The sequence below is a fragment of the Equus caballus genome, chromosome 22 (genome assembly GCF_041296265.1).
Source record: "Equus caballus isolate H_3958 breed thoroughbred chromosome 22, TB-T2T, whole genome shotgun sequence".
NCBI lineage: Eukaryota > Metazoa > Chordata > Mammalia > Perissodactyla > Equidae > Equus > Equus caballus.
The window spans coordinates 25177411-25249499 of record NC_091705.1 but is presented as its reverse complement, the minus strand read 5'-3'; the positions used below and the strand labels follow the sequence as shown (position 1 = coordinate 25249499).

At 46.1% G+C, this 72089-nt stretch overlaps 1 protein-coding gene across 1 annotated transcript; it reads right to left on the bottom strand.

Moving 5' to 3' along the window:
* Positions 1-16978: 16978 nt before the first annotated feature.
* Positions 16979-33324, bottom strand: BPIFA3 (BPI fold containing family A member 3). The gene is made up of 8 exons (XM_070247291.1): positions 33288-33324; positions 32978-33116; positions 22942-23092; positions 21025-21132; positions 20225-20374; positions 18944-19028; positions 18452-18515; positions 16979-17906 (listed from the first exon to the last, which is right to left on the bottom strand). Exons 2-8 carry the CDS (start codon positions 33099-33101, stop codon positions 17872-17874), a joined length of 717 nt encoding a protein of 238 aa, XP_070103392.1. The 5' UTR covers positions 33102-33116; positions 33288-33324; the 3' UTR covers positions 16979-17871.
* Between the last annotated feature and the right edge of the window lie 38765 nt (positions 33325-72089).

Sequence of the window (72089 nt, the reverse complement as noted above, 5' to 3'; positions counted from 1 at the left end):
GCTGTGCCCATCTCCCTCCACTTTATATGTGGGATGCCTACCACAGCATGGTGTGCCAAGCAGTGCCATGTCCACACCCGGGATCGGAACTGGTGAACCCCAGGCCACTGAAAGAGGAACATGCTCACTTAATCGCTGCACCACCAGGCCGGCCCCTAGATAAACCTTTTAATCTTTACGTGCATGAGAGGCTGGGCATAAGCCTAGTGGTGCTAACCCAACAGCTAGGGACCCTTCCGAGACCTGTGGCCTATTTCTCCAAACAATTAGATCAAACGGTAAAAGGCTGGCCTCCCTGTCTCAGAGCCGTCGCTGCTACTTGTGACATCCTGCAAGAGGCTGAGAAGGTCACTCCAGGCCAACCCACCACTGTCTATGTACCCCACCTGTCCTCACCTTACTGGAACAGAAGGGAGGAAATTGGCTCACGTCAGGCAGAATGGGCAAACATCAGGCCATCATGCTAGATAACCCAAATGTCAGGTTGCAAGTCTCTTCAATCCAGAATCCGGCCACCTTACTCCCCAACGAAACTTCACAAGCAACAGGCCATAACTGTTTACAAGTCATAGAAATGGTTTTTTCCAGCCAACCTGACCTAAAAGATCGACCATTTGAGGACCCTGAACTGGAGCTGTTCACAGACAGCAGCAGCTTCCTGGATCGGGGTAAGAGATGCGCCAGATGTGCAGCTGTGACTTTACGAGAGACTTTAGAAGCTGCAGCCCCGCCTCCAGGAGCCTCAACTCAAAAGGCAGAAATCATAGCCCTAGCCCGAGCCTTACAACTATCTTGGGGAAAAAGGTGACTGCTTATACGGATGCCGGTTATGCATCTTCAGTGGTCCATGCCCACAGGGTGATCTGGAAAGAAAGGGGACTCTTAGCTGCTGACAAAAAGAAATTAAACATGCTACAGAAATATTACAGTTATTAGAGACCTTTAATGAGCCCTCACAAGTGGCCATAATACACTGCCCTGGTCACCAAAAGCATAAAGCCTCTATCGCTAAAGGAAACGGGCTGGCCGCTCAAGCAGCCAAGAAAACAGCCAGAACAAAAGGCTCTGCCATAACTGGCCCTTTGCTTCCTCAAATAAACTTGTCTGAGTATCAGCCAACTTACTCAGAAAGGGACTCAGAATGTGCAAGAGACTGAGGTTTCATCTCAGACCCGCAGACAGGCTGGAAGATGAACGACCAAGGAAGAATTCTTGTGCCTGAGGCTCTCCTCTACCCGCTCCTAAAACGGGTGCATGAGAGCACTCATTATGGGAGAGACGATACTTTACACTGGGCTCAAAAATGTATTGTGGGACCTAATTTTAAAAAGACTGTGCAACAAGTAACTAAGAGTTGCATGATTTGTGAAAAAGATTACCCCAAAACTGCTCCAGGGCCTCCACAATGAGGAGTCTGACACACAGGGGAATGGCCGACGGAAGACTGGCAGATGGGCTTCACCCGAACGCCCCGCGCTGCTGGAGATTACCGATACTTCCTGGTACTGGTGGATACGTTTTCTGGGTGGGTGGAGGCTTTCCCCACCTGGTCGGAGAAGGCTGCTGAAGTCATCCAGGTTCTGTTAAAGGAGATCATTCCCAGATTTGGCCTGCCTAATACCACACAGGGTGACAATGGACCTGCTTTCGTGTTTCAAGTCACTCAGCAGGTTTCCAAGACATTAAATATTAGATGGACGCTACATTCAGCCTGGAGACCCCAGTCTACAGGAAAAACAGAAAAGATGAACTCTAAAAGAGAACATTGCTAAACTCTGTCAAGAACCTCATCTCACCTGGGACAGAGCATGGCTGTTGCCCTGCTGCGGATTAGGGTGGCTCCCTGAAGTGGGCTTAAATTGAGTTCTTTTGAAATTTTATACACTCTCAGGATTTTCTTTTTCAGGTGAATCACCTGAAGCTCTAACAGATGTTGCAGTCACAGCTTCTGTCAAATCCTTAAGTGCTGTACTGACTTCTATTCATGAGTTTGCCTCTAACAGGGCAGCTTACCCATCTGATGTGCCCCTCCATCCTTTCCATCCTGGTGGCCAAGTACTGCTGAAGACCTGGAAGGAACAAGGACCTGAAAACCAGCTAGCTGGAAAGATAAAAGTCTCATAAGAGAAATGGAACCTTAAAAAAGAACTGAGTGGAAATCTTAGAATGTAAAGATAAAAATAAATTCAGTGGATAGGCTCAACAACACAATGGAGTTGGAAGAGGAAGTGGTCAATTAACTTGCAGATAAATCGACAGAAATGATCAAAAATGATAGAAAAGAAAAAAAGGCTGAAAGAAATGAGCACAGACTCAGAGTTTGTGGGACTATAACAAAAGGTCTACATTCATATGATCAAAGTCCCAAAAATAAGAGGAGAGAGAAGGTGCAGAAAGTAAATTTGAAGAAATGATGGTAACAATCTCCAAAGGAGTCTCACTTTCAGGATGGCAGCATGAGGGGCTCAGGGGGCCCATTCTCCAGTGAAACAAATGTAACTGGTGAAAACTACAAAAAGCCCAGACTTCCACTTTCAGCTTTGACATGTAAAGAGCTTGGAAGCTGTCACTCCTATCCTCACAGCAAGAAAAGAGCTCGACAAACTGAAAATCAACAACTCTCTCAGTTTTGTCAGAGAAGTGTGGTCCTAGGGCAAGCTGCCATCCTGAAATCTGGAGAGATAGATGAACACATAGAATTACAGGCAAGATCAGCTTACCTGAAGGTGAGGCTGCTGAAGCCAGTAACCAAGAGGGACCCTTCAAAGGTCGTTATGTCAAATTGCTGAAAACTGAATGTGGACTAGCTAGAGAATTAAAAACTCCTGGGGACCCTGTCTTAAGGTCTGTCTACTATTTTGTCAGAAATCCTTGGGGAAAGGCTATTCATACTGACTGGGTGAGCTCTGAGTCAGGTCAGGTAAAGACAGCCTTGAGAATGGGGTCTCCCAGGGAACTAACAGGCAGGTCAAATAATGACCATTCTCTGGGAACGAGGCTTTGAATTTGTGCTGTCCCCCTTCAGCCTCCCTCCAGTGGCTGCCAGGAGACTGATTTTCACCAAGATTGTGGGTGTTTGGTTTTCAAGTCTACTGTGGAGCTGCAGAGTGGGAGATGGGACTAAGCAAAGCTAAACACCACAAAGCTCACTGTTCTCACCAAGATTCAGCAACTTTATTGGATAAACACCCCCTAGATTGCTGCAAGCCTCTGGTTAATTTCAAGAGTTCTGAAAAATTTGGTTCTGACATTTTTTTTTTCCGCACCAGTTTTCTCATTGCTTTTATGTAGGAGAGGATTTCTGAGGTCTTTCGTCTACCATTGTCACTGATACCCTACGAGAGTTTTTAGAATGTGAAAGTATTGTCACTATTGAAGAGCCAAAAATGTGTTATGATCAACCTGGCCACCTGCCAGACTGTTTTACATCCAGGGGAGTCTTAGACTAGTTAGTTAGGAGTTGAAGTTGTTAGGGGAGGGGAAAGAAGTCCAGGGGAACAGTAGGAATATACTATCCAGAGATCTGCAGTAGCTGTGTGTCCAGACGGGAATGAAGTTTGATGTCACCATCAGAGGCCAGGGGTACCAGTGCTGATGGTCCCAGGTGTATGTGCCTGTTTTTATCCACTTTGCTTCTTGGGACCTCAGTCATGGGGGCCTCTCAGTAGTCCTGACCTAATGCCTGCCCAGAAAGGACATGAAGGTAAATAGTTCCTGAATCCTCCCTATGCCCAATCAGTCCTGATTGTTGGTTTCCAGTCTGGAAATTCCTTCTGTGCTTCAGGTCACTGCTGAGGTGACATTCACAATGATCATTCATCTGCTTATGGGATTTTACTGCTCATCCTCAGCTCAAAGATCTTCTGCTTCTGTGGGCCTGGATGATGCTTCCTCTCTTAGGTCCTCACCTGAAGACACAAGCTTGTTTCCTATGACAAGCCTTCTGGCAGTTCTGAACTATGGGACTGTCTTCCTTTGGTGCCATGTTGGTTGGTGGCAACAGTAGGTAGAGAGTGATGGCTCTGGGCCTGATGACAGATGTTTGGCAGTGGTTGAGAAACACCAACCTGAATCTGCTTTCTCGAAAGGTCATTGTAGTCTCCCAAAGGGCAAGGGACACAGTTTTCTGTGAGTTCTGGGATGTTTCGGTCCTTGATTGGCCTTTTTGTCACTCTGACCTTGTGCAAGTCATTCTCATACCCCAAGGCCTCAGTCTCCTCATCTGTCGAGTGAAAGGGTTGGGCTGGTCCTCTAAGGACCTCAAACAATGATAGTGTATTTATTTTTTCTTCGAGGGGACAACCTTCCCCAGCCCTGTTCTTCTTCTTTCTTGCATCCAATTTTTCATATATCTTATCTGCATTCACAATCTCAACTTCCTTACATCCATTCCTCTTCTCAGTTCCTTAAAATAAGACTTCTTCCAAAAATATGACTCTCATCCAGGGCATCGATAATCTTTTTATTTACAACTCCAATGACCCTTGTCTATGCCTATGTGTCTCAAGCCTTTAGCAATGAACACTTTGGACCACTTTGTCCTTCCTTCTACACTTCCGTGTTGTCATCTTTATCATCCTCTTGCTGAGAACAGAAAAGAGGTCAGTACAACTGGATGCTTGTAAGTGAAAGCAGAGCAGTAGATGACTTGTGTATCCATCAGCTTCCTGGACGTCTTCCTCGGGGTCTCCCAGGCAATTCCACGCAGAGTGGCCACAGCTAAAGGTGTAAACTTTCTGCTGCAATCAAGTCCTCCTTCTACATTTCCAGTTACCTTTGGGGTCACCAACCTGAGACATGGATAGGAGCCTCAGCTGCTCCTTCACTCTTCCAGGTTCATCTCCTGAACATCTCTCAAATCTGCCATTTTCACTTCTTGTGCGGTATGTCATCATCTCTGCCTTGAGTGTTACTTCTGCCCCCAACCCTCTGTCCACCATTCCTATGGACACCAGAACAGTCAGCCTGAAATCCACACTCATCTGGACATCTCCCTGTCCTGCTTAAGACCATTAAGGTCTCCAGTGTAAGGTCCAAACTCTGTTCTATGGCTTGAACCACCCAGGCCAGGGCTTTTTCCAACCTATTAGCCCTCAAGTGATGGTTAAGAATGACAGGGCTCCCTGTGCAGGGGAAGAGCAATTTTATTTGGTGAGGAACACAGAATATAACACATACCTAGTGGGAAAGGAGGGGGAGCAGTTTCCTGGGAGAGAACGCTGCTCTGGTCCTCAAACAGCAGCCATGTCATTGTGCTGAACATGGGACAACCTTTTGTGAGCCCTCAGAATTGGGCACGGAAGGGTTGAACAGCAAGAAATGGTTCCATTGGGAGAAGACCCCAATCAGAACGGAGACCAAAGGTCACTGACTCTTGTTGGTAGTGGCCCATCATCAAACCCACCCTCCAGATGGAGGGGAGGAGGCTAAGACTCTGGGGATAAGGGTCTTGTCTCAGCTACAAGGGTAGCCCAGACCTCGGATCAGAGGCCTCCTTGTACATGTATTTCAGTGAATGTGTGTCTGTGTATCCACATGTACTTGTGTGTGGTGATGAGTCTGAGAGTGCTGGTGTGAGAGTGTGCCTCTATATGTCTGTCTGAGTGACAACATGTTTGTCTGGGCATGTGTGTATATCCGTGACCATCTGTGTTTCTCTTTGTAGCTATGACGCAGTGCAACCTGTGTCTCTCCATCTCTGTCAGCATTTCTGTGGACGTCTCTGTGCATCTCTGTGTGTGTCTATGTGGCTCTTTGTTTCTCTCTTGAGATGTCACTCTCCCAAACCCCGTAATGCCCCCAACTGGGAGCAGCTCCAAAATCCTGGGGAGTGGGCAGCAGCACTCACCAGCTCAGCAGAGGCCGGTCCCTTCCTGGAAAGCCTAGACTTTGATGGGAAAATCCAGCCCACAGACCATCTTGTCTGGAAAATGGAAAAACAACCACAACCACAGACCAGAGTGATGGTGTCAGTGTGAAGGAGTCCAGGGATACCTCATGGTCCCCTGAGGCCTGGGGCCAGGGAATGGGAACGCTGGAGATCCGTCCAAGCCCATGCAGGGGGCCTTGCATCCTCCACCAACCAGCCCAGCTGTTCTCAGGGTCAGGGATGAGGGAGGAGACAGGGTCTATACCTCAACATTATCTGGATAATTCAAGTCATAAAAGAAACTCAAACTGAGGAGAGTTGAGGCTGGAGGGAGCTAGCATCCTATGGTGTGCAGGGGCAGAGCTCCTCAGGGGAAATCACTGCTCCTGTGGAGGGGAAGCCAGGGCTTACCCACAGTGGCCTCGACCAGCCTGGTGTCCAAGATTCTGGGAACCTCTGTGAGCAGAGGGCACCTGACCCAGGGGCGGAGAGGGGAGTTAGGCAAAGTGGCACTGTAGGGGGACCCTGGGAGCAGCAGCATCCCCAGGATGGATTATCTGGGGAGATTTTCTATCATTTCTCTGTGTCTGAGAGTGTTTGATTCTCAGAAACGCCGCATCCACACTGGGCAGAGGAGCAACTGAAGGCTTGTGTGTGAAGTGCCATCACACAAGGAGCCATTGTTCACTCTGTGACGTGACATCTGTTTCTATAGGGTGGGCTGCTCTGGGAGGGGTGAGTTTCTGGTTATAGGAGGCACTCAAGTATGGGCTGGAAGAGTGCTCGTCTGTGCCGTAGGTGGCTGGACTTGGAGCTTCTCAGGGCAGGGGTCAGTCCTTTTCAGCTGCAGTGTGGACAAGCAGTGGGCCTGGTCCAGAGCAGGAACAAAGCAATGCATTTTGAAAGATGGAAAGAAGAAACACGCACAGATGGGTGAATGGAGAGATAGACTGATGGAAGGAATTTACTTATCAAGCTGAGGAGCTCAGAAAAGCTCACCCCAGGGGCCTCTTTCAGCCTGATAAGCTCTAAGAGCCAAGGATCAGGAGCCCCCACTTCTACCCACTTACCTTGTCCTGCACCAGCCCAGGAAGGATCTTGCCGAGTCTTTCGGAGAGGCAACGAAAGGGGACGGGGACCCATCTGAAAGGGAAAAGCCATGGGGAGATGCAGAGGCCTGGGGCTGGTATGGAGAAGGCTTCAGAGGGGCCACTGTGCCCATGGCAGTCTCAGCACCAAGTAACTGAGAATGGGCCTTGTCCATCCACACCCGCATGCCAGCAAACACCAAGGGGCCTATCCAAAGGGAGTCACACCCTACCCAGCAGTGCACACAGTAGGTGTGTGTAGAATAAACACATAGTTCCAGTACACAGTAGGTGTTCAATGAGACTTGTAGAATCCATAAATGGATGCACAGTGCATAGTATGTAGTTGTCATGAAGATTCAATGAGATGATGCATGTGAAGCACAGTATATGTGTTCAGTAAGTGTGAGCCACGATGATGATGACTCCTGCATATTATACAGGAGTCAGTCTCCCTTGAGACAATAACTGGAATCAGTAACCAGTTAATTCCAGAGTAATTTTACCCCTTACTGGGACAAAGCACATTCACACTGATTATCTTAGTGCATTCTGTCAACAACCCCGATGTGGCTCCATATTACAGTTATCTGAGGAAGCTGAGACTCAAGTTGGGAAGCAGTGTCCAAGTTCACACAGGAAGCCCTCCACCTCTCTCCATGCCCCTCTGGTAGGTGGAACTTGAACTCAGATTTCTTGTTGCCTAATCCAGCAGAAAATTGGTCAGTCCAGCCTCAGAAGGGATAAGTGACTATTTACCCATCCACTTACCTTCTCATCTACCCCTCTATCCTCCCATCCATCCATCTTCCCTCCCTCCTATCCATCTTCCCACTCTTCCACCCTCCCACTCATCCATTCTCCCATTGTTCCATCTTCCCAACCATCCAAAGTCCCATCCTATTTTGTCTGGGCAGGAGAAGCCACCTCTCTGGCCTCAACTATCAGGCAGGGAGATTTGCAGGCTGCCAGCGGAGTGAGTGCAGCTGCCAAGGACCAGTTGGACGTTATGCTGTTTGTCTGTCAAAGGTAAGAGTTCTGCAGTGATGTTTAGCTTCACAAACAGTTTTAACAGACTTCCGACCAGGGGCCTGCAGAGGAGACAGTCTGCTACCACGTTCCAAGGCAGAGGAGGCTTTTCTCCTTGCCAGGAATGCCAGCCTCATCTCACTCCATATAGCCCACACCTGTGCTCACCTCATTTCCCAGTAGGGGAAACCAAGGCTCAAAGAGGTCAAGAGAGTTTCTCAAGTGACCCAAGGTCACTCAGCATAGGAGCAAAAGAGCTGAAGTTGGAGGCTCATGTCTGCTAAACTATATGCCCCCTTTTTGGCTCCCCTTGGTCATCAGTCTCCTTTGGTGAATCATCTTCTCAGCCTCCCTTGGAGCCACTCACACATTCACATTGAGGGTCATGCCCAGAGGGATGGTGACATAGAGATGACGGCCACGAGGGCTCCGCGCAAGGCCAAGATCCAGCATCTGGGGGTTAGTGATCTTCGCACTGCCCAGGGAGCAACACTGGAGGGAGAAACATTCGGTCCTCTAGCCCCAAGCCTAGAAATCACGTTTAACCCAACTTTACCTATCCCAGAGGTGGAGATACCCATGGGGGACTGTTTTGCAGCAAAAGCCTGATGGGTTTTGAGTTGCACAGCAGTCTTTCCCAACCTCCGCACTGCGTCAGATCCTGACACGCACATGACCCTCTCCAGATCTCAAGTCCACGAGCTATTCCAGGATAGAGGTTGTGTCTGGGGTATATTTGTATCCTGTATGCCAACTTAGAGACTTACAAAGAAAGGGTCTACTCCACATTGGTTGACTTTGTGGATTGACGAACAGGTGGGTAGATGGATATGTGGGTGGGTGCATGGAAAAGTAAGCAGTTAGATGGAAGGAATGATGGGTGAATGGATGGACAGATGGGTAAGTGGACGAGTGGATGATATATGGGCAACTGGAGTAGGTCTTTCATAAACATTCACAGTTAGGAGTCACTCATCCTGCCATGACCTTCAATGGCAGGTCAATCAGCCATGTTTCTCATGGAGATTGAGGAGCAGGAAGTCAGAGAGAACGGAGAGAGGATGGAAGTAAGCCTCTTCTCTGGGCCGGCCACTGCGCCATGAGATTTACATTCCCTCCAGTCCCCCCAACAGTTTCTCTCTGTGGGCACCATAATCTTCTTTTTACAGATGGAGAAACCAAGCACAGAGAGACTGAGTGCCTTGTCCCAGGTCACCCAGCAAGTACATGGTGAATTTAGAAATCAAACTCAAGGCTATCTGTCTCTCTTCAAGTCAGGAGCAAGCACCTGAGTGGGAAGGAATCTTGGAAATGGCTTTGATCCAGCCCTCTGAAGGACTCAGACTTCTCCAGCTCCCTGGCATCAAGCTTTCCATTATTGCTCCTCGCATGGAGACCTCTCAGGTGTCTCGTGGGAAACACTGTGTTAGATTATTGCATGGACATCACATTGACGATATAATTGAGGAGAGAAGCTTACACTTTCTTGCTTATATCGAAGGCCACGTATGTTCTAAGGGATTCCACAGGCGAGGAGCACAAGATTATCATGTGTGATGGAAAAAGCCTTGACCTGGACTTGAGTAAATTGGAGTCAGGTCCCTTACTCCACATCAGTCAAGTTGTGTGAGAACAGGCTCCTTTCTGTGCCTCAGTTTTTCCATCTGTAAACTGGGGTTTATCAAATCAACCTCAAAGGGCTGTTGGGAGGATTATAGATGATACTGGGGACTCAGGACATGCTTCAGGACTGGGGGCAATTACTGGTTCAAGAGGGCTGTTATTCTCTACCAGACTGTGGGAAGGGTCTCAGACTGAGTCCTGGGCTCATGTTCAGACCACCCCCGTCCTCCTTCAGGGCCACTGGGTGGGCTGTCAGATCTCCACCGGGGGTTTTCTGCTGGGGACAAGGCCCTATTTCAGGGCTGCTCACTCAATGATGTTCAGGAAAGGGATTGCTGAAACCATTTTCCCAAGCAGGCCCCTAAACAGGCCTCTGGAAGTGACTCCTTCAGCCTTCAGAGCATCCGAGAGTGGAAGATTTTCGAGACTGCCCAACAGACCCTCAGAGAGCAAGCCATGGCTGAGAGCTGGAAAGTGGTATAGGGGTCCTCGGGGGTCAGATCGGACAATTCCAAATCCTTAGCCCCACTCCCCCATTCATCCCTGCCTCCCTCCCTCCACTGGACAGCTGAACACACACACGGCTGAAACAGGAAGTCACAGACTCTCACTTACCACTGCTCAAGCTTCCGGGAACATCTGGGATACTCACTTCCACGTCCGGAATCATAGACGAGGGCAGAGTTGGGTCCAGGGGCGAGGGCACGGCTTCCAGCAGGGCTGTGGTCTGGGCCAGCAGCCCACAGAAGACAATGAGGGCCCCAATTTGAAACATCTTCTCTCTTCCTATCTGAAACCAGAGCAACCAGTCCAGCATGACACAGATACCAGAGAGGAATTGATCCACCTGCGCCCTCCCCCAGAACACCAGGGAGAGAAGATCCATAGCTAACACTGCTCCCAATTTCCTCCGAGCCAGGCCTCAGGGTGAGCACTGCACACTCAGTAACTGACAGCATCCCAACCACACCCTAAGACGTGGGCACTCATCACTCGCATTGCACAGGTGAAAAAATGGGGGCCTAGTGAGCTTAGGTAACCTCCCCCAAGGTCACAAGTACACAATGGAGATGGGATTTAGAGCCAGATCTGTTTGACCCAGAAGCCTCTGTTTAAACTAAGTGACCATCAGATTGACTCTCCAACTGGGCTTGCTCACAATGGCTTGAATCAGACAAAGCATTTGAAAAAGCTAAACATGCTAGTGGCTGAGGGACTGAACTGCTTTGCCACTATCCCCATTATGTCCTTTGGTCTGGGTCCAGCCCTCAATGGTTTGTGGAAGTCCTTGCAAGTCACGAAATATCAGAGCTCACACCTCATAGCCACCATTTCACCCAGACCAGTGCTCGGGAAATCCTGGGGCCATCCAAGTCCTCATTGCACAAGGAGAACCAGGGGACCAGAGAGGGGTAGTGACTTTCCCAAGGTCACACAGCAAATCGATGGCAGACTTGTGGTTGGAGGTATGTCTCTGAACCCTCCTATCACCCCCTTCACACACACACACACACGCTATCTTTTCTTCACCTTTCTCCTTTCTCTTCTCCCAAAAGTGAACGTGGACAAACTTCTGGGGCAACCCCTGACGTCTGGCTGCCTTTTGCACCATCCTCTCCTAGATGCCATCAACCCTCTCAAGGGCCTATTCTGCAGGCAGCACAGGTGTCCAAAGCTGGGACTTGTACCTACACTTTGGAGACACCTGGCTGCTTTGGGCAAAAGTCCATCAACAGGCTGATTCGGCCAAAATACCATCATTGTTGTGTCTGGCTGGGATCGAAAGGGCTTTTTGGTCCAAAGAGCCTGTTGTGGCTTCCCGGGGGAGGTGAACTCGGATCAGGGTCTCTGAATCCCTTTTGGGAAACAGATCTTTTATGGGTCTAATGAAAGCTAAGGAGCCTAGTCCCAGAAAAATGCATCAAAGTGTACAAAATTGGGTGATTTTAGGAGGTTTGTGGATCATGGTCTGAATCAAGTTAAAACTCCTACCGTAGAGATTCTGATTTAGGGCATGAAGAGCAGACACATGAGAGAACCCAAACGTGGAATTTCTGCAGTGTCCCCTGCAGCCATGAGCTCCCCATCACCATCAAATTCCCTGCTGCTGAACATTTCTACTTTGAGGTTACCTGTCTCTTAGGGAAACAGAGTGAATGACCATCCCACACCCCCAAAAATGCCCAGCTCTGTTTCTCTTGAAAGACCCCAGTGAGTGATCCTAACTGCAGTCAGCCAAGGCCCGGCCCACAGTGAGGAGCCTGGGACCCCTGCCGCCATGGGCAGCGGAGCAGAAGCAGATCAGGCAGGTCTCACCTGGGCTTCTCAGAGGTCCTGGCGGCTGTCCTGGTCTCCTCTCCCCTCCCCTGTTCGCTTCTGCTGAGGAGGCAGCCTCTTTTATACTGTGGGAATCAGGAAATGTGCGATCAGATGACGGGTTTCTAGATAATTCAGAATTTTGCAGTCTGGTGGAGTCCTTCAGGGCTCTCCAAAGTAAATAATTGCCAATCACATTAGTAGGTGGGACAGTTAAGCCATTTGATCAACAAGATAAACAGAGAACAACTTGAGATGGTGATGCTGCTCAAGACATCACGGTTTCATGAGTGGGGCTCAGGCTGGGGACCCACGTTCGCAGGTGGCCTGGAAGATCAAATTTGGAACACCAGGAGAGGCAGGAACTGGAGCCAGGAAGGGACCTCAGGCTCCTATCTAGGCCCTTTTCCATTTCTGGTTCAATTCTTTCTCTCCAAACTGTCGAAGTGTCAAAAAGAGAATCTGTCCCTGATTTCCCTACTTCTGGGACATCTGAGTCCCTCTTGCATGACAGTTCCATGCTGGGGACGATACATCCTCACCAGAACTCTGAGAGGGAGGGGCTGCTGGTCCTCCTCCACAAATGAGGAAACTGAGGCCCAGTGGGACAAGTGCCCAAAGACACAGGGAGGATGTGACAGAGTCAGAACTCAACTCACTGGATGATAATAACCATACAAACAGTGTCAACAGCTGACACTTGCTGAGCTCTTGCTGTATGCCAGGCCCGGCATTGCTTTTCACACGCGGCATCTCATGAATCCTTGTGAGTTTGTGTGACGTGGGAATGAACACCCACATTGACAAGGGGAAACTGAGGCTCAGGGTGTGAGTTGACACATCCAGAGTTGCACAGTGGGATGGGACCGAGGCATCTACACTCCGGTCCTTTCTCTGAGTCACTGAGCTGACGGACAAAGATGCCTTCCAAACACTCACTGACCATTTTGCTTTGCTGCATCCTTGAATTTCACACTTTCCTGAAATTTCACTTTTATATCCTGGAAAAGTCTTTCCAGCTTCCCAGGCCTGAGGGATGCTGTGCATCCTGGTCTCTACCTTTACCCTTTCTTCCTCCCTTCCCCAAAGGAAGTAGCAGCATTTGTCCACACCAGTTGGGCCTTTAGAGTCTGTTTTACAGATGAAAGTACTGAGGCATGGAGAGATCAAGGTCTTAGAGTGGCGAGAGCATGTCTTGCCCTGTGGAACCTAACACCTTATGAGCAAAAGCAGAGAGAGAAGGAGGAAACACACATTTACTGAGGATCCTTTATGTGCGGGGGGGTCTCCATATTTGAACCTCGTCTTTTTAGGAGTAGTTGGTATTGTTTTCTCTCAATTGTCAGATAAGATGACTGAGGTTCAGAGAGGGTGACTACCTCACAAGGACACACAGCAAGTGAGTGGTGGAGTCAGAATTCACTCTCGTGTCTGATTCTCCCGTAATCAGTGAGCCACACTGCCCTCCCTCCCTCCAGGCCTTCACTGGAACCACTCCCACTTCCTGAGAGAGTCTGGCCAACTACTCTGAGGGGCCAGGGCGCTGGCTTTGAACTCCATTATCCATTCAAGCACTTGCTAGAGTCTTCCCACAGCTTGTATGCTGTCAGTCATCCTCAAAGGGGTCCTAGTTTTTGTTATCTTGGTGCAATTCTGACACGTCCCAGTTTTTATCTTGGCGCAACTCTCATGGGTGGGGTCAAGTTACTACTGTCTTTTGGGGAAACAGAGGCAGATAAGTCAAGGGACTGATTAAGTCTGTGCGGCCAGTTACTGGGCTCTTACAGCCTCTGATTTGAAGCCAGGAGGCGGCTTCTGTTATTCTGGCAGAAAAGGGACAGATTTGGGCACAGATGGCCCTGCTTCAAATGCTGTGACCCAGTCAAGTCTCTCCAAGTCTTGAGCTCCAGTTTCCGCATCTGTGAAAGGGGAGGGCGATATCTACCTCACAGGGCTGTGGGGGATAACGTCGGGGGAGCTGGTGGGAATCCTGTCCATAAACTCACGTGTCTAGACATTTTTCTAATATATCTATACTTTTGTTACCATATCAAATGACATTTTGCTGGGCAACAGAAACTTCCCCATTTCCCCCTGGGATTTTCTTTCTCTTCTAGAGACTTCATTTGTGCCGAGGCATCTGAAGGAGGCTGCCCTGTCCCTGTTCTGACTGGAAATACAGAGACATCCACATGCCATCTGGTCCCCGATGGGGGAGACCCTGTGCTTCCCTCCTGTCCAGATGCCTCTCTGATTTAGCATTTACTTCTCATTCCCTTGTTAGACACCCGGAGTTTCTGCTGTTTCTTGATTTGTTGGGCAGGACCAGGGGGAGCCAGCCCAGCCCATCTACCTGGACCCCTCTGGACCCTCCAGTTACCCTTCTCTCCCTGGGGTCTCGTCATCTCTCTCGGCTCTGGAGGGGAACAGGGGCAGATTCACCCTCTGTTCTTCAATCCACCGACTTAGGTTTTCTGTGTTCCTCCTCCCACGCCAGGTTTTGCCTGGGGAGTCGCAAGGGCATGAGACACTTTCCAGAACTCACCAGAACTATGTTCTCTTAATTTCTCTTGGATTCTCACACTCCACCAACACAACATGGGGAGTGTTTTAGTCTTGGGGGCAGGAACCCTTGCTTCAATTCATTGTATATGTGCTATTCTTGATGTCACCTATGCTCTGAGATTTGAAATTGAAAAACCAAGACTTAAAAAACTCTTTCAAAAAAATTAACGTGCAGTCAAATTAGTTTTTTTCTCTGGGTGCACATTTCTATGAATATTAACTCTTGTGTGGGTTTATGTAGCTGCCATAATGATCAGGATATAGAACAGCTCCATCACCCCCAAAACCCCCTCTTCCCGCCCTTTTATAGTCACACCCTCCCCCACCCACTGATCTGCTCTCTGTCACTACTGTTTGTCAAAGACCCGGGCTGTGGAAACTCAAAAGCTTTCTCTCTGCTTCTGCCAAAGTTGCCCTTCCTTGAAGCCACAGGGCTGCATGTTCCACTGCCCCGAGCAGGGCAGGAGTCGTGGGGCGTGAGGAAACGTGGAAGGCCATGCCGCTCACATTTGGAGACAGTGTTTTCCGTGTTGGTGATGTCAGTGCCTTCCCTATGTGTTCCTCAGAAACTGCAGGGGGTGCTCCTTTCTTCCTGCATGTCAGATTGTGACTGTGGTGAGAGCCTTTACTGGTATCGTTTTTTGAATCAAGAGATCCATTTATAAAGGGAGGAGTTAATTTTATTTTTCAAGCGGCTCTGACCTGTGCAAGGTCTGTTCTCTAGAACGTGGGAGTGGGTTGCTGGTTCTGTTTCCTGGGAGGAGGGTCAGGAGGGGGCTGAGTTGGAGGGGGGTCTTCCGATGGCTTTAGAAACCCCAGTGGTTTTTTTGAGGGGTAGAGGGAAAAAAGCGTTCACTGAGAGCTACGTGCTCCAATTTTGATGAGAAAATAATAAATTTTCTTAAGCAGAGTTTGCTTAAGTCAAGTTCCACTTACCTTGGAGATTAATCTTCCTCCCTACATTTACAGCTAATAATTATAATAGCTTTCTATGACACACTAGCACTTTATCCCATCTCTAAGAACCCTGTGGGGGCACTGAGGCTCAGGGAGGACAGTGATCTGCCCAAGGTCACCTCAGAGGGAAGAGGTGATGTCAGACTGTCCTTGGGGCTGTCTGGTTTTCGTGTTCTTTACTTCAGGAGCAAGTTTGCATCTGAGAGTCTTCAGTTCAGAAAGTGCCCGCTCATGTTCTCTGGAGCCTCCCCACCCAAGAAATCAGGCAGTCGGGATTCCAAGTCCAGCTCAGCCAGGGACGTGGGCATGAGGCTTTCCTTCATTGAGCCATGGTTTCCTCATCTATCATCTGTCCTCATCTGTCCTCATCTATCGTCTATGTGGAGCTGACGGCACCCACATCCAGGGCTGGGAGAGGGTTACGTGGAGCTACATGCAGCACGCAGCCCAATCCCTGGCTCAGAATCCGAGCTCTGCAGTGGAAGGGCCTGGAAGTTACAGGCACAGACAGGGAGCGCTCGGGCATGAATCTGAGCACTCAGGGCTGAATTTCTGCTTAAATTACACCCCAACCCAGTATCATAATAGAGGTCCACTATGCAACAAGCTTTTTCAGGAGAAGACACGTTGAGGTCATGGCTCCAGGAACCTTAAAATGAAAGCAAAGAGAATGGGAGAAACCCAAGGAGGCCCCTTGAGGAAGGAGACCCCCAATCTGTCCAGGATGGGTCAGGAGGAAGGCAGACAAAAGCAGCCTTCACTGAGGGACCAGGCAAGCTCGCTGGAGGATGGGACCCACCCTCCCATGTTTGCTCTTTGAATCACGAGCAGGAAAATCCCCATAAACTCAAGGCTGTCAAGGGGAAGCATCTGAGTGAACTTGGGTGTTTAGGCTTCCAAATCCCCAGCGAAGCATTTCTGATTAGGGAGTCAGAATTGAAAGAGCTCTCTCCATATTTTCATCTCTGACCTCTGGACACTTCCTTCTCTGAGCTTGTCAATCCAGCTGAGCACGTATTTCATCGTTTCCCCTCAGCGTGTGGGGAGGTGTCAGAAGGAAGGGAGGGAAGGCTGCAGGGGGCATTCACAGTGGTCAGAAGCGTAGGCTCTAGAGTGTGGCTGCCTGAGTGCAGTCAACTTGGTCTTTCCTGGCTGTGTGACCTTGAGCGAGGGACTTTCTCTCTCTGAGCCCAGTGTCCTCATGCATAAAATAGGATAGCAGGTTTGTACTTCATGGGGTTGCTGTGAGGATTTGCTGAGATGCTGAATGAAGCTCTGAGCACCCAGCTTGGCACACGCCAAGTCTTAACATGTGTGTGCTCCTATTATTAATACCTCTGTGTTATCTCCCCTTGATTTCTCAGTATACTTTCCCTCCCCTTGGGTGGAGGAGGGAATCAATACTTAAGAATTGAAGAGTCATTAATCAAATAATTAACAATGAATCAAATGACGTTTAATAAGCATTTCCCATGGAACTAGCACACAATAAACATTGCAAATTTTTCCACATACTCCTACAAACATCCCGCATGGTAAATATTTTTTATTTTAAAAATTTTTGTTAGGGCCTGGCCCTGTGCTGTGGAGGTTAAGTCCTGTGTGGTCTGCGCCATTTGGTTTTATAAAGTGGTCGTACGACTCACCTCCCACCCACAGTGTGAGGGCCCCTGTTGCTCCACATCCTGTGAGATTTCTGTTCCCATTTTGCAGGTGAGGAAGAGCAAAAGGGAAAGTGCCTTGTCCCAAACCTAGCTAGTGAGTCATAGGACCAGCATTCATCCATCATTTAAGCTCAGGTATTTGCTGAGCTCACACACTGTGCCAGCCCTGCACTGGGGCGGGGGTCATTGGTCTCCCCAGTGCACACGGTCCACACCCTCATGGAACTGCTCTTTGGACTGGATTGAATTTGAACTCAGTGCCAAATTTATGCTTTTCCACTCCGTCACCCTTTCTCTACACTCCCTTGGAGCCCAAAAAGTGCTTGGCATGTAGGAGGTGCTCAATAAGTGTGGGTGGACTGAATGAGGGAATGGGAAATCTCCACAGGGCCTTCCCTGCATTGATGAGTAAACTCATAGATGGGTTTCTGGCTCCAAATTACTGGAAAAGAGTATGTTCTCAGATACTTCTGGGCTGATGAGCAAATGCAGGCATATTTAGTATCAAGATGGACCTTCATCAAGTTTACTTCTGGAACCTAAACCTCAGGGCCCAGGCTGGGGGACCCCTGCACCTTCAGAGCTAAAATTTATTATGGGAGAGGACGGGATGTCCACAGGGCCTGTGGTCAATGTTTTCGGGTCAGTGGAAGCCACAATCTAAGGAAGGCGTAAGGTCCCAAGGTGTGGAATCTCCCTCTAATAATCATCAGTGCATCGCTGGAGGACACTAAGTCTGACATGTGGGGGGTTGGCTGTTTCACAGTTGGTTGAGTTCCTGAGCAGCAGCCTGTTCTGTAAGGAGAAGAGGCAGTGTCACTCACCAGCATGTCTGTCCCTCCAAATCCTAGATCCCCACTGAAGGGGACTCTCATCCATCCATGCTGACCAAGGGCCAGTGCCAGGAGCACTTGTGTTAGAACTCTTTCCAAGTGATAGCTAGTGATGCGCTCCTTGCTGTCTTCCATTCTCGAGACTGTGAGCCCCGTGAGGGCGGGGACCGTATCTGTTTATCTGCAGCTCAAGGGGGTGGTCTCAGTCTGGGGTGGGGCCAGTGCTCCCTAAAGGATTGAGTGGAAATCTTGGGAGAAGCCACAAGCTCTGGTGAGTGGTAGGTGTGAGTGACTTGGTGGGGCACAGCCGGCTTGGTAGGGATCCCCTCTGCTGTCCCAGCTTTCTCACAGGACAGTAATGGTCATCATGATATTGTCACCTCTAAGAGATCTCAGAGCACATGCAGACCCCCCTGAGCAGGCCTCGCTGGGAGCTCCATGTGGGGCACCTCCTCCAGCCATTTTCCAGTCCTGAGTCCTCCTCCCTGGATGGACACACAGACTCACCCATGAGGCTTTTCAACAGTTTCACATCCAGCTGCCTGAGGACTTCACCGGTCAGAGGACACACCTGGGCCAGCAGCACAGACAGAAGGGTCAGACCAGAGACCGGGAAAAGAAGGCTAGAGGCCTGTGGCTAGAAGCTTAGACTCCACTGGATTTCCACAAGCAATCATGGCAAGAGTGCTCCCTTGTATTGATCGCCAACCACATGCCATGCACAGCACTTTCTTGCTTTGTCTCTCTCAATCCCTGTGACATCTCTATCAGCTAGGGACCATACTGGTTCCCATGCTACAGATGAGAAAACTGAGGCTCTGCAAGGCTAAGTCACTTGCTCAAGGACACCCAGCCAGTAGATGGCAAAACTGAAATTTTTAAGAGGTCTTTCAGGTTCTGTTACCTAGGGTTTGAAACTCTTTGCTGGGCTGCCATTAGATATGCCCCGACCCTCACACTCAAGGATACCCACGGAAAAAATATTTTTCTCAGGCTTACCTGACTTTCTACCTGGTGTGGGATAACTTTTTTCAGATTGTGTCTGAGGTTGCGGAGAAAATGTTTCATCTTTGGTGGGCAATCTCTAGAAAGAGAGGCAGATGTACAGAATGGACAGATAAACATGGGCAGTATAAATGCCAGGTGCTAAGTGTTGAGTACACCTCAGACAGTCGTTGCATCCTCTGCCAGCCCTGTCCAGGAGGCATCACCATCAGCAAAAAAGGGCGATTCAGAGGGATGATGCCACTTGTCTGAGGTCACATGGCCTGTAAGTGTTGAATAGACTAGAACAAGGTCAGCAGAGCTCCAGGGTCCACAGTCTGCCCCCTGCACTGTCTTGTCCATGAGCAACTGGTATGATCTAGGCATTCAGTGAAAGTCAGATGAATAAATGAATGGACATCTACCTAAGACTTCGTTGTTTCCAGCATCCTGGAATTCCAGAGAGAAACCTGATGTAAATCTTGCCCTCAAGGGACTCAGTGTGCTGAGGTTGGCAGACTTGGTCAGCCGGGGTATGGATCTTCATTTACCTGTTTTTTCTGTCTTGTTCACCACTGTATCTCTGGCATCAAGCACGCTGTGCCTGGCACACAGTAGGCTCTCAGTAAATGTTTGTTGAATGAATGAGGGATGAGGAGGAGCTTTAGAGAAGAAGGGAAGGGTATTCCAGGCAAAGGATCAGCACGTGCAAAGGCAAGGTTGTGTGCAAATGCATGGCGTGTTGAAGGAGGGATGGGTCCTTCCAAGAGACTATAGGGCAGAGAGCTGCAGAGTAGGGCAGGGGAGAGCACAGTAGGGCCTTGAGTGACATCATCAGTTTGCTGTTCATCCAGAGGGCTCTGGAGAACCACTGGAGGGTTAGGAGCAGAGGCCACAGACATGACCAGTTTTCTGTGCTAGAAAGTTACTGCTGCTGCAGGAGAGAATGCACTGAAGGAGGCGAGGTCTGAGTCGGGGGAAGGAGGGGGAGGCTCTCACAACTGTCCAGGTCGTGGACTATGAGCCGGGGGCTGTGGCTGTGGGATGGAGAGAAAGGGAGCAAGTGGGGGCGGCCAGGAGGTCATTGATGGGAGCGGGTGAAGAGGGGCTGTGGGGAGTGAGGAGGGAGAGTCTGGCTTCTGGGAGGCGGCAGGGCCGACACTGAGGTGGGGACGTGGGAGGAGAGCAGATCCTGGGGAAAGGGTGAGATCCGTTTGGGGCTCATCCGGGAGGTGGTGGAGCTGTGTGGCCGCAGCTAGGAATGGTCACCCTGGGGAGGGGCAGCTGGGACCTTACTGAGTCAGGACTGTCATGTGGACGCTGCCGGGCTCCACGCCGCAATCGCCTATCACCAGATCCCTCCGGCCAAACTCGTCTTTCTCCAGCCAGAACTCCACAACGAGGTTCGTGTGCACATGCGCCTTTATGATCTTGTCGTTGAAGGGCCTGGGGACAAGAGAGAGGAGGAGGGGAAAGGGCAGGAGACGGAGGAAGAGCAGGGGTGGAAGCAGCTGAGGAGAAGAGTGGCTCTTTAGACAAAAGGACAAACCAGCCCCCTGGGCTCCTCCTGGCCTGCATGTTGAATCCTGCAGTCGGTGATTATGAGAAAACTGCTATGAGCCAGAGCGGCTTCTGAAAGTCCTTTAAATAGACCAGATTAGGGGCCTTTGGAAATTCAGAAGCTGAGAGTTAATCTTATTTTTAAAATCCTCACCGCTTAGCTGCAGCCTCCCTTTCCTTGGGAGCAATGGATGTTATAGGATGGTTTGAACAGGAGGAGGAAAGGATGATAAGATAATTAGAATTTCCCTTTTTTTAAGTCCGTTAGTGATCTCACGTAGGTTTAAATGAACAAATGACCTGCCCCCACTGACCACTGATGGCCATCCACATGCCAGCTGAAGAAACCAAGGAACAGAGACATGCAGTGACTTGTCCAAGATCACACAGCCAGTGAGTTCAGAATCCAAGATTTGAAACCAGGTTGGTGTCAGATAGATCTGGGTCCCCAGGTTTCCAAATTCCCCTCCCCCGCAGATGCCAGGTTCCCATCAGGAGGAGCAGCACCCCTCAGACCCCACTTCTGTGTGACTCACAGTCTCATGTCAGTGTCGAATTCAAGGGAGAAGTTTGCAGAGAACCACTCCTTCTGGAAAGACATCCAGATCTCGCCACAGTCCAGCTGAATGTTGGTGATGTTGGCGCTGCACAAGGAGAGAGCAGAGGCCCCGCAAGAGGGAGGGACCACAGACGTGAAGGTCTTGGACTGAGAAACAAGCCTGGACCGTCTGTAGAAAGGGCCCGGCAGTGGGATTTGGAGTCAGATCCTTTTACAGCTGCTCTGAGGGCAGGAACCCTGGGCTGCACGCTGTCCCAGGGTCTCCTGATAGATACAGCTGATCTGTGCAACCCACAGCCAACTGCAGACCCAGACCCTGGGCTTGTTCTCAGACCAAGCCTCCCCTCTCACAAGACGGCCCCACCATCAACCAGGTGCCCAGAGCCACACCCCAGGAGCTATCTGTGACTTCTCTCCAGCCCTCACTTCCACATGCAACCTGCCAGAGAATCAAGTTGTCTCTGCCTGCAAAATATATCCTGAACTTGGCCTCTTCCCACCACCTCTGTCACTTTCACCTGGTCCAGGTCACCATCACTTCTTGCCTGGAGATGCTCTAGTTTCTGGCTCCTTGTCATGAACTTGGTCTCTCTGCAAACTTTTCTCCATGTGGCAGCCACAGGGGCCCTAACACTCCGTCACTCAACATTCTCCACTGGTTTCTCACTGCCCTTGGAATAAAACCCAAACGCCACACCATAGCTCTTAAGACTTGCAGGTCTGGCCCATCTGCCTCTGCGACCCCATCTCCTACCATCCTCCCCCTTCTCACCCAGCCACATAGGACTTTTTCTCTTCCTCAAACACACCAGTCTCTTCCCTGCCTCAGGGCCTTTGCATTCTCCACTCCCCATTTCCTTCAAGTCTCTCACTTCCTTCCCTTCATTCAAGTTTCTACTTAAGGGTTACTTCTTTAGAAAGGCCTCCTGATCAGCCCCTCACTCTCTCACCCCTTACCTTGCTAACTTTCTCTTGGATACATCCCTCCATCTGAAATTAGTTGTTTACTTCCAGGGCCTATCTCGCTAACGAGGATGCGAGATCCAAAAACGCAGTGACCCTGTGTCTGGTCTATAGCTATATTCCTCACACCCAGCCCAGGTCCTGGTATGCAGTAGGCGCTCAACAAATAATTATGACAACTGTTAAAGGAATGAATGAAGAGAGGTGATTGCAACTGCACACGTCAAGGAGAACCCTGTTGGTGAGCACTGGTGCTCATGAAATGGAGAGAGTGAGGGATTTGAATCAGAGAGATGGGAGCTCGAGGCTGCAGATGCAATTGAGCAGCTTGGAGAGTGGGAAGCTGAGGGACAGGGGAGGTGAGCAGGACAGGCCCAGTTCTGCATAGTTAATGGAGTAACCAGTGGCCTTGTGCAGCAGAGAAAGCTCCCAACCCCTCCTGTGGGCGGGGACAGTTCTCATGCCCATTTCACTGATGAGGATCAGAGGCCCAAGCTCAGGTTGCTCAAATGCCTTGCCAAGAGTCCCACAGCTGTCAAGCAAGAGAGTGGGGTTCAAATGTCTGACTCTAGTCCTGAGGTCCTTTGGCACCCCAGATGTTTATCCAGGCTATGTTCTCTGTGTACCGTTGTTATAGATGAGGCCAGAGTGGTCCAGCAACTTCTCTAAGGCTGGTGGCAGAGCCAGGATTTAAATGCAGAAACTTTTATTTCCAAGCCTTCACTTTTAATTACCCTGATAAGCTGCCTCCCCAAATGACCCCTTGTTTTGGGGTACTTACTCGTCTTGTATTGGGCCTTACATCTCCTCCTTCTAATCTTCCTTTTCCTTCCCTCTTCACAGGCCTTGTACCTCCATCCCCTCAGCTCTGAGTTCTGACCCAGAGCTTTACAAAGAGTTCCTGGGCCAGGGCTGGGGTTCAGGGTCTCACCTGCCTTCTTGACGCTGCTGAAGCTTCATGCTGCTAATTAGCCAGCCCACCACCCCTGGGGCCATCTGGCCTGAGACATTCAGACTGTCTAGGAGACAGATATTCCGGATTCGGCCTTCTGCGTTGTGCTTCATGAGGCCCTGGGAAATAACTGGCAATGGACAAAGGACATGGCACAATGTCATGGAAAACATGGGGAGTTTGGAGTCAGGAGACCTAGGTTGCAGGCTGGTGCACCCATTTCTTGCTGAGTGATTGGTGCCTGTCATTCCCCCACCCCCAACCCTGAGACCCACATTCTTGATTTGCGAAATTTACTTTGCAGAGTTGATGTGATGCACCTGCAGAGGGTCTGGCAGGCCACGCTCCTCAAAGAAGAGGTTATGGTTGAAAGTTCCCCCAATGCCATATTGCTGAATCTGGGACACAGAGCCTGGCATACAGGATGTAGATCACAATAAATGTTGAAGAGAAACATAGGTGGGCAAACACTCAGCTGCAGTCCTGAGACAGCTGATAAGAGCCTTGCAGACTGGAGGCCTACACCAACTGTAAGCCCCTGAGCCTAGAAATCAGCCATCCTGGGGGCCTGATCACTTAACAGGAAAATTGCCACAGGAATGTGCCATTAGCTGTTGCAACTGACTGTTCTGGGGCTCCCCATCTCTGATAAAGTGACTGAAGGGACCATACCAGCCACCTGCAGCTGAACACTACAACCAGCTGGCCAGGGGGACAGCCTAGCCTCCTTGGGCACCAGCAGCAAGAGCAACCCTGCCACAACAGAAGGACACAAATAGCCCATAAAGAGGACACTCCTGGAACATTTGGAACTGGTGACGAGTGGGAAGCACAGGGCTGGGCCTCATAAGGCATTGATTACATAAGGCCACCTCTCCAAGGCCCAGAGATGTAGCTGACCTAGCTAATGCACATATATAAGCAAAGAGAATGAGGCAAAATGAGGAGGCAAAGGAATATGTTCCAAGTAAGGGAATAGGACAAAATCCCAGGAAAAGAACTAAACAAAACAGAGATAAACAATCTACCTGAGAAAGAGTTCAAACAAACAGTCATGAGGATGCTCACTCATTGTGGGAGAAGAATGGATGAACTCAGTGAGAACTTCAACAAAGAATTGGAAAAGATAAAAAAGAAACCTATAATAAGTACACAAAAAATTAAGAGAAAGAAACCCAAACATAATACTAAAGAAAGCCATCAAACCACAAGGGAAGAGAGCAAGAGAAGAAGAAGGAAACAGAGAAGAACTAATAAAAGACCCAGAAAAAAAGTAACAAGATGGCAATAAGTACATATTTATCAATAGCGACTTGAAATGTCAATGAACTAAATCCTCCAATCGAAAGGCATAGGGTGATCGATTGGATAAGGAAATGAGACCCATGTATATGCTGCATACAAAAGACACTCACAAACTGAAAGTGAAGGGATGGAAAAAGATACTCCATGCAAATGGCAATGAGAAGAAAGCTGAGGTAGCAATACTTATATCAGACAAAATAGACTTTAAAACAAAAACTCTAACATGAGACAAGGAAGACTACTACATAATGATAAAGGGAACAATCCAACAAGAGGATATAACACTTGTAAATATCTATGAACCCAACATAGGAGCACCTAAATATAAAAAGGAATTATTAAAAGACCTAAAAGGAGAATTAGTAATACAATAATAGTAGGGGACTTTAACAGTCGACTTACACCAATGGATAGATCATTGAAACAGAAGATCAATAAGGAAATATTAGCCTTAAATGACACATTAGTCCAGACGGACTTAATAGATTAATACAGAACATCCCATCCAAAAAGTGCAGAATACACATTCTTTTCAAATGCATATGGAACATTCTTCAGGATACATCACATATTAGGCACAAAACAAGTCTCAGTAAATTAAGAAGATTGAAACAATACCAAGCACCTTTCTGAGCACAATGGCATGAAACGAGAAATCAGCCACAGGAAGAAAATCAGAAAAGCCACAAATATGTGGAGATTAAACAAAATGCTACTGAACAACAATTGGGTCAATGGAGAAATCAAAGGAGAAATAAAAAAATACCTGGAGACAATTGAAAAGGAAAATAAAACATGCCAAAATTTATGGGATACAGCAAAAACGGTTCTTAGAGGGAAGTTTATAGCAATACAAGCCTACCTCAACAAACAAGAAAAATCTCAATTAAACAATCCAATAATGCACCTAAAGGAACTGGAGAAAGAAGAACAAATAAAGCCTAAAATCAGTAAAAGGAAGGAAATAATAAAAATCAGAGAGGAAATAAATGAAATAGAGACTAAGAATACAATAGAAAAAGTCAATGAAACCAAAAGCTGGTTCTTTGAAAAGATAAACAAAATTGACAAATCTTTAGCTAGACTCACCAAGGAAAAAAGAGTGAAGGCTCAAATAAATAAAATCAGAAATGAAAGAGGAGAAATGAGAGAAGACAGCTCAGAAATACAAAAGAATATAAGAGAATACTATGAAAAACTATATGCCAACAAATTGGATAATCTAGAAGAAACGGATAAATTCTTAGAATCATACAACCTTCCAAAACTGAATCAAGAGGAAATAGAGAATTTGAATAGACAAATCACCAGTAAGGAGATTGCAACAGTAATCAAAAACCTCCCAGAAAATAAGAGTCCAGGACCAGATGGCTTCCCTCGTGAATTCTACCCAACATCCAAAGAATACTTAATACCTATCCTTCTCAAACTCTTCCAAGACGTTGAAGAGGAGGGGAGGCTTCCTAACTCATTCTATGAAGCCAACATTACCCTGAAACCTAAACTAGACAAGGAGAACATGAAACAAGAAAATTCCAGGCCAATATCACTGATGTACATTGGTGCAAAAATCCCCAACAAAACACTGGCAAATCGAGTACAACAATACATTAAAACAACCATACACCATGATCAAGTGGGATTTACTCCAGGGATGCAGGGATGGTTCAACATCCACAAACCAATCAATGTGATACACCAATTAACAAAATGAAGAATAAAAATCACATGATCATCTCAATAGATGCAGAGAAAGCATTTGACAAGATACAGCATCCATTTATGATAAAAACTCTGACTAAAATGGATGTAGAAGGAAAGTACCTCAACATAATAAAGGCCGTATATGGCAAACCCACAGCTAACATCAATCTCAATGGAGAAAAACTGAAATCTATCCCTCTAAGAACAGGAGCCAGACAAGGATGCCCACTTTCACCACTCTTATTTAACATAGTATTGGAAGTCCTAGCTGGAGCAATCAGGCAAGAAAAAGAAGTAAAAGGGATCCAAATTGGAAAGGAAGAAGTGAAACTTTCACTATTTGCAGACGGCATGATTTTATATATAGAAAAGCCAAGGAATCCACTAAAAATTTTAGAAATAATAAATGAATATGGTAAAATTGCAGGATACAAACTCAACATACAAAAACCAGTTGTGTTTCTATACACTAACGTCAAAGTATCAGAAAGAGAAATTAAGAGTACAATTACGTTTACAATTGTAACAAAAAGAATAAAACACCTAGGAATAAACTTAACCACAGAGGTGAAAGATCTGTACATTGAAAACTATAAAATGTTGTGGAAAGAAATTTAAGAAGACACAAAGAATGGAAAGATATTCCATGCTCTTGGATTGGGAGAATTAACATAGTTAAAATGTCCATACTTCCTAAAGCAATCTACAGATTCAATGCAATCCCTATTAAACTTCCAACAGCAGTTTTCACAGGAATAGAACAAAGATTCTTAAAACTTACATGGAAGAACAAAAGACCCCAAATAACCAAAGGAATTCTGAGTAAAAAGAACAAAGTGGGAGGTATCACACACCCTGATTTCAAAATATACTACAAAGCTATAGTAACCCAAACAGTGTGGTACTGGCACAAAAACAGACACATGGATCAATGAAACAGAATGGAGAGCCCAGAAATAAACGCACACATCTATGGACAGCAAATTTTCAACAAGGGAGCCAAGAACATACAATGGAGAAAGGAAAGTCTCTTCAATAAATAGTGGTGGGAAAACTGGACAGCCAAATGCAAAAGAATGAAAGTAGACCATTATCTTACACCATACACAAGAAGTAACTCAAAATGGATTAAAGACTTGAATGTAGGACCCAAAACCATGAAACTTCTAGAAGAAAACATAGGCAATACACTCTTCAATGTCAGTCTTAGCAGCATATTTTCAAGTATCATGTCTGACCGAGGGAGGGAGGCAATAGGAAAAACAAACAAATGGATCTACATTAAACTAAAAACCTTCTACATGGTAAAAGAAACCATCAGCAAAACAAAAAGACAACCTAACAATTGGGAGAAGATATTTGCAAACCATATATCTGATAAGGGGTTAATATCCAAAATATGCAAAGAACCTACACATCACAACAGCAAAAAAACCAAGAACCCAATTAAAAAATGAGCAAAAGATCTGAACAGACATTTCTCCAAAGAAGATATACAGATGGCCAACAGGCGCATCAGAAGATGTTCAACATCCTTAATTAACAGGGAAATGCAAATCCAAACTACAATGAGATATCACCTCACTCTTGTCAGAATGGCTATAATTAATAAGGCAGGAAATAGTGCTGGAGAGGACGTGGAAAGAGGGGAACTCTCATACACTGCTGGTGTGAGCGCTAACTGCTGCAGCCACTATGGAAAACAGTATGGAGATTTCTCAAAAAATTAAGAATAGAACTACCATACGATTCAGCTATTCCACTGCTGGATATTTATCCAAAGAACATGAAAATAGGGATGCGTCAAGACACATGCATCCCTTTGTTCACTGCGGCATTATTCACAATAGCCAAGACTTCGAGGTGACCTAGGTGCCCATCAAGGGATGAATGGGTAAAGAAGATGTGGTATATACACACAATGGAATACTACTCAGCCATAAGAAATGATGAAATCTGGCCATTTGTGACAACACGGATGGACCTTGAGGGTATAATGCTAAGTGAAATAAGTCAGAAGGAGAAAGCCAAATACCGTATGATCTCACTCATAAGTAGAAGACAAAAACAACAACAATCACATAGAGACAGAGATTGGATTGGTGGTTACCAGAGGGGAAGTGGGGAGGGAGGAGGGTGAAAGGGGTGATTAGGCACATGTGTATCATTATGGATGGTAATTAGTCCTTTGCTGGTGAACATGATGTAATCTACACAGGAATTGAAATACATAATGATGTAGACCTGAAATTTATATAATGTTATAAACCAGTTACCACAATAAAAAACAAAGAAACAAACAAACAAATAAATAAAAAGTAGGTGGGCAAATAAGGAGAGAAGAAATGCAAATCCTCCCACCCCAGGCCTGGAATAAACTGCAGGACTGAGTGGAGCTACCAGCAGAAAAGAACGAATCCCAAAAGGAAGAGAATTTTAAAAGCTATGGACATACTTAGGTCCTGCATGTCTTGGCTCTAGACTCTCCTGCCCAGGATGCGGGCCCAGCTCTGACGGACCTTGGAGCTCACCACTGGACACATTGATTTCACTGACTTGACCCTCCCTGTGATCAGGTCCCACACTGAGACCTATGGGTTACTGCAGAAAGCACTGTTATAGCTCAACCCCCGCATCCCCAGGGCCAGCTCCCTGACCCACTTTCAGCACCTTATGTTTACAAGAAAGTATGTCTGGAGTCACAGATCTGGGTTCAAATCCAAGTTCTGTCAGCAACCAGAGTGATGATTTCCTCATCTGTATAATAGGGGCAGTGAGAATACCAATTTCATAGGATTCTTGTGAAGAACATTGAGACCATTCATGCAAAGAATATTTATTGGGCATCTACTGGGTGTCAGGCCCTGTGCTGGGCACTAAAGACACAAATCAGTTTTCTGTTTAGTAGGAGAGACATTCATTAACCTAACACTTTCAAGGGTAGAGTGGAACTGTTGGTACGCCTAGAACTCTTAGTAGTCCTTGGTTAATGATGATACTAGCTCAGGGGAATTTGTGAGCACCCTTCACTAGTAGTTGCCAATGCAGTATCCTTTGATATATCCATCTATCCTTTACCTACTCATCTATCCAATATCCACCCATCAATTCATCCTTCCATCCACCCTCCCATCCATCCATCCTCACATCCATCCATCCTCACATCCATCCTCCATCTATCCACATATCCAATATCCATTCATCCTCCCATCCATTCTCCCATCCATGCACTCTCCAATCCATCCTTCCTATCATTCCATCCATCCTATATTCCCATCTTAACTCTGTTTTGACTCAGGCACTCTCTCCAATTCCTGGTCCAGATGAGCCTGTTGATTATCTGAGCCATTACTACACGGTGACTCTTTCAGGTTTAAAGTTGGCATGTGACCCAGGTTGGCCTTATTAGCCTAAGCAGAAGATCTTCTGTTTCATGTTTGAGAAAAATGTGTCTTCTCTTTCTCCTACTGATAAGGAACAGGACAGCCTGTAGCTGCAAAGGCCACTGGCCTCCATTTTCCTACCACACGGGGGACCAGCAGCCTGAGGATGAAACCAGGATGATAGTGGAGCTAAAAAATGGACAAAATCCAGTTCTGGATCGCAGCTTTGAGCTGCTGATTGAACCCAACCTGGATTTTGCCATGCCATTGACTTTCAGTTACATGGTATAGCTCTTTTTATTGTTTCAGTCAGGTTGAGTTGGGTTTTCTGTCACTTGCACCTAAGCATCCTAACTGATACATGAGAGGTGGTTGTAGCGATAAATATATTCACAGGTGGAAAAGCACTTTGCATGTACTTTCCTTCATTTAGGTCTCAAAAGCAGCCCCATTCTAACTTCACCCATTGTACAGATGGGGATACCGAGGCCCACAACAACACAGGAATGTATTTGATAACCTAATTGAAATGGATACATTGATGACAAACCATAAAATGCCAAGTTATGATGAGGGAAAATGGGAAACATTCATAATCTAAAACCATTAAGAAATAGAAATAGCAACTGAGGATCTCATTCTCAAAAAGCTTTTGATCTAGATGGTTTTATGGAAGGGTTACAGCAAACTTTTAAGAAGAGGTAATTGTGAGAGAAATTAGAAAAATAAGAAAGTGCCAAATTTGTTTTATGAGCCTGGTACAAATTGCCTAGCCTCAAGGACAGTACAAGGAAAGAAAGTCACACATCAAGTTTAGGTATGAAAAATGTGCTAAAATCCTAAATAAATCGTTAGCTAAGAAATCTAACAGCTAATAGTATATTGAAAAATATCCTATTACCCTGTAAAATATCATATTTTAGTATGCTACATTATAGATACATTATAAAAATAGTACATTATAAATATTTCATTATAGTACATTAGAAAAATATCATATTTATTCCAGAAATGCTAGAATGGGTTCAACATCAGAAAATCTATTAATATGTTTTATCACATTAATGGATTAGAGGAAACAACGGATTAAATCTTGTATGCAGAAAAATATTTGTTAAAGGCCAATACTGATTTATGATTCAGAAAAATTCAGAAAACTAGGAATGTAAGGGGACTTTCTTAACATGCTGAAAACTATATTCCAAAAGTCTACAGGAAATATCATACTTAGTGGAGAATTCTAGACACATTCCCACCCCATAGGAGTCTTAGCTATACCGCAAGGTATGAAAGAGTCACAGAAAGTATAAGGTTTAGAAGAGAAGAGAGAAAACTGTCACTATTTGCAGATGACATAACCCTTTAGCTAGAAAATCCAACAGAATAAATAAGACAAACCATTAGAACTAAGAAGAGGTCAGCAAGGCTTTTGGACAGCAGATTAATTTTCAAAAATCATCAGCTTTCCTCTCGTGTACCAACTAGAAAATATAATAGAAAGTCAGGGAATATTTACCGTAGCAACAAAACTATAAGTTCTCTAGGAATCAATTTAACAAAACGTGCTTAAGATGTTTATAGGGCTTTAAAATTCTATTAAGGGTCATACGGTAAAATCTGAATAAACTGAGAGCTATACTAAGGTTGTGATTGTGTGACAATATTGCGAAAATGTTAATTCTCTCTAAATTAACAAACAAATTCAATGTAACCCCAATCAAATTTCCAGATGATTTTTTTTTCTCTTTTAAGGAATTCAACACATCCCAAAATTCATTTGGAGGAAGAAAGGTCCATCAGATAAAACCGCATTTTACAAAGATGTAGTATTTAAAATATTATGTTATTGGTGTTGAAACAGTTACAGAGACACAGAGTACAGAGCTCAGAAGGGAATCTGTGTGTTTGGAAACTTGATGATGAAGCAGACGGGCTGAGAAAATGGACTCGTTACATGGAGACGGGGGAAGCTGGCCCTCTAACTCATGCACATAAACATACATAAAGATGGCCTCCAGATGGACTAAAAACTGACATGTGAAAGGTAAACTGGAAAGCTATTAGGAATAACAAAGCAGAATGTGTCTGGGATAGGGACAAGGGCTTAGGACTCATCAAACAGAAACCATAAGATGAAATTTTGATGAGTTTGAAAATATTCTTGTTCAATGTAGGACCTACAAATAAAGTGAATAGATGACATTTTGGGAGAAATGTTAGCAGTGCTTAGACCTGCCAAGAGACTAATGTTAAGAATAAATTAACATCTCCTTAAGTGAAGGGGAATAAAAGAAAAAGAAAGGAAAGTAAACAGAAAAATGGTCAAAAGATAAGAATAGAGAATTCAAAGAAATCAAAATGGCTAACAAAATTTCAAGAAGATGCTCAAACTAATTAGGTCAAGTCAAGTTAAAACAATTAGACATCACTCAACTATACATCAGACTGGCAACAATTTGAGAGATGGAGTTATGGACTGAATTGTGCCCCTCCACCCTTTACATATTGAGCCCAGCCCTCCAGTGTGACTATACTGGAGCCAGGGCCTTCAAGGAGGTGATCAGGGTTAAATGAGGTCATAACGGTGGGGCCTAATCTGATAGGACTGGTGTTCTTCTAAGAAGAGGAAGAGACACCAAGATGCACTCTCTCTCTCTGTGCACACACATAGGTGAGGACACAGCAAGAAGGTAGCCATCTGCAGCCAAGAAGAGAGGCTTCCTCAGAAACCAATGCTGTGGGCACCTCCATCTTGGACTTCCAGCTCGAACTGTGGGAAAATAAATGTCTCTTGTTTTAGCCACTTGGTCTGTGGTATCTTGTTATGGCAGCCTAAGTAGACTGGTTAAGATGGATACTCCCCAGAGTTGGGAAAGACGGAGAGACAGTTATGCTTGTTTATTACTGGAGCCAGTGTAGACAGGCACAGCCATTCTAGAGAGCAATCTGGCAGTCTTTAGTTAAATTGAGTTAGCACCTGCCCAAGTGCCCAGCCATCCCCTTTCTGGGTATATTGCAGAGAAATTCTCCCCCAGATCCTAACAGGGACCCGTGCAGGGATGTTCATCTCAGTGTAGTTTGTAATAGTGGGGAACGAGAGACAACTCAAGAGTCCATCCCAAGGGGAACGGCCAAGTGGTGGTGAAAAGGAGGAATCTCATGGACTTCTCTGCACCAGTCTGAAGCCAGAGACGTCAACAGCAGAGTGTCCAATGAAAATAATAAAAAACAATGATATCTATATGGCAGTACCATTTATGTAAATCAAAACACTGCATGTTTCATTTTCATAAGGATGTGGACATACTTAAACACATATATTAAACACGGTGCGGTGCCTGCCGGGGAGTGGCAAATGGGAGTGAGGATGAGAGGGAAAGTTGAAAATACATAAGATAAAACAAAAAGGGACTTTGTGGTGATTCGTGACGATGATGACGTGCTATGAATTGGCATATGATCAGCTCAACCTCAATTTTCTGTACTTGAGGTGAGGTCTAAGGAAAAAAAGAAGAAAGGAGGGGACGTGACTGACCCGAGGTCACCCAGCAAGTCAGTGGTGGGCCCAGACGATGCTTCCCCTCCCACCCTGTGACAATGGGCAGAGTGCGGGCTCAGCTTACGTCTCGCCAGGGCAGACTTGCTGTCCATGTGGGCCTTGGCCAGGCCAGGCCAGGGCTGCTCGTGCAGGGCCGAGGGCAAGGCCAGCAAGCTGAGGAGGACCAGGAGCCTCCAGAGTGGATGCATCTTCGATTCTGGGACCTGCAGGTGTCAAGAAGGGTCAGATGGTACCCAGGCTGATGGCTGTGTGGGTGGCCACCCGGAGGGATGGACTCATGGTTTTCCGTGGGAAGATGACACCAGAGTCAACCCCAGCATGCTGTGGGGAGGTGTTGTGACGGGCTCTGGCAGCTGTCCCTGGGGCTTGCTCACATGGTAAGGGCAGCAGGTGGAACCCTGTGGGGAGGCCAGGGCTGCAGAGGGAGGCCTTGTTGCTTGGAGACGCCCAGCAGAGCCCACTGTTGGGTCATCTAGCAGGAGTCCTCTCCCAGACCCTGCACAGGCTGGATGTTGGTGACTCTCAGTGAATAAATAAAGGAATGAATGAACGGGTGAGGATGGCTAATCCCAGGCTCTCCAATGGGACTAGGACTTTCTTAAGGGCAAGATTATCCTCAATGCCTGCCATGATGCTTGCTTGCCAGAAATTACGTGCTAGTGAATGTTTGTTGAGTGACTAAATGACTGAATACATGAATGAGTAAGGATGGCTGATCTGTGAATCCCCTACCAAATTATCAGTTTCTTATGGGCAAGGTGTGAGTCTAATTAATCCTCATGTGCCCCGTACCTCCCTTGTTTACCATCCAGTAGATACTAATGAATGTTTGTTAAATGATGCAAATGAACGAATGAATGAAGGAATGATTGGGTGGATTGATTCATGGTTTGTCGATAAGACTTACAGGAGGGGCACAGAGAGCCTTGAAGCCAAAGCATTAGGTATACCTCATTGCTCTGGGGTTGGGTGTAGGAGAGAATTCAGTGCAAATCTCCCTGTCCTCCCCATGTCAAGAAATGGCACCACAGCCCATCCAGTTGCTCTGGCCCCAGCCCTGGAGTCCCCCTGACTCCTCTTTCCTCATCTCCCACAACCATCTGTCAGGAAATCCTATCAACACTTCTGGACTCTGACCACGCCTAACGAATCCTCCTCAGCCACCATTTTGGCCTGAATTACTGCAGGGGTGTCCTACCTGGTTCTTCCCTGGGGCTTGGTCCTACCCAGCTTCTTCCCCTGCCCACCTACAACCTCTTTTGCACACAGCAGCCTGAGCAATTGTTTTAAGACCTATTCAGACCATACGCTCCTCTGCTTAAAACCCGCCGAAGTTTTCTGTCACACACAGGTAGGGTCCTGCCCGAATTCCACAGAAGCCCTGGGATGGTCAGGGCACTTCACTCGGGTTTCCTAAGAGATTCTACTGAAAGCATCAGTTCAGGGTGACTCTCTTGGGGTTCATGTCCCCTTGGGGCTGCTTGTAGAATATCGGTTACTTTGAAATGTACTTTTCTAGTCTCCCTGGACTTGTGTAACCAGTTGGGATTCTGTTACTTTTTGTCAAGAAAATTGGAGAAGAGTGGGCACTGTTGGGAGGAGCAAACCTACTGTCCTTGGCTCTTTATTGGTCTGAACATGGGGGTGTGGGGAGTTGTCAGTCCTGCCCCACTATGGGTTGTGGTTCTCAAGGCCGAGTCTAAAGAAATGACAACATGGAGGGTGTTGACATTCTGAGCCTGGTGCATGACAAGGGGGCAGGCTGGCACTGCTCAGGGGTGGGCCTGGGATTTGGAGCCAGCTTGAAACATCATCGCGCGGTGGTTAAGAGAGTGGGTTTCCGAGTCACACAGACCAGGGTGAAGCCTGGCTCTCCCTCTTGGCAGACTCAGTTTCCAGTTCTGTAAAAGGAGGGTGATCATAGGCCTAGCCCTCTGGACAATATCACAGCCTCTCTGTCCCAAGGCCCAGTCCACACTTCCTCTTCCAGACAGCCTTCCCTGACTGCACCCAACCCCTTGGCCTCTTTCCCATCTGTGCTCCTGCAGCATTGACTGCCAAGGTCCGATTCCCGCCTGTCTTGAGAAACTCTACCTCATGCCAGGAAACTCGAGGTGGCACTGGGGTGAGAATCTGGGCTCATCTCCTTGCCAACTGTGTGGTCCTGGGCAAGCTCCTTCCCTTCCCTGAGCCTCCGTTTCCTCCTTTGCAGGGAGGGGTGTGTCTCCCGGGGCTGCAGTGAGGATTAGAGGGGATGTTACTATGGTTGCTGTCATCCTCATCCTCATCCTCACTTCTCTGAGCCTCAGCTTTCGCACCTGTAAACCAGGGAGGCTGGCAGAGTGAATGCCACCAAGTACAAAGGACCCAGACAGGGTGCCTGGGACAGTGCACAGTGTGTCAAGGAGCCACCTCTCTCGAGCATGTTTGCATATGAGAGCACGGCTGTTTTGGTAACTCCAGCAGGCAGGAATCACACTTGGGGCTGAATGGCAGCCGAGGCCGTGATGGTCCCGAGCCTGGAGGGAACTCGCAGACATTGGATCAGATGATGGGCTTTGCTCTCGTTCATTCAACAAACAAATAAAGCCGCTGAAGTCATGGAGTGCTGACTAAGTGCCAAGCACCATGGGCCCTTTGGATCCAAGGGAGAGCAGCCAGGCAGGTTCCCCATCCTCAGGGAGCTCACACACCCGTGGGAGACTGACGGTCTTCAACTATCCCTGCCGTGGGCATAGGATTGTGCAGGGTGGCCCTGCCCATGAAGGGGAGGTGGGGGTGCCAGGCAAGGGCACAGAGAAGGGAGCCCTGGCCAATGGGGAGAGGTCACCAGAGAAAAGATTTCCCTGGGGAGGTGGAGTTAGAGCTGACATTTAAGGGAAAAGCTACAAGGGAGCTGGACATCCATCCTCGCACTCCTCCTGCTGGTGCTTCCACAGAGGGTGCTGGAGGAATGGGGGACGCTCCTCCATAAGCAGCCACCTACAAGGATGGCGGGGCTGACATTTATTTGGGGCCCTAATTCACAGTCTGCTCTGTGCCTGATCTCCTTCAGTCCTCGTGCCACACACGAGGGGATGGGAACCCAGATGAACCCAGTGGCCGGCCTGTGGAGTCCCAGCTGGGATGAGGCCAAGCTGCCCTCCCAGCCAGCTCTCCTGAGTGGAGAGACGTGGCTTCCTTTGGAAGATGGAGCAGCCGCACGCCCCAAACCTCATCCCTTCGCAACCTCCTTTACTAGTTCAGATAACTTTCCTTAGAACAAGCTTCTTTACCTTTTGGGGGGCCTTTTGAGAATGTGATGAAAACTGTGGCATGCCTGTTTAGAAAAAAAAAGTACCTAGCTAAGAAATGTTGCTCACAGTAGCAGGATTCACATGGTCCTCCCGTGGTGTGCTCTCCTGGGTAATTGCTTTCAAGCAGTTTGACTTGCATAAAAATATATTTATCCGTGCAATCATTATTTACTGTGGGCCTACTATGTGTCAGGCACTGCACTTGGCTCCAGGCAATAAGAGACCCCTGCTTCTCCAGCAGCTTATCATCTGGTGAGAGAATCAGAACAAGATGAAATAAACAATACATGAAATAATTACAAATTGACCTAAGGGGGAAAGGCGGGCGAGACTGGGACTAGCAGGGGGCCCACTTTAGACCAGGGGTGGGGAAGGCGTCTCGCGAGAAGGTGGCATCTGAGCTGAGTCCAGGAGGAGGAGACTGAGTCGGCCTTGGGTGTAGCCAGGGGATGGCGTGTCTGGCAGATGGAACCACAAGGGCCAAGGCCCTGAGGTGGGAAAGGCTCAGGTTGGAGGAACAGAGGAGGGCGGGTGTGGCTGGATCTGCTGGGTGAGAAGCTGGCGTCCGTGTGCCCGGTAGAGGCCCCCTCACATCCACGGCTGCAGGGAGGGGCCGTCCCGCAAGAAGCAGGCAGGAGGCTCCCCTGGCAGATCCCAGGGCCAGGCAGGCTTCTGCGCACCTGCGCCCTCTGGTGGTTGTAAGGGTGGCCGCTTCCCCGACTCCTTGGGCTCTAAGGCAGCTCAGGTCCCCAGCTGCAGGCAGAGGTCCTCACGCTCCAGGGGGCAGCAGAACGGCTGGAGGCATAAAATGTGAATTCCTGCATGTGACTCAGGAGGGTCTGGGGCGGGCGGTTTAGTCCGTTCTTTGAGAATCACTCTTTTTAGGAAGGGGATTCATTATGAAACTGAGGATGAAGGAGGTAACATTTCCCTGGATCAGGGTGAAACTGCGCCATGTACCCACAGGTGAACGCAGGAAACAAAATAACCAAAGTTTCTGAGCTCACCTTGCAGAACAGCAGGGGCATGGCTAAGAGAGGAGCTTGCTGACAGCCCCCTGCCTGACTAAGCATCTTGCAGGAACACTGAGAAGCTACGATGACTGATTGTGACCTTTAGATGTCAAAGGCTAAAAATCCACCACGCACAACACAGAGAATGGACAGTCACCCTGTGCGGAGGCCTCAGTACTTCGGCCCCTAAAGCCACATGCTCCCCCTCCTCTACCTAAAACCCCAATAAAGTCTCCTGCTTGTAGCTTTTTGGGGAGCTCAGGATTACAGCGTTAGCTGCCCATTCTCCTTGCTCAGCCCTTTGCAATAAAATTCCTACTTTCTTCCACTACACCTGGTGTCAGAGACTGGCTTGCTGAGCATCGGGTGAGCAAAGTCACTTCAGGTTCAGTATCGATTGTTCATTTAGGCATCCATTTATCCCATTCTTAATAGAAATATACATATGTTTAACAGTCATGGAGGACTAAAGACTGGAACTTTAGCCCAAAGATGAATTTCCCTAAAAATGGGAGTAGGATGGGAGGGGAGTAGGGTCCTTTCCTGAATGGAATATTGGGTTTAATAAAGGATGATGACACGCCTCTTCTAGGATCTGCGATGGCCTGGAGAGGGGGAAGGGAAAGTGGAAAAGCTGGAGTTTCTGGGGACATTGCAGTGTTTTTTTTGGGATGAGTGGTGCTTGTAAAAATGCAGATTCCTGGGCCACCCCTGAGCAATTGAATCAGAGTCTTTGTAGGTGGAACCTGAGAATAAGCTTCTGGGCAATTCTGCTGCATATGGAGCATGGGGATCCTTTAGCTGAAATAAGAATGATGATACATTTGGGCACTGACTGTGCTCGAGGGGCAGTCTAAGTACTTTACTGTAATGCCTTATTTAACCCTCCACACAACCTTTTGAGGTAGGTACTGTTATCATTGGCCTCCCTTTGCAGAGGCACAGAGAGGTTGAGTAATATCCTTAAAGTCACCCAGCTGGGGCAGAGTGAGGCTAGAGCAAGAGCCAGGCAGCCAGACCTGCAGGTGGGAGATCAGAGGACCTGTCGCTCATCCTCCATCAACTTCCCCATCCCACACCTTACTTTACTCCCCAACATCATCCCACACTCCTACAGGAGCTGCAATGAGAGGCAGGAGGAAAACGGCAGACTCGTATGGAGCCCCAACTCTGTGCCAGGCTCTCCTTCAATTGTTCCTTGAGATTAATTTGGTTAATCCTCCCTATAACCCTTGAGAATTGCCTTGTTGTTGCCCCATTTCACAGATGCAACTTCTGAGACTTGGTGAAATGGAATCATTGCCCCAGGACACACAGCTGGTAAGTGTGGAGCCGGGATTCTAACCCAGGCTATCTGGCTTTTTGGGCTCTGTCGTGTTTCTGGATAAATCTGCTCACAGCCATTGTCTTTCATCCAAGGCTCTGTGAGCCTGCCTTGTCCAGTGGCATTTCCTCTCGTATTCTACAGAGGCCACTGAAGCCTCTGTGGGACACCCATGGCAAATATCAAAGATATTCCATGAGCTGGAATTGATCCACCAGGGGAGTGAGGCCTATAGGGTGCATCATAGCCATGAATGCTCTGGACCACTAGGGTCCAGGTGCTGGCCCCCCAAACCAAGAGTCTGACCCAGCAGAGGTGTTCTTAAGAGGAAAGGAGGAAGGCAGGTCACTCACAGTGACCAGCCATTCAGACTCACTCTTCCCTCAAATGTCATCCATAAGGAGGAGGAAATGTGCTTGAGTCTGATACCGGCTCAACACAAGGTTGACATAAGGGATGCTATATTGTAGAAAACAAACCATAGTATAAATTTGAATGACCTCTGACTAACTAACCCAGCTGGAGATGCACCCTCCAGGAGATCTTTCTGTTCTGTAGGTTTTATGACCCCTGCTTGTGTATGTACCTCCCAGCTGTGAAAAGATGATACCTTTGTTCTTTTGAGTTCCTTAGGGAGGTGATGACCCCTAGACATAGAGTCTATGCCGATAGCCATCATCAAATGACAACTGAAAGATCTGGTGTGATGATTCCAAGTCTGTAATACCAGAGGGTCAACATTCCTAACCCTCCCACCTATATTCCAGTGGCCTATATAACTGATTCAAGATTCTGTGCCCACACTAAGATGGTTCTGTAGGACATTGGTCTCCCCATCTTCTGGTTTGCTTTCTTATTACTTCATAAAACGCCCTTTCTCTGCCACAATCTTGCTTCTTGCCAATTGGCTTTTGTCTTGCTGCAAACAGTTCATGCCCTTTGTGAAGTCCCATCTTGGTCACCAATTCCCCCCTTTTGTTGTTTAGTCCTCAATCTTGAGAGATTTCCTGCTGATGATGGGCATAGGGTGTTCCATCTCATGGAACCAGTCTCTTAGTAAGATGGTGATGCAGGTGGGCTCCCAAAGTTAGGCCTATATTGTGTAAGCAAGTAACTGGGTATTTAATAAGAAGAATTTCTACAGAAATGAAAAGAAAAGCAAGGTTAATTGTGGGAGCCACTCTGTCCCACAGAGGCTTCAGTGGCCTCTGTAGAATATGAGAGAGGAACGAGTTTCTGAGCCTGGGAGCAGCTGGTCAAAAGTTTTCTAGATGTCAGAGTCAAAGCATTTTTTGCAGTTTGAAATGTCTCTGATGATTTCATTGGGTGTTCAGACATCTTTCTGAGTGGCTTACACAGCAACAGGCATGAATGTGTCTTAAGTTTATACCAAGCTGTCCAGCTTCAGTCTGCAGGGCTTCAGGAAAAAGGGAAGCTTCAGTTCTCAATGATTTCAAATGAAAATGATGAAAAAAATTGCAAACATTCGTTTAGAGATTTGTAGCCAGTTACTGCAGGATACTAGAGGTATTCAGGATCCAGTCCAATTTACAGATACATAGCAAAATCTCAAAGACAATGATCAGAACTAAAGCCTAATATCCATGAATGTGTACTATAGTTTCTATTGAAACGTAATTTTTCTGTCTAAAATCACCCTTGTTTTTACCAAAGATGGTGAATTAAGACTCATTGACTTGTAAAATAAATCATTTCAATAATGTTTGCCCAGTTATTTACGTAAGTTCGGCAAGAATAGCCATTGATCATGTAGGATCTTTCAAGTCTGTTTTGCTGGAACTTTTTATAAGGATTCTCAGGTACAACTTTGAAGGCCTCTCAAGACCAGAGATATCAAGCCAAAGACTTGTCATAAGAACTTGCCTGTAATACCTACAGATTTGGGTGGATTCCTTTCTGCTTGAGGTCCCCAAAATGTTCTGAAGTTCCAGGCACCTGCCAGATAAGTGACCTTCTTTACTCGCCTGGTAAGTTTGCTGGAAACCCTGTAAGAGCAAGGTGCCAGGCCAATATTTCCAGGTGGCTTTGTTCCATAAAGTCAACCTTTATTCCTCAAAGCTGTCTTGTTACATCTGAGTCTGCATGTTTTGCTCAAATATGACATTTCAGTCAAAGCCTTGATAATATAACCAATGTTTCTAATTGTGTCCTGTTAGAAGGAGAACAGATTTCTTTTTGAACTCCTGCAAATAACTATATTCCCTGAAAACAATACTCACTCACTAAGAGTTTCCAAATCTGGTGCGATCTGGTAGGGAGAAAAAAAATAAATGTTTCGATTTTACTTACAAAGCTATAATTTTACTAAATTGCTGTAAGTCAGAGTTAGCTTAAGAGAAAGAGAAAAAGTTTTCCTTAAATCTGGACAAACCAAAACATAGAGAATCAGCAGGGTCTGGCCCTGTGGCTGAGTGGTTAAGTTTATATACTCTGCTTCGGTGGCCCAGGGTTTCACTGGCTCGGATCCTGGGCGTGGACCTAGCGCCATTCATGAAGTCATGCTGAGGCAGTGTCCTACATAGCAGAGCAAGAAGGGCCTACCACTAGAATATACAACTATGTAATGGGGGGCTTTGGGGAGAAGAAGAAGAAAAAGAAGATTGGCAACAGATTTTAGCTCAGGTGCCAATCTTTAAAAAAACCCAGCAATATCTCAAACAAGAAGTCATAAAAGTTATAATTATCCTCATTCCTTCATTCAGTCCTGTGTAGTTGGTTCTTGATCTTCTGTTCGCAGTTTTATGATGCCATCAATTTCTCTGTTAGGGTTCTGTAATTTCTTACCCAGTTCAGTTTTATGATCTGAAAGTTTATCAGAAACTTGTATTTTAGAGTGTCAGATTCCTTTCCATGAATCTTTCTGAATGTGAAACATATTTGCAAAAGCATCAGAGTAAAGCAACTGTCTGCAAATAACAAGAGACTCAAAAAGGGCCATTGACAAAAACATTTGGCTATTTCTGAGACATAAAATACTTGAACATAATAACTAGAATTATGACTGACAACCAGGATAGAACAGAATTTTGGGAATATTTCATAACTTTAAAAGTTTTTTATCAATAACATCTACTCATAGAATACCATCTAAGAAGGTTTATCATCACTTATTTGACAGTGCTTCCCATGTAATTTAACGTACCAAATAAAGCTAATTAGTTTAGTATCTTCTTCTCTATAGATGGAGAGAGAACAAATTTCTTTGAGTAGTCCCAGTGGTCCTCTGAAAATTCTAGAAGAAACATTTTTTCTTCAGGTCAAAGGAAAGACTTCATTTAGGATTTGAATTTTGGGGGAATCTTGTCAAATATATCAAAAGGTTTTAAAACACTTGGTTAAATAGGAACCAACACTCACTGTGAAACTAGACTCAGTTACCCATTTAATCAAGATGACAACAGAAACAGTCAAGGGCAAGCAGAAAGTTAAAACAGTTTTAAAAAAACCTTAATAGAGAGACTCAGTCGTTTTGAACATCAGAAATTACTTCAACAAAACATAGATCTTCTGTCTTTTAGGTAAACTTACTCAAAGGAGAAGAAAAACCTTTTATAACCTTTTCACCAAGAGCAGACTAAAAGTCCAGGAAAATTATCCTTTTAAGAGAGAAAGAACCAAATTTTAACTTTTGCACCAGCTTATTTTTGATGTTAAAACTCACTTACATAATTAGATTTACTTCAATCTTAGCCATCTTGACCATGCATAAAACTCTTTTTAGAGTTCCAATTCCATAAGCCTGCTATAACTTTCTTTTTACATTCAGAATTAGCCTCATGTCTTGCTTTTTCCTTTCTAATCCTTTAGGACAAATTTGTCTTTCTTAACAAAACAAACAAAAAAATTTCCATTCTTTATATTTTCTTTACTGAAAACATACATCTTACTTTCTTTGAAAGCAAATGTTTTCCTCATTAATTTTTAGTAGCTTTAATCACATATATTAATTAGAATTCTTATCCCTTGCATGCCTTTATTTTTAGTAAAAACAAAAAAGTAAGCAATTGTGAATGGTCTTTTATATTAGCATTCTGTGGCTTGGCAAATTTATAAATACTTTTCATAATTTCTAGGAACATGTTACTTTATAGTACAATCTTTTAATAGGGTATATGTTTACTCATAGACTCAAATATCTTTTAGTTTCTGTATAATAAGAAGCCAAAAGTAGATAAACAGACATATTTAGTGATGATTCAATATGTTATCTTATGTGAAAATGACCCGAATAGTCAATGAACATTTTATCAATTAATTTTACCCAGAAAAACTTTAAAGTTTCAAGGTGCCAGAGAGATTTTGGAAGTTATCTTAAATATACATGCCATGACATAAAATTTTCACCCAACACTTTTTTCTTTTTCCTATCTCTAATTTGCTCTTTCCAAGTAATTATTTAGATTGCATATAAAACCATGTGATATTAGACAAAATTAGCGATCATTTGAAGTTATTATTTTTGCTAACCTATTTTGTAATAGAGATAACATCAGCTTATTTGTCCTATAAACATAGAATAAAGGCTGCATGTCTGTATCATAGTCAAAGCTGCTAAGTCTGAGGACGTGTCTATTTTAATCAAGGCAACAATGTTAAATAAGCTTTCAGTTACCAAAGATTGACATATATGATGTTAACTTAAAAGAAATTTGTGTTAGTTTCTATTACATTTAGAAATAGTTTATATAAGTGCTTACTGTAAGCCACTTGAATGGCCTTTAGAAATTATACCATCCAAAGGTAAAATATTACACATGTAGCATACATATAGACACACTTACACAGAGACCCTACAGCCATTGTTTTAAAATTACTGTCATGAGTCAGGTGCAGTGTTGCAAAGCTCCCTAGTCATGGACCCAAATTTTGTTTGAAGCCTTTTTACTAATATTTGTGGAGAACACACTCAAGATGCTAGATTTTTTGTGAGTGTGTGCTTACGGCCATTTTTCTTTTTCTTTTTTCCCCCTCAGTCCTAGGAATAATTGATGAGCTAGATATTCCCTGGAGGGTTTGCAAGCTCTTTGAGATAAAGGAAATGGGTGGAACTTCAACTGCTTCTAAGGCTGCATTTCCAGTCTTGTAAGGATTTTTTAAAGGACAATTGCCCCTGAGTTCTGAGACACTGGGTTATAACTCAAATAACACTATAGGTTGATCTACCTGTCCAACTACATCACAAAGGCACAGAGAAACTACTCAAGTTTTCTCCAAGATGGCATTTCTGGGGTATATTTGCCTTATCAGTTTTTAACGTCCCAATATCTAGGAGCATTTTGAGAGGAACAGGGAAGATTTTTGGATTGGGAAAGGACAAGTGAGCTTTGAACTGCCTTCTAGAGCCATATCTCTGGTCCTGCAGGGATTTTCAAGACAAAGGTGGTTGTGTCCAAGTCCCCAAAGAACTGGAAAGAAGTTGACCCACCTTTCAGCTACATTTTTCCATTTTAGAAGTTTTTCAAATTTGAGGATCCATTCTTTGACCTTTGACTAGTAGCATCTTAATAACAATGGGTGGGTTAAACAGCTAAAAGCTATAATCAGCAATTGAAAAAAGGAAAAAACTTTAGTTCCTAGCTACTTAATCATCAATGGCTAACAGTTTGCTGGTTTCAATCCCTCGTATTCTTTTGTATTCCTCATTCTTGAGGGATTTGGGGCACCAGCCAATCTAGCTGCTTTCTGCTGAATTGGGGCATAGATCTGGATTAGAGGAATGAAACTGTTTAGCACTCATTTGGAAATGTTCTCTTGTTCCCAGCTTCATGTTGACATTTTCTATTATTAGAATTTTGTACCTTGCTCAACAGTTTTGGAACAACATCTACAGGCACATTTCATAATCAAACATTGGACCAGAAAGTAAGAAATATAGACAACCCAAATTTTAACAGTCCCTGAAAAATAGGCCTAATCCCATGGGGCCTCCATCTAATCTCCAGGTGGGGGCAGACATCTGTTCTTAGTTCCTGATAAGTCTTTTTTTTTTTTTTATTGGATATGCATCAGAGACCAGAGCGGTGCCCTATACTGATCTTTCAGTTGTCATTGATGATGGCTATCAGCATAGGCTCTCTGCCTGGGGGCCATCACATTCCTAAGGATCTCAAAGGAACAAGGTTATCAACTTATAGCAGCTGGCAGGGGCCATAAAATCTACAAAGCATATGTGGGTTAGTTAATCAGAGGTCATTCAAAGGTACAATATGGTTTCTTTTCTACAATATGGCTTCCCTTACATCAACCTGTGTTGAGCTGGTATCAATTCCCCCTTTTGTTGCTCATCCTCAATCTTGAGCGATATCCTGTTGTTGAGGGGAATAGGTTGTTCCATCTCATGGAATCAGTCTCTTAGTAAGATGGTGATGCAGAGGAACTCCTAAAGTTAGGCCTATATAGTGCAAGCAAGTAACCAGGTATTTAATATGTATTTCTAGAGGAATAAAAACAAAAACGAGGTTAATGGTGGGAGCGAATTATAAACTAGTAAATTATAAACCTTTCTGAGCCCAGATGGCAGCCAGTCAAAAAGATTTCTAGGTGTCAGAGTTGGAGCATCTTTTTCAGTTTTAAATGTCTCTGATGATGTCGTCACCTGCTCAGGTATCTTACACAGCAATAGACATGAATCTCTCTTAAGTTTATATCAAGTTGTCGAGCTTCAGTTTGCAAGGCTTCAGGAAAAAGGGCAGGTTCAGTTCTCAATGATTCCAAATGAAAATGATGGGAAGAAAATAGAAAATGTTAATTTGGAGATTTGTAGCCAGATATTTCAAGAGACTAGAAGAATTCAGGATCTGGTCCAGTTAACAGATATAAAGCAAAAACCTCAAAGACAATTATCAGAACTAGAACCTAACGTCCATGAATGTGTGCTATAGTTTTCATTGAAACATAATTTTTCTCTCTAAAATCGCCTTTATTTTTATAAAAGATAGCCAAATTAAGACTAACTAGTTTGCAAAATAAGTTTAATTTCAATAAGCTTGGCACAATTATTTACATAAGTACACCAAGAATAGCCATTCGTCATATATGTTCTTTTAAATCTATTTTGCTGGATCTTTATATGAGGAATCTTAGATTGAACTTTAAAGACTTGAAGCTAAGAAAGCCAAACCAAGAATATGTCATCAGATTTTGCCTGCAATACCTACAGATTTGGGTGGATTCCTCTCTTCTTGAAGTCCCTCAAAATATTTCAAGGTGCCAGGTGCCTGCCAGATAAGTGACCTTCCTTACTTACCAGATAATATTGCTGGAATCCTTGGAAAGAAGGTACCAGGCCAATATTTCCAAGTGGCTTTATTCCAGAAAGTCAACCTTTATTCCTCAAAAGCTGTCTTGTCATATCTGAGTGTGTATGTTTCTCTCAAATATGACATTTCAGTCAAAACCTTGGTAATATAACCAATGTTTCCAATTGTGTCCTGTTATAAGGAGAACAGATTCTTATTGAACTCATGCAAATAACTATATTGCCATGAAAATAATACTCAGTCACTAGTGTTTCTAAATTCTGGAGGGACCAGGTAGGGAGAAAAAATAAATAAACGTTTCAATTCTGCAACCATATTTTTTTCCGACAGTATTTTGGAACCCCTGCCAACCTGGCAATTATCAAGCTGAGCCCTCAGGACACAAAACAATCTTGGTAAGACTCTGCCATTCTCAATAAACATTTACAGATTCTGGAAACTTTTGGTCAAAAGGTGTAGCCCTTGACTCTTTAAAAATTAAAGATTTTTCCCTGTTCCTTGGTTTGGAGGTTCAAAACGAGCTAAAAAATGGCCACTGTAATTTAAAATTATCCTGGGTTATCTTGCCAACTGTTTACAATTATCTCCATTTTAGGGTTTTTCTCCCAAGGTGGCTGCAACAAACGAAGTAATTTCTAGAGAGAGTTTGTTATGATCACTGAGAAACTCAGTCCCCAAACGGCCAATTTTAACAAGTAAAACAGTCAGACATAGACAAACTTGAACAGACATGCAATTCCAATACTCTGGGACTCTAACTCAGAGCTCAGGACTCTACCTCATCCTTTTGGGTGCCCCAGAGACTGTAATCTTTTTGTATTCTCTCCCACGATCCTACCCTGGGGAATTTAACCCAGTAAAAGTTTCACCAGTAGGGCCTCTAACCCACTATCTTGAGGAGAATTAGACAATTTTAGGCACAGGCACAATTTAACGAGGTCACTCACCCAAAAGAAGTCTGATCCTGGAGCTCTTTACAGACACAGGCACAGACACAGACACATAAAACCCAGACACCAGTGAACCAGTTTCCAGATTCTTGGTGAAGTTCTATAACTTTTCCCACTCCAGTAGGGTGCCCTATTAACCAGATGGCCTCTCCTCTCAAAGAGGAGGACCCCAGATGGAGTGGAAGAAAGTTTTCAGTGGTACACTCCTGAGGCGACTTACCCTATTTCACATGTGAGCCCAATGCCCCACCAGAAGTAGCTGTTTCTCTTTCTTCCATAGGGAGTATTAGGAGGCAGCAAGCATCACCATGGAGAGCAGGAAGGGAAGATTCCCAAGACAAAGGGAGCCTTGGCAGCTGCTAGGGACTTAACCTGACAGGTTGCCCATCCAAGGTATACTGGCCATGAGAAAGACTTAAAGGCAAACCAGAGTCACCAAATTTCTGTTGCCACACAAAGGGCACCTCAAGTCAAAAGCCAATCATCAAGAGGCAAGATGGTGGCAGAAAAAGAGCATTTTATTATGAAACAAGCTAGCAAATTGGAAGATGGGGGGACTAGTGTCCTAAAGAACTGTCTCAAGGGGGGTACAGAATCTTGAAGCAGTTATATAAGCCAGTGGGTTAGGAATGTTGACCCTCTGGTGTTACAGACTAAGAGTCGTCACCCCAGATCTTTCAGTTGTCATTTGATGATGGCTATCAGCATAGACTATTGGGGTGTCATCACCTTCCTAAGGAACTCAAAAGAACAAAGTTATCTTATCACAGCTGGGAGGTACATACACAAGCAGGGGTCATAAAACCTACAGAGGAGGAAGATCTCCTGGAGGGTGCATCTCCAGTTGGATTAGTTAGTCAGAGGTCATTCAAAGTTACAGTATAGTTTGTTTTCTACACCATGGCTTCCCTTATGTCAACCTTGTGTTGAGCCTGTATGAAGTCTTTCTCCTTACAATTCACATCAAACCTCAGCATCCACTGTAAGACAACAGAGAAAGAAGAGTCAGCTGAACCAACAGCAAGCAGAAACAAGGAAGTAACAAGGATCAGAGCAAAAATTAATGAAATAAAAACAGAAATGATAGAGAAAATCAACAAAATCAAAAGCTGGTTCTTTTAGAAGATTTAGAGATTAATAAATGTAGTTTTTCAACATCCAGTCATATCCATCATAATGTGCAGAACCATGTGTAACACAAGCCCAAGATTTTTTTCTCAGTCAACTGTCATAAGGAATAGCGACATGAAGCCAAATTATGTGTTTAGAGATAAGAAGCCATGCAGCACAAGAAGGAGGTGATATTATGATTTATAAGAAATATATATTTGTCCTTTGACTACTGTTCCTGGCACAGAGCTCCTAACACTCCCGTAATTTCCTATAAGAGCCATAGGGGCATCTTTTGTTATAATATTTGGTCTTGTGTCAGCGGTTCCTGAAATAACTCGAGAGCCATAAAGGTGAAAGGGGTGTCTTGTAAATCCTATCAAGCCCCTTTCAACCACACTTGAGTTTATGTTAAGGAGATGACTTTTGGAAAGCCCCTAAGGATGAGGGCTGGTTGCTGGTGGAACCAACAATGTGATTAGAGAGTTGGAACTTTCAGTCTCATCCCCCTGACCTCTGGGGATTGAGAGATGCTAGAGGTCGAGTCAATCATCAATGGCCAATGATTTAATCAACCATCCCTATGTAGTGGAGCCTCCATAGAACTCCAAAAGGACAGGGTTTGGAGAGCTTCCTAGTTGGTGGATACGTGAAGGTGCGGGGAGAGTGATGCACCAGGAGAGGGCATGGAAGCTCTGCACGCCTTCACACATATCTTGCCCTATGCATCTCTTATAACAAATAATAACTGGTAATCCAGTTGTAAGAAACTGGTAATCTACTGAGTAAACTGTTTCCCTGAGTTCTATCAGCTGCTCTTACTTGAACCAATTACTTGATTACTTGAACCAATGGAAGGGGCAGGGGAATCTCTGATATATAGCCTGCTGGTCAGAAGCATGGGTAACAAACTGGATTTGTGATTGGCATTCTAATCAGGAGTGAGGGGGCGGTCTTGTGGGACTAAGCCCTTAACCTCTGGGATCTAATTCCATCTCCAGGGAGATAATGTCAGAATTGAGTTGAATTATAGGATACCCAGCTTGTATTGCAGGTTGCTTGATGTGTGGATAAACTCTACACATCTGCTGTCAGCGATGTCAGAGTTGTAGTATTCAGAGAGTATTGTGTGTAATGGAAATGCAAACAGTAGTGTGTTTTTTCTTTACAAAGAGTCAAATACATCTGAGTTACCTACTCATACAAGTTACTTGTGACTTCAGGACCTGCTCAGGCCCAATCTCTTACATACTGTTTCCAACTGATGAGGGATTGCTGCTGTGCGTGCCCAATGTCAAGACTTAATAGATCAGATTAAACATAGTCCATGAGGGACATCTCAGGCTGCATGATGCTTTGATGTCCCATGGTTAGATATTCATCTCTACTAGGAGTCAGTAGCAAGATGGGAGCTGTTTTACAAAATCCTAACAGTTATTTGGAGAATAGGATAGAGCTTTTCTTCAAAGCTCTAGAGGTCTGTGCTGTGTTTCTCTTATTAAAGTTTTCCAGAGCATCCATAAAACAGCCTCATTGGCCATAGATTCTTTAAAAGTATAACTGCTTCTGCACAGCTTATGCGGAGCCAGCCTTGGTGGTCTAGTGGTTAAGATTTGGCGCTCTCACTGCTGTGGTCTGCGTTCGTTTCTCAGTCAGGGAACCACACTGCCCTGTCTGTTGGTTGTCATACTGTGGTGATTGCATGTTCCTGTGATGCTGAAAGTTATGCCACTGGTATTTCAATGCCAGCAGTGTCACCACGATGGACAGCTTTCAGCAGGGCTTCTAGATTAAGACAGGCTAAGAACAAGGACTGGCCACCAACTTCCAAAAACCTGGCCATGAAAACCTATGAATAGCAGTGGAGCATCTGATATAGCGCCAGAAGGTGAGAGGACGCGGCAAAAAGACCGAGCAGGGTTCTGCTCTGCTGTACACAGGGTCTCTAGGAGTCAGAATTGACTCAACAGCACTAACAACAAGGTCATAAAGACAAAGTGGCAGAGAAGCTAGCACTGCTTGCTAGAGAGCCTTTTCTTGCTCTGATTCCTACTCAAAACTGGTGCCTTAAGAGTTACTGAAAAATACATCAGAATGGCACTTTTTTTTTTTTTATTAATGTTATGATAGATTACAACCTTGTGAGATTTCAGTTGTACATTTTTGTTAGTCATGTTGTGGGTACACCACTTCCCCCTCTGTGCCCTCCCCCCACCCCCCCTTTTCCCTGGTAACCACCGATCAGATCTCCTTATCAATATACTAACTTCCACCTATGAGTGGAGTCATATAGAGTTTGTCTTTCTCTGACTGGCTTATTTCGCTTAACATAATACCCTCGAGGTCCATCCACCTTGTTGTGAATGGGCCAATTTTGTCTTTTTCTTATGGCTGAGTAGTATTCCATTGTGTATATATACCACATCTTCTTTATCCAATCATCAGTTTCTGGGCATGTAGGTTGGTTTCACATCTTGGCTATTGTAAATAATGCTGCGATGAACATAGGGGTGCAACGGACTCTTGAGATTTCTGATTTCAGGTTCTTAGGATAGATACCCAGTAATGGGATGGCTGGGTCATAGGGTATTTCTATTTTTAACTTTTTGAGAAATCTCCATACTGTTTTCCATAGTGGCTGTACCAGTTTGCATTCCCACCAACAGTGTATGAGGGTTCTTTTTCTCCACAACCTCTCCAACATTTGTCGCTCTTGATTTTGGATGTTTTTGCCAATCTAACAGGTGTAAGGTGATATCTTAGTGTAGTTTTGATTTGCATTTCCCTGATGATTAGCGATGATGAACATCTTTTCATGTGTCTATTGGCCATATTCATATCTTCTTTTGAGAAATGTCTGTTCATGTCCTCTGCCCATTTTTTGATCGGGTTGTTTGTTTTTTTTGTTGTTAAGCAGTGTGAGTTCTTTGTATATTATGGAGATTAACCCTTTGTCAGATAAGTGGCTTGTAAATATTTTTTCCCAATCAGTGAGCTGTTTTTTTGTTTCAATCCTGTTTTCCCTTGCCTTGAAGAAGCTCTTTAGTCTGATGAAGTCCCATTTGTTTATTCTTTCTATTGTTTCCCTCAACTGAGGAGTTATAGTGTCCGAAAAGATTCTTTTGAAACTGATGTCAAAGAGTGTACTGCCTATATTCTCTTCCAAAAGACTTATTGTCTCAGATCTAATCTTTAGGTCTTTGATCCATTTTGAGTTTATTTTGGTGTGTGGTGAGAAAGAATGGTCAATTTTCATTCTTTTACATGTGGCTGTCCAGTTTTCCCAGCACCATTTGTTGAAGAGACTTTCTTTTCTCCATTGTAGGCCCTCTGCTCCTTTGTTGAAGATTAGCTGTCCATAGATGTGTGGTTTTATCTCTGGGCTTTCAATTCTGTTCCATTGATCTGTGGACCTGTTTTTGTACCAGTACCATGCTGTTTTGATCACTGTAGCTTTGTAGTATGTTTTGAAATCGGGGATTGTGATTCCGCCGGCTTTGTTTTTCTTGCTCAGGATTGCTTTAGCAATTCGCGGTCTTTTGTTGCCCCATATGAATTTTAGGATTGTTTGTTCAATTTCTGTGAAGAATGTTCTTGGGATTCTGATTGGGATAGCATTGAATCTGTAGATTGCTTTAGGTAGTATGGACATTTTAACTATGTTTATTCTTCCAATCCATGTGCATGGAATGTCTTTCCATCTCTTTATGTCATCGTCAATTTCTTTCAAGAAAGTCTTGTAGTTTTCATTGTATAGATCCTTCACTTCCTTGGTTAAGTTTATCCCAAGGTATTTTATTCTTTTCGTTGCGATTGTGAATGGGATTGAGTTCTTGAGTTCTTTTTCTGTTAGTTCATTGTTAGTGTATAGAAGTGCTACTGATTTATGCACGTTAATTTTATACCCTGCTACTTTGCTGTAGTTGTTGATTATTTCTAATAGTTTTTCTATGGATTCTTTGGGGTTTTCTATATATAAGATCATGTCGTCTGCAAACAGCGAGAGTTTTACTTCTTCGTTACCTATTTGGATTCCTTTTATTTCTTTTTCCTGCTGAATTGCTCTGGCCAGCACCTCCAGTACTATGTTGAATAGGAGTGGTGAAAGTGGGCACCCTTGTCTTGTTCCTGTCCTCAGAGGGATGGCTTTCAGTTTTTGTCCATTGAGTATGATGTTGGCTGTGGGTCTGTCATATATGGCCTTTATTATGTTGAGGTACTTTCCTTCTATACCCATTTTATTGAGGGTTTTTATCATAAATGGGTGTTGGATCTTGTCGAATGATTTCTCTGCATCTATTGAGATGATCATGTGGTTTTTGTTTTTCATTTTGTTGATGTAGTGTATCACGTTGATTGACTTGCGGATGTTGAACCATCCCTGTGTCCCTGATATAAATCCCACTTGATCATGGTGTATAATCTTTTTGATGTATTTCTGTATTCGGTTTGCCAAAATTTTGTTGAGGATTTTTGCATCTATGTTCATCAGTGATATCGGCCTGTAGTTCTCCTTCTTTGTGTTGTCCCTGTCAGGTTTGGGGATCAGAGTGATGTTGGCTTCATAGAATGTGTTAGGGAGTACTCCATCTTTCTCAATTTTCTGGAACAGTTTGAGAAGAATAGGTATTAAGTCTTCTTTGAATGTTTGGTAGAATTCTCCAGAGAAGGCGTCTGGTCCTGGACTCTTATTTTTGGGGAGGTTTTTGATTACCGTTTCTATTTCCTTACTTGTGATTGGCCTATTCAGATTCTCCATTTCTTCCTGATTCAGTTTGGGGAGATTGTAGGAGTCTAGGAATTTGTCCATTTCTTCCAGGTTGTTCAATTTGTTGGCATATAGCTTTTCATAGTATTCTCTTATGATCTCTTGTATTTCATTGGTATCTGTTGTGATTTCTCCTCTCTCATTCCTAATTTTATTTATTTGCGATTTCTCTCTTCTTTTCTTGGTGAGTCTGGCTAAGGGTTTGTCAATTTTGTTAATTCTTTCGAAGAACCAACTCTTTGTTTCATTGATCCATTCTATTGTCTTTTTTGTTTCAATATCGTTTATTTCTGCTCTTATTTTTATTATTTCCCTCCTTCTACTGACTCTGGGCTTTGTTTGTTCTTCTTTTTCTAGTTCTGTTAGGTGTTGTTTGAGGTTGCTTATGTGAGCTTTTTCTTGTTTAGTGAGGTGAGCCTGTATTGCGATGAATTTCCCACTTAGGACTGCTTTTGCTGCATCCCAAATGATTTGGTATGTCGTGTTCTCATTTTCATTTGTCTCCAGATAATATTTGATTTCTTCTTTAATTTCTTCAATGATCCATTGTTTGTTGAGAAGCGTGTTGTTTAGTCTCCACATTTTTGCACCTTTCTCTGCTTTTTTCTTGTAGTTGATTTCTAGTTTCATAGCATTATGATCAGAAAAGATGCTTGATATTATTTCAACTCTCTTGTATTTATTGATGTTTGCTTTGTTTCCCAAAATATGGTCAATCCTTGAGAATGTTCCATGTGCACTTGAGAAGAATGTGTAACCTGCTGTTTTTGGATGAAGTGTTCTATATATATCTATTAAGTCCATCTGGTCTAATTTTTCATTTAATTCTATTATTTCCTTGTTGATTTTCTGTCTGGATGTTCTGTCCATTGGTGTTAATGGTGTGTTGAGGTCCCCTACTATTATTGTATTGTTGTTGATGTATTCTTTTAGTTCTATTAAGAGTTGCTTTACAAATTTTGGTGCTCCTGTGTTGGGTGTGTATATATTTATAAGTGTTATGTCTTCTTGGTGGAGAGTCCCTTTTATCATTATATACTGTCCCTCTTTGTCTTTCTTTATCTGTTTTGCTTTGAAATCTACCTTATCTGATATTAGTATAGCAACACCTGCTTTCTTTTGTTCATTATTAGCTTGGAGTATTGTTCTCCATCCCTTCACTCTGAGTCTGTGTTTGTCTTTGGGGCTGAGGTGTGTTTCCTGGAGGCAGCATATTGTTGGATCTTGTTCTTTGATCCATCCTGCCACTCTGTGTCTTTTGATTGGGGAGTTCAATCCATTTACATTTAGAGTGATTATTGAGATGTGGGGGGCCTACCACTACCATTTTGTGTCTTGTTTTCCAGTTTTCTTCAATTTCCTTTGTTTCTCGTCCCATGGTTCAATCTGTTCTGATGAAGAGCTGCTACTCTCTGTTGTTGTCCTTCTACTTATCTCCTCTGCTCTTGGTTTTGTAGCCCCTTTCCTTTTTTGGATTTTTCAGGAATGAGGGTTTTCCTGAGGATTTCCTGGAGAGGAGGTTTTGTGGCAATGAACTCCCTTAATTTTTGTTTATCTGGGAAAGTTTTTATTTCTCCATCGTATTTGAAGGATATTTTCGCTGGGTAGAGAATTCTCGGCTGTAGATTTTTGTCCTTCAGATTTTTGAATATATCATTCCACTCTCTTCTAGCCTGTAAAGTTTCTGCTGAGAAATCTGCTGATAGCCTGATGGGGGTTCCTTTGTAGGTTAGTTTCTTTTGCCTGGCTGTCCTTAGTATTTTCTCCTTGTCGTTGACTTTTGCTAGCTTCACTACTATATGCCGTGGAGTTGGTCTTCTTGCATTGATAAAGTTTGGAGATCTATTGGCTTCTGTCACCTGAAGATCCATCTCTCTCACCAGATTTGGGAAGTTCTCAGCCATTATTTCTTTGAATAGGCTTTCTGACCCTTTCTCCTTCTCTTCTCCCTCTGGTATACCTATAATCCTTATGTTGCATCTCCTAATTGTGTCTGATAATTCTCGGAGAGTTTCTTCATTTCTTTTTAGTCTTACTTCTCTCTCCTCCTCTGCCTGCAGCAATTCTATATTGCCATCTTCCAAATTGCTAATTCTTTCCTCCATATTATTGGCCCTACTGTTCAGAGCATCTAGATTTTTCTTAATCTCCTCTATTGTGTTCTTCATTTCCAATATTTCTGTTTGGTTCTTCTTTATCAAATCAAACTCTTTTGTGACATAGCTCCTGAACTCGTTGAGTTGTCGGTCAGAATTCTCTCTTAACTCATTGAGTATTTTAATGATGGCTGTTTTGAAGTCATCATCATTTAGGTTATATATCTCATTTTCTTTGGGGTTGTTTTCTGTGTATTTGTTATTTTCTTTCTGTTCTGGAGATTTAATGTATTTTTTCATATTGCTTGATGTTGTTGATTTGTGCCTCCGCATAGAGATAGAGTTTAGTTGCTCCTTTCACTTGTTTCAGCTGCTGCAGTGGGGGAGCAGCTGTTTATACTGCACCAACCAGGAACCCTGTCCGCAGTTGCTAACTGGGCCTGGGCCCCTCCTTGTAGTCACAGTGGTCCTTTGGATTCCCTCCTCTGCCGTGGGGGCCGTCACAGGGGGGCTTCAGGCTGCTGGTGCCTATTTTTGCAGCCCACCTAGACGTGCTCCCTCCTTGGGGTCTGCAACGGTGTTATGGGCTTTTCCAGTGGCCAGGGGTGGGATCACTTATATTTGTCGCTCCGTCGCTGTCGGCACCCACAAAATCTCACTTGTCCACTATGGGTCGCAGGAGAGCTATTGGCATCTTCTACAGTCTGTGGTTAGTTCACCTAGCTACGCTACTTTTGTCCCGGGGTCTTCCAGCCTTGTGGCTGCCGGTTGGGTGCTTTCTACTAGTGCTGTGCAGAGGCTTTCCCTGAGACTGCTGTGAGCCTGTAGGGTTTCCCCCTAGGCTACGGAGCTGGGTCACTGGAACTCCCCCCAGCCCCAGTCCTGTTTCCCAGGAACCCGGGGAGCCCTTTGCCCTGTCTTGGGGGATAGCCAGAGATCCTGATTTCAGTGGTAGCTGGTCAGCTGCTGCCCTGCCTGATATTCTCCTCTCCGGGACCCTCCCAGTATTGTGGATGCTGGGTATGGCCCCTCCACTAATAGCAGACAGAGAGTTTTGTCTGCTGCCCAGGCAGAACTCTGGAGCTTCCCCTCCGGGGCGCAGAGCCGGCCTCTGGAGCTTCCCCCAACCCCAGTCCTCTCCGAGATCTCCGGCAATCCCTAGCCCCACGGGGCGGGCAATGGCAGCTGGGGGTCGCCCCGCCCTCTGGGATTCTCTCCGGGACTTTCCCGGAGCCGTGAATGCTGGGCGTGGCCCCTCTGCTAATGGCAGACAGAGAGCTTTGTCTGCTGCCCGGGCGGAACTCTGGAGCTTTCCCTCCAGGGCGCGGAGTCGGCCTCTGGAGCTTCACCCAGCCCCAGTCTGCTTGGAGATCTCCGGCAATCCCTAGCTCCACCGTGCAGGCAGTGGCAGCCGGGGGACCTCCGTACCCTCAGCGACTCTCTCTGGGACCCTCTGGGCACCGCGAACACCAGGCGGGAGCTCGCCGCCAATGGCGGGGAGAGACTCTCCCCGCGGGCCCAGGTGTGCAACTCCAAAGTTTCCCTCTGCATTTAGGAGTAATTGCGGGGGGTTTAGGTAGGGTTCTGGTCACCTGTTTCCACCGTCGCTCCTCTGTTGTGTGCTCACTCCTGCCCTAGATGTGTGTTGATCTTCTGGGGGCATCCGTTGGAAGAAAGCTGCTTGCGGGTACTAGGCTGTTCGGTCGGGGTTGGAGAGTTTTCACCTATTTCCACATCCTCCCGGAGGAAAGTCCATCCGCCTTCCGATGTATAGTCGCGTGGGTCTCTCAGATGTCCTGAGATGCTGTCTGGATATCCTTTGTTAAGCGATAAGTGTCCAAATAATTGTAGACTCGAAGGGGGAGAGACAAAGAGGACTACTCACGGCACCATCTTGGATCTCCTCTCCAGAATGGTACTTTTGATTGTGGTATATGTTGTCTTAAAAATTAAAATGGCCCATGAAGCTTTGTGTCTTTTTGTAAAAATAGGAATTACAAGGGCACAACAATTTGTTTTTAATCTTGGAAGGGATATTCTTCATGCTCCAAACCATTGTACTCCCAGAAACTTCACCAAGGTGGCGGGACCTGGGGTTTTCATGAGATTTTGTCTCACCTTCTTTTTTTAAAGGAAGATTAGCCCTGAGCTAACTGCTACCAATCCTCCTCTTTTTGCTGAGGAAGACTGGCCCTGAGCTAATGTCCGTGCCCATCTTCCTCTACGTTATATGTGGGATGCCTGCCACAGCATGGCGTGTCATATGGTGCCATGTCCGTGCTCGGGATCCCAACTGGCGAACCCCAGGTCGCCAAGAAGTGGAACGTGCAAGCATAACTGCTGTGCCACTGGGCTGACCCAGGGAGTTTTTAAATGTGAAGATATTGTCACTATTTAAGAGTCATAAATGTGTTCTGATAAACCTTGCCACCTGCCAGACTCTTTTGCACCCAGGGTACACTTAGACTAGTTAGTTAGGAATTGAAACTGTTAGGGGAGGGAAAGACCCATCTGTGGGCTGTAGGAAGAAGTCCAGGGAACAGTGGAAAATAGTATCCAGAGGTCGGCAGTGGCTGTGTGTCCAGGCAGGAATACAGTTTGGTGCCACAGTCACAGGGCAGCAGGACCAGTGCTGATGGTCCCAGGTGTATGTGCCTGTGCTAATCACTTTGCTTCTTGGGGCCTCAGCCATGGGGGTGTCTCAGTCCTGAAGTAATGCCTGCCCAGAAAGGACATGACAGTAACTAATGCCTGAATTCTCCCTAAGCCCAATCAGTGTTGACTGTTGGTTTCCAGTCTGCAAATTCCTTCTGTCCTTCAGGTCACTGCTGAGGTGACATTCACAATGATCATTCAGCTGCTTAGGGGATTTAACTACTCATCCTCAGCTCAAAGATCTCGTGCTTCTGTGGGCCTGGATGATGCTTCCTCCCTTATATCCTCACCAGAAGACACAAGCTGGTTTCCTACGATAAGCCTTCTGGCAGTTCTGAACTATGGGACTGTCTCCCTACGATGCCATGTCGGTTTCTGGCAAGAGTAGGTGGAGAGTGATGGCTCTGGGCCTGATGACAGATGTTCGGCAGGGGTTGAGAATCACCACCCTGAATCTGCTCATTCTCACAAGGTCAGTGGGGTCTCCCAAAGAGAAACGGACATGGTTTTCTGTGAAGTCTTGGATGTTTCAGGCCTTGATTTGCCTTTTTGTCACTCTGTGACCTTGTGCAAGTCATTCACACACACCGAGGCCTCAGTCTCCTCATCCGTGGGGTGAACGGGTTGGCTTGGTTCTCTAAGGACCTTAAACAATGATCGTGTATTTATTTTTTATTCGAGGGGCAACCTTCCCCAGCGCAAGCAGCCCTGTTCTTTTTTCTTGCATCCAGTTTGTCATAAATCTCATCTGCACTCACAGTCTCAACTTCCTTACTCCCTTGTTCTTCTCCAAAAATATGAGTCTCATCCAGGGCATTGATAATCTTTTTATTTACATCTCCAATGACCCTTGTCTATGCCTATCTTTCTCAAGCCTTTAGCAATGAACACTTTGGACCACTTTGTCCTTCGTCACACTCTTCCATGTTGTCATCTTTAACATCCTCTTGCTGAGAACAGAAAAGAGGTCAGTACAACTGGATGCTTGTAAGCACAACAGAGCAGTAGATGACTTGTGTATCCATCAGCTTCCTGGACGTCTTCCTCAGGGTCTCCCAGGCAATTCCACGCAGAGTGGCCACAGTTAAAGGCATAATATTCCTGCTGGAATCAATTCATCCTCCCAGATTTCCCCTTACCCTTGGGCTCCCCAACCTGAGACATGGATAGGAGCCTCACCTGCTCCCTCACCCTTCCAGGTTCACCTGCTGAACACCTCTCAAACCTGCCATTTTCACTTCTTGTGTAGAAACCCATGTGTGAGTGTTACTTCTGCCCCCAACTCCTTGTTCACCCTTCCTAAGGACACCAGAGCAGTTGGTCTGAAATCCACACTCATCTGGACATGTCCCTGTCATGCCTAAGACCATTAAGATCTCCAGCGTAAGGTCAAAACTCTGTTCTAGGGCTCTTTCCAAACTATCAGTCCTCAAGGGATGGTTAAAAATGACAAGGCTCCCCGTGCTTGGGAAGAGTAACTTTATTTGGTGAGGAACACAGGATATAACACATGCCTAGTGGAAAAGGAGGGGGAGCAGTTTCCTCAGAGAGAATGCTGCTCTGGTCATGTCATTTTCCAGAACATGGGACATCCTTTTGTGAGCCCTCAGAAGCTGGGCAGGGAGTGGATTGAACAGCAGGAAATGGTTCTGTTGGGAGAAGACCCCAATCAGAATGGAGACTCAAGGTCACAGACTGTTCTTGGTATTGGCCCATCGTCAAACTCAGTCTCCAGAGGGAGGTGAGGAGACTGAGACCCTGTGGATGGGGATCTTGTCTTAGCCACAAGAGTAGCCCAGGTGTGGGGTCAGGGGACTCCTTGTGCATGTATTTGAGTGAGTGTGTGTTTGTGTATCCACGTGTACTTCTGTGTGGAGAGCCTGCAAATGTGTGCACATGTGTGTGAGTGTGCTGGTGTGATAGGGTGCCTCCATATGTGTGTCTGAGTGACCAGGTATTTGTCTGGACATGTGAGTGTATCCATGACCATGTGAGTTTCTCTTTGTGGCTATGATGCAGTGCAACCTGTGTCTCTCCATCTCTGTCAGCATTTCTGCGAACATTCTGTGTATCTCTGTGTCTGTCTATGTGGCTCTTTGTCTCTCTCTGTGAACGTCACTGTCCCAGACACCCTGCTGCCCCCTACTGGGAGTCAGCCTCCAAACCCTGGGGACTGGGTAGCAGCACTCACCAGCTCAGCAGAGGCCGATCCCTTGTTGGAAAGCCTAGACTTTAACTGCAATTTTCAGGCCAGAGATTAGCATGCCTGAAAATGAAAAAACATCAAACCACAGACCACAGTAATGCTCTCAGTGTGAAGGAGTCCAGGGATACCTCACATGCCCCTGAGGCCTGGGGCCAGGGAATGGGAACTCTGGAGATCCGCCCAAGCCCACGCAGGGGGCCTCGCCTCCTCCACCAACCAGCCTAGCTGTTCTCGGTGTCAGGGATGATGCGGGAGACAGAGACCATACTTCAACATTATCTGGATAATTCAAGGCAAAAAAGAAACTCAAACTGGCGAGAGTTGAGGCTGGAGGGAGCTAGCATCCTATGGTGTGCAGGGGCAGAGCTCCTCAGGGGAAATCACTGCTCCTGCAGAGGGGGAGCCAGGGCTTACCGAATAGAGATAATGCCCTCCACCGGCTTGGTGTTCAATTTGTGGACAACTTCTTTGAGCCTAAAGCACACCTGACCCAGGGGCAGAGAGAGGAGTTAAGGAAGTGGCACTGTAGGTGGACCCTGGGAGCAGCAGCAGCACTGCACCAGGATGGATTCTCTGGGGAGATTTTCTATCATTTTTCTGTCTGAGAGTGTTTGATTCTCAGAAATCCCACATCCAAACTAGGAAGAAGGAGAAACTGAAGGCTTGTGTGGAAGTGCCCAATCACCCAAGGAGCCATTGTTCACTCTGTGACGTGACATCTGTTTCTAAAGAGGGTGGGCTGCTCTGAGAGGGGTGAACTTCTAGTTATAGGAGGCACTCAAGTATGGGCTGAAAGAGTGCTCATCTGTGCCATAGGGGACTGGACTTGGAGCTTCTCAGGGCAGGGGCCAGTCCATTTCAGCTGCAGTGTGGACAAGCACAGGGCCTGGTACAGATCAGGAACCAAGCAATACTTTTTGAAAGGTGGAAGGAAGAATTATGCACAGATGGATCAATGGAAAGATAGACTAAGGGGTGGAATTTACTTATCAAGCTGAGGGACTCAGAAAAGCTCACCCCAGGGCCCTCTCTCAGCCTGATAAGCTCTAAGAGCCAAGGATCAGGAGCCCCCACTTCCATCCACTTACCTTGTTCTCCACCAGCCCAGGAAGCATCTTTCTGAGGTTTTCATAGAGGTTTTCAATGGAGTAGATGGGAATACTGAAAGGGAAAAGCCATGGGGTGATGCAGAGGCATGGGGTTTGTAGGGAGAAGCCTTCAGAAGGGCCACTATGCCCACGGAAATCTCAACATCACGTAACCAAGAATAGAGCTTGTCCATCCACACACACAGGCCGGTAAACACTGAGGGGCCTATCCAAAGGGAGTCACACCCTACACAGCAGTGCACACAGTAAGTGTGTGTAGAATAAACATATAGTTCCAGTACACAGTAGGTGTTCAATGAAACTTTGTAGAATCCATAAATGGATGCACAGTGCATAGTATGCAGTTGTCATGAGGATTCAATGAGATGACACATGTGGAGCACAGTATATGCGTTCAGTAAATGTGAGCCATGATGAGAACGACTCCTGCATATTATGCCAGACTCAGTGTCCCTTGTGACAATAACTGAAATCAGTAACCCAGTTAAGCTCCAGAGCTGTTTTACCCCTTATTGAGACAAAGCACATTCACACCGATTATCTTAGCACACTGTCAACAACCCCGATGTGGCTCCATATTACAGTTATCTGAGGAAGCTGAGACTCAAGTTGGGAAGCAGTGTCCAAGTTCACACAGGAAGCCCTCCACCTCTCTCCATGCCCCTCTGGTAGGTGGAACTTGAACTCAGATTTCTTGTTGCCTAATCCAGCAGAAAATTGGTCAGTCCAGCCTCAGAAGGGATAAGTGACTATTTACCCATCCACTTACCTTCTCATCTACCCCTCTATCCTCCCATCCTTCCATCTCCCCACCCTTCCACCCTCCCACTCATCCATTGTCCCATTGTTCCATCTTCCCAACCATCTACCCATAATCCCATCCTATTGTCTCCAAGCAGGGGAAGACACCTCTCTGGCCTCACAATTTAAACAGGAGGATTTCCAGGCTGCCATCAGCATGCATGCAGCCAAGAAAGACCATCGAGTTTTTCTTCCTTCCATCTTTCACAGTTAAGAGTTCTCCAGTGATTTTTAGCTTCACAGCCACCTCCAATATGCTTCCAAATGGGGGCCTGTGGAGGAGACAGTCTGCTTCATCTGGTCCTACCACATTCTAAAAGCAGAGAAGGCTTTTCTCTTTGCTAGGAATGCCAGCCTCCCCCCACCCCATCTAGGCCACACCTGTACTCATCTCATTTCCTAGTAGGAGAAACCAAGGCTCCAAGAGGCCAAGTGAGTTTTCCAAGTGATGCAAGGTCACTCAGCAAAGGAGCAATAGAGCTGAAGTTGAAGGCTCATGTCTGTTAGACTCCAACACGCCTTTTTTGGCTCCCCATGGTCATCAGAGTCTCCTTTGGTGACTCATCTTCCCATCCTCTCTTGGAGCCCACTCACTGTGGTATGCTGATGGTCATGGTCACAGGGATGGTGACATAGAGACGACGGCCATCAGGACTCATCCCAATCTCAATAGTCTGCAGCTGGGGATACCTGATCTTCGCTCTGCCCAGGGAGCAACATTGGAGGAAACATTAGCTCCTCTAGCTTGAAACCTAGAAACCACATTTAACCCGACTTTACCCTTCCCAGAGGTGGTGCTACCAATGAGCAACAGTCTTGCAGCAAAATCCAGATGGACATCACAGTGACAATGTAATTGAGGAAAGGAGCTTACACACTGTTGCTTACACTGAAGGCCACCTGTGTTCTAAGGGATTGCACAGGTGAGGAGAACAAAATTATTATGTGTGGTTAAAAAAAGCCTCTGCCTGGACTTAAGTAAATTGGAGTTAGATCCCTCACTCTGCATCAGTCTAGTTGTGTGAGCACAGCCTTCTTTCTGTGCCTCAGTTTTCCCATCTGTAAACTGAGGATTATCAAATCGACCCTAAAGGGGTTTATATTATAGATGAGGTTTATATTATAGATTATAGATGATATTGGGGACTGAGGACATGCTTCGGGACTGGTGGCAATTACTGGTTCAAGAGGGCTGTTATTCCCTACCAGACTGTGAGGAGGGTCTCAGACTGAGTCCTGGGCTTATGTTCAGAACCCCCTCAGCGCCCCCCCACCACAGCTCTGCCTCCCCCGCATCAGGGCCACTGCCTAGGCTTGTCATATCTCAAATGAGGGTTCTCTGCTGGGAACCAAGGCCCTATTTCAGGGCTACTCACTTAATCTTTTTCAGTACATTGAGAAATAGATCCGATTTCCCACGCAGGCCACCAAACATGGATTTTGAAGAGAGTCTTGAAGTCTTCACAGTGATCGAGAGCTGAGCATTTTCAAGACTGGGCAACAGACCCTCAGAGAGCAAGCCATCGCTGAGAGCTGGAAAGTGGTATACGGGTCCTCGGGGTCAGACCTGACAATTCCAGATCCTTAGCCCCACTCCTCTATCATCCCTGCCCCTCTCCCTCCAAAGGACAGCTGGACACACACACACACACAGCTGAAACAGGTTGTCACAAACTCTCACTTACCACTGCTCAAGCTTTCAGAAAAATCTGTGTTACTCAAGGCCAGGGGTGGAGTCATAGCCAAGGGCCGGGTCTGGGCCAGCAGCCCACAGAAGGCAATGAGGGCCCCAGTGTGAAACATCTTCTCTCTTCCTATTTGAGAACAGAGTGTCCAGCGTGACACAGATACCAGAGAGGAATTGATCCACCTGCGCCCTCCCCCAGAACACCAGGGAGAGAAGATCCATAGCTAACACCGCTCCCCATTTCCTCCGCGCCAGGCCTCAGGATGAGCACTGCACACTCAGTAACCGACGTCATCCCAACCACACCCTAAGACGTGGGCACTCATCACTCACATTGCACAGGTGAGGACATGGGGGCCTAGTGAGCTTAGGTAACCTCCCCCAAGGTGACAGGTACACAATGGACATGGGATTTAAAGCCAGATCTGTTTGACCCAGAAGCCTCTGTTTAAACTAAGTGACCATCAGATTGACTCTCCAATTGAGCTTGCTTACAATGGTTTGAATTAGACAAAGTCAATGAAAAAGTTAAACACAGATGTGGCTGAGGAACTAACTGCTTTGCCACTATACCCACTAAGTCCTTCAGTCTGGGTCCAGCCCTCAATGGTTTGTGGAAGTCTTTGCAAGTGACAGAATATCAGAGTTCACACCTCATAGCCACCATCTCATCCAAAACAGTGCTCGGGAAATCCTGGGGCCATCCAAAGTCCTCATTGCACAAGGAAAATCAGGGAATCAGAGAGGGGTAGTGACTTTCCCAAGGTCACACAGCAAATTGATGGAAGACTTGTGATCAGAGGTATGTGTCTGAACCCTCCATCGCCCCCCTTCACACACACACATTATCTTTTCTATACCTTTCTCCTTTCTCTTCTCTTGCAAGTGAATCTGGACAAACATCTGGGGCAACCTCTGACATCTGGCCGTCTTTTGCAAAATCCTCCCCCAGATACCACCAACCCTTTCAAGGGCCTATCTGGCAGCCAGCAAAGGTGTCCAAAGCTGGGACTGGTACCTACACTGTGGAGACACCTGGCTGCTTTGGGCAAAAGTCTATCAACTGGCTGATTTCAGCACCATCGTTGTTGTGGCTGGCTGGGATCGAAAGGACTTTTTGGTCCAAAGAGCCAGTTGTGTCTTCCCTGGGGAGGTGAACTCGGATCAAGGCCTCTGAATCCCTTTTGGGAAACAGATCGTTTATGGATCTAACGAAAGCTCAGGAGCCTAGTCCCAGAAAAATGCATCAGAACATAGAAAATTGTGTGGATTTTAGGAGGTTTGCGGATCATGGTGTGAATCCACAATGGCAACCTCAAGTTAAAACTCTTACTTATGGAACGGGCAGGTCTCACCTGGGCTTCTCAGAGGTCCTGGCAGCTGTCCTGGTCTCCTCTCCCCTCCTCTGTTCTCTTCTGCTGAGGAGGCAGCCTCTTTTATAGTGTGGGAACCAGGAAATGTGCGATCGGATGATGGGTTTCCAGATAATTCAGAATTCTGCAATCTGGTGGTATCTATCCTTCAGGGCTCTCCAAAGTAAATCATTGCCAATCATATTAGTAGGTGGGACAGTTCAGTCATTTGATTGGCAAGTTAAAGAAAGAACAACTTGAGATGGTGATATTGCTCAAGACTTTACGGTTTCATGAGCAGGGCTCAGGCTGGGGGTCCAGGCTCACAGGTGGCCTGGAAGATCAAATTTGGAACAAGAGGAGAGGCAGGAACTGGAGCCAGGAAGGGACCTCAGGCTCCTATCTAGGCCCTTTTCCATTTCTGGTTCAATTCTTTCTTTCCAAACTGTCGAAGTGTCAAAAAGAGAATCTGTCCGTGATTTCCCTACATCTGGGACATCTGAGTCCCTCTTTCATGACAGTTCCATGCTGGGGGAGATACACCCTCACCAGAACTCTGAGAGGGAGGGGCTGCTGGTCCTCCTCCACAAATGAGGAAACTGAGGCCCAGTGGGACAAGTGCCCAAAGACACAGGGAGGATGTGACAGAGTCAGAACTCAACTCACTGGATGATAATAACCATACAAACAGTGTCAACAGCTGACACTTGCTGAGCTCTTGCTGTATGCCAGGCCCGGCATTGCTTTTCACATACAGCATCTCAGGAATCCTTATAAGTTTGTGTGAGGTGGGAATGAAGACCCCCATTGACAAGGGGAAACTGATGCTCAGGGTGTGAGTTGATGCATCCAGAGTTGCACAGTGGGATGGGGCCAAGGCGTCTACACTCTGGTCCTTTCTCTGAGTCGCTGAGCTGAGGGATGAAGACGCCTTCTGAAAACTCAGTGACCATTGTGCATTCCTGCATCCTTGAATTTCATGCCTTCTTGAAATTTCACTTTTATATCCTGGAAAAGTCTTTCCAGTTTCCCAGGCCTGAGGGATGCTGTGCATCCTGGTCTCTACCTTTACCCTTTCTTCCTCCCTTCCCCAAAGGAAGTAACAGCATTTGTCCCCAGAACTTGGGCCTTTGGAGTCTCTTTTATAGATAAAAGTACTGAGGAATGGAGACATCAACGTCTTAGAGTGGGGAGAGCATGTCTTGCCCTGTGAAATCTAACACCTTTTGAGCAAAAGTGGAGAGAGAAGGAAGAAACGCACATTTATTGAGCACCCAATCTGTGCTGGGGGTGGGGGGTGCGTCTCCGTATTTGAACCTTGTCTTGTCAGGAATAGTTGGTATTGTTTTCTCTTAAACATCAGATATGGAGACCGAGATTCAGAGAGGGTGACTACCTTTCAGGGACACACAGCAAGTGAGTGGTGGAGTCAGAATTTGCCCCCGTGTCTGACGCCCCTGTGATCAGTGAGCCACACTGCCCTCCCTCCCTCCAGGCCTTCACTGGAACCACTCCCACTTCCTGAGAGAGTCTGGCCAACTACTCTGAGGGGCCAGGGCACTGGCTTTGAACTCCATTATCCATTCAAGCACTCACTAGAGTCTTCCCACAGCTTGTATGCTGTCAGTCATCCTCAAAGGGGTCTTAGTTTTTGTTATCTTGGTGCAATTCTGACACGTCCCAGTTTTTATCTTGGCGCAACTCTCATGGGTGGGGTCAAGTTACTACTGTCTTTTGGGGAAACAGAGGCAGATAAGTCAGGGGATTGATTAAGTCTGTGCTGCCAGTTACTGGGCTCTTACAGCCTGTGGTTTGAAGCCAGGAGGCGGCTTCTGTTATTCTGGCAGAAAGGGGATGGATTTGGGTACAGATGGCCCTGCTTCAAATGCTGTGACCCAGTCAAGTCTCTCTGACCCTTGAGCTCCAGTTTCCGCATCTGTGAAAGGGGAGGGCGATATCTACCTCACAGGGCTGTGGGGGATAACGTCGGGGGAGCTGGTGGGAATCCTGTGCATAAACTCATGATCTAGACGTTTTTCCTTCTAATGTATCTACAGTTTTGCTACCATATCAAATGCCATTTTGCTGGGTGAAAGAAACTTCCCCATTTCCCCCGGGGTTTTATTTCTGTTCTAGAGGCTTCATTTGTACCGAGGCATCTGAAGGAGGCTGCCCTGTCCCTGTTCTGACTGGAAATACAGAGACATCCACATGCCATCTGGTCCCCAATGGGGGAGACCCTGTGCTTCCCTCCTGTCCAGATGCCCCTTAGATTTAGCATTTACTTCACATTCCCTTGTTAGACAACCCGAGTTTCTGCTGTTTCTTGATTTGTTGGGCAGGACCAGGGGGAGCCAGCACAGCCCATCTACCTGGACTCCTCTGGACCCTCCAGTTACCCTTCTCTCCCTGGGATCTTGTCATCTCTCTCGGCTCTGGAGGTGAATAGGGGCAGAGATGCCTCCTATTCTTGAATCCACTGACTTAGGTTTTCTGTGTCCCTCCTCCCACGCCAGGTTTTGCCTGGGGAGTCGCAAGGGCATGAGACACTTTCCAGAACCCACCAGAACTATGTTCTCTTCTTTTCTCTTGGATCCTCACACTCCACCAACCCAACATGGGGAGTTGTCTAGTCTTGGGGACAGGAAACCTTGCTCCAATTCACTGTAAGTGTGCTATTCTTGGTGTTGCCTATGCTCTGAGATTTTAAATTGAAATCCCCCGACTTAAAGAATGTTTTTAAAAAGTTAGCCTACATGTAAAAATAGCTTTTTTCTCTTGGTGCACATTTCTATGAATATTAACTCTTGTGTGGGTTTATGTAGCTGCCATAATGATGAGGATATAGAACAGCTCCATCACCCCCAAAACCCCCTCTTCCCGCCCTTTTATAGTCACACCCTCCCCCACCCACTGATCTGCTCTCTGTCACTACCATTTTGTCAAAGACCCGGGCTGTGGAAACTCAAAAGCATTCTCTCTGCTTCTGCCAAAGTTGCCCTTCCTTGAAGCCACAGGGCTGCATGTTCCACTGTCCTGAACAGGGCAGGAGTCGTGGGGCGTGAGGAAACGTGGAAGGACACGCCGCTCACATTTGGAGACAGTGTTTTCCGCGTTGGTGACGTCAATGCCTTCCCTATATGTTCCTCAGAAACTGGAGGGGGTGCTCCTTTCTTCCTGCATATCAGATTGTGGCTGTGGTTGAGAGCCTTTACTGGTATCATTTTTTGAATCAAGAGATACATTTTTAAAGGGCAGAGCTAATTTCATTTTTCAAGTGGCTCTGACCTGCGCAAGGTCTGTTCTCTAGAACGTGGGAATGGGTTTCTGGTTCTGTTTCCTGGGAGGAAGGTCAGGAGGGGGCTGAGTTGGAGGGGGTCTTCCGACGGCTTTAGAAACCCCAGTGGTTTTCTTGAGGGGTAGAGGGAAAAAAGCGTTCACTGAGAGCTACGTGCTCCAATTTTGATGAGAAATAAATTTTCTTAAGCAGAGTTTGCTTAAGTCAAGTTCCATGTACCTTGGAGATTAATCTTCCTCCCTACATTTACAGCTAATAATTATAATAGCTTTCCATGTGACACTAGCACTTTATGCCATCTCTAAGAACCCTGTGGGGGCTCTGAGGTTCAGGGAGGATAGTGACCTGCACAAGGTCACGTCAGAGGGAAGAGTTGATGTCAGACTGTCCTTGGGGCTGTCTGGTTTTCACGTTCTTAACTTCAGGAGCAAGTTTGCGTCTGAGAGTCTTCAGTTCAGAAAGTGCCCGCTCATGTTCTCTGGAGCCTCCCCACCCAAGAAATCAGGCAGCTGGGGTTCCAAGTCCAGCTCAGCTGATAACTCTGGGCACAAGCCTTCCCCTCTTTGAGCCTGTTTCCTCATTTATCACGTGGATCTGACGGCACCCACATCCCAGGGCCGGGAGAGGGTTACGTGGGACTACATGCAGCACGTAGCCCAATCCCTGGCAGAGTCAGAGCTCTGCAGTGGAAGGACCTGGAAGTTACAGGCGCTGACAGGGAGGCCTGGAGCAAGCTTCGAGAACTTGGTGCTGAATTTCTCCTTAAATTACCTCCCACCCCAGACCCCAGTATCATGATAGAGGTCCATTGTGCAACAAGCTCTTTCAGGAGAAAATACGCTGAGTCCACGGCTCTGTGAACTTTAAAATGAAAGAAATCAGAATTGGAGAAACCCAAGGCGGCCCCTTGAGGAAGGAGGCCTCTGATCTGCCTCGGAGGCCTAGGAGGAAGGCAGACAAAAGCAGCCTTCACTGAGGGACCAGGCAAGCTCGCTGGAGGATGGGACCCACCCTCCCATGTTTGCTCTTTGAATCATGAGCAGGAAAATCCCCCAAAACTCAAGGCTTTCAAGGGGAAGCATCTGTGTGAACATGGGGGTTTAGGGTTGCAAATCCCCAGCGAAGCATTTCTGATTAGGGAGACAGAATTGAAAGATGGAGACATGGGGCTCTCTCCATATTTTCATCTCCGACTCTGGACACTTCCTTCCCTGAGCTTGTCAATCCAGCTGAGCACATATTTCATCGTTTCCCCTCAGCGCGTGGGGATGTGTCAGAAGGTGGGGAGGGAAGGCTGCAGGGGGCATTCACAGTGGTCAGGAGTGTGGGCTCTAGAGTGTGGCTGCCTGAGTGCAGTCAACTTGGTCTTTCCTGGCTGTGTGACCTTGGGCGAGGGACTTTCTCTCTCTGAGCCCAGTGTCCTCATGCATAAAATAGGATAGCAGGTTTTTTCTTCATGAGGTTGCTGTGAGGATTTGCTGAGATGCTGAACGGAAGCTCTGAGCACCCAGCTTGGCACACGCCAAGTCTTAACATGAGTGTGCTCCTATTATTAATATGTCCATGTTATCTCCCCTTGATTTCTGAGTATACTTTCCCACCCCTTGGGTGGAGGAGGGCAGGAATCAATATTTAAGAATTGAAGAGTCATTATCAAAGAATTAGCAATGAATTAGATGACTGCTAGTAAACGTTTCCCACGGACCTAGCACACCACAAACATATTGCAAATTTTTTCCACACGCCTACAAACATCCTACAAAATAACTCCAAAAAACTCATACAAAAATAAAAGATATTTTATTTTAAAAATTTTTCTTAGGAGCTAGCCCGGTGGCGTAGTAGTTAAGTCCAACATGCTCCACATCGGTTGCCCTGGTTTGTGGGTTCAGATCCCAGGCAGGGACCTACACTACTCCTCGAGCTATGCTGTGACAGTGACGCACTTACAAAACAGAGGAAGACTGCCAACAGGGGTTAGCTTACAGTGACTCTTTCATGGCAAAAAAAAAAAAAAAAAAAAAAAAATCGTTAGTTATAACATACGTAAGAAAAACACACATAATTGACTAGCTCAATGACTTTTCATAAGCTGAACATCCTCTCCATAACCAGGACCCAGATCAAGAAACTGAACCTCACCAGTTCTCCAGAAGGCCCTCGCACCCTTCCCAAGCACTAAGCCTCTCCCAGGGGTCATCACTGTCTTGACCTCTGACGGCGTGTATTAGTTCCGCTGTTTTTGAACTTCGTATAAATGGGAGCTGCAACATGTGCTCCTTTGCGGGGCTTTATGATGTTCATGAGATCCGTCATGTGGTCGTGTGTGGCTGGAGGTCATTTTCATCACTGTAGAGCATTCTGCTGGCTGACTAGCCCACAGGATGTTTGGCCACGCTCTTTAGCCATTCTTTTGATGGGCATTTAGGGAGTTTTTACTCTGCTGCTGGGAGCACTCTTGTACACGTCTTGTGGTGCCTATGTGCACATATTTCTGCTGACCGCACAGCTGGGAGGAACTGCTTGGTCAGAGAGCAGCCGTACATTGGGCTTTAGTGGGTCTGCCCCCTGGTTTGATAAAGTGGTCGTACGACTCACCTCCCACCCGCAGTGTGAGGGCCCCTGTTGCTCCACATCCTGTGAGATTTCTGTTCCCACTTTGCAGGTGAGGAAGAGCAAAAGGGAAAGTGCCTTGTCCCAAACCTAGCTAGTGAGTCATAGGACCAGCATTCACCCATCATTTAAGCTCAGGTATTTGCTGAGCTCACACGCTGTGCCAGCCCTGCACTGGGGCAGGTGTCGTTGGTCTCCCCAGTGCACACGGTCCATACCCTCATGGAACTGCTCTTTGGGCTGGGTTGAATTTGAACTCAGATCTGTTCGGTGCCAATGTTTATGCTTTTCCTCTCCATCACCTTTTCTCTACACTCCCTTGGAGCCCAGCAAAGTGCTTGGCATGTAGGAGGTGCTCAATAAGTGTAGGTGGACTGAATGAGTGAATGGGAAATCTCCACAGGGCCTCCCCTGCATTGATGAGCAAACCCATAGATGGGCTTCTGGCTGCAAATTACAGGAAAAGAGAGTGTTCTCGGATATTTCTGGGCTGAGGAGCAAATGCAGGCATATTTAGTCTCAAGATGGACCTTTGTCAAGTCTGACTTCTGGACCCTAAACCTCAGGGCCCAAGTCGGGGGATCTCTGCACCTTCAGAGATAGAATTTATTATGGGAGAGGACAGGATGTCCACAGGGCCTGTGGTAAAGGTTTTTGGGGCAGTGGAAGCCCCACTCTGAAGGAGGCGTAAGGTCCCAGGGTGTGGAATCTCCTTCTGATCATCAGTGCATCGCTGGAGGACACTAAGTCTGGTGTGTGTGTGTGTGTGTGTCGGGGGGGGGGGTTGGCTGATTCACAGTTGGTTGAGTTCCTGAGTAGCAGCCTGTTCTATAAGAAGAAGAGGCGGTGTCAGTCACCAGCATGTCTGTCCCTCCAAATCCCACGTCCACACTGAAGGGGACCCTCATCCATCCTTGCTGACCTAGGGCCAGTGCCAGGAGCACTTGTGTTAGAACACTTTCCAAGTGATAGCTAGTGACGCGCTCCTTGCTGTCTTCCATTCTCGAGACTGTGAGCCCCGTGAGGGCGGGGACCATATCTGTTTATCTGCAGCTCAAGGGGGGTGGTCTCAGTCTGGGGTGGGGCCAGTGCTCCCTGAAGGATTGAGTGGAAATCTTGGGAGAAGCCACAAGCTCTGGTGAGAGGTAGGTGTGAGTGACTTGGTGGGGCACCGTCTGCTTGGTAGGGATCCCCTCTGCTGTCCCAGCTTTCTCACAGGACAGTAATGGTCATCATGATATGGTCACCTCTAAGAGATCTCAGAGCACATGCAGACCCCCCTGAGCAGGCCTCGCTGGGAGCTCCGTGGGGGCACCTCCTCCAGCCATCTTCCAGTCCTGAGTCCGCCTCCCTGGATGGACACAGACTCACCCATGAGGCTTTTCAACAGTTTCACATCCAGCTGCCTGAGGACTTCACCGGTCAGAGGACACACCTGGGCCAGCAGCACAGACAGAAGGGTCAGACCAGAGACCGGGAAAAGAAGGCTAGAGGCCTGTGGCTAGAAGCTTAGACTCCACTGGATTTCCACAAGCAATCATGGCAAGAGTGCTCCCTTGTATTGATCGCCAACCACATGCCATGCATGTCTCTCTCAATCCCTGTGACAATTCCATGA

Coding starts and splice junctions, on each gene's coding strand:
- BPIFA3 (XM_070247291.1), bottom strand. CDS start 33,101: ATGCATCCACTCTGGAGGCTCCTGGTCCTCCTCAGCTTGCTGGCCTTG. Junction 20,375..21,024: donor TTCGACACTGACATGAGACT/GTGAGTCACACA, acceptor TCTTGTCCCCAG/GCCCTTCAACGACAAGATCA. Junction 18,516..18,943: donor CACACCAGGTAGAAAGTCAG/GTAAGCCTGAGA, acceptor CTGCTGGCCCAG/GTGTGTCCTCTGACCGGTGA.